Source organism: Xyrauchen texanus, chromosome 7, assembly GCF_025860055.1.
Source record: "Xyrauchen texanus isolate HMW12.3.18 chromosome 7, RBS_HiC_50CHRs, whole genome shotgun sequence".
Taxonomy (NCBI): domain Eukaryota; kingdom Metazoa; phylum Chordata; class Actinopteri; order Cypriniformes; family Catostomidae; genus Xyrauchen; species Xyrauchen texanus.
Window position 1 is genome coordinate 3,414,617 of NC_068282.1, and position 72,089 is coordinate 3,486,705.

The 72,089-nt window shown below is 38.7% G+C and overlaps 3 protein-coding genes across 3 annotated transcripts in view; 2 read left to right on the plus strand and 1 right to left on the minus strand.

Moving 5' to 3' along the window:
* Positions 1–23,222: 23,222 nt before the first annotated feature.
* On the plus strand, positions 23,223–33,432 carry LOC127646480 (1,25-dihydroxyvitamin D(3) 24-hydroxylase, mitochondrial-like). Its single transcript, XM_052130175.1, has 12 exons — positions 23,223–23,709; positions 24,122–24,312; positions 24,391–24,484; positions 25,686–25,779; positions 25,991–26,082; positions 26,499–26,610; positions 27,308–27,453; positions 27,777–27,943; positions 31,048–31,126; positions 32,174–32,371; positions 32,786–32,897; positions 33,047–33,432. Exons 1-11 carry the CDS (start codon positions 23,470–23,472, stop codon positions 32,894–32,896), a joined length of 1,524 nt encoding a protein of 507 aa, XP_051986135.1. The 5' UTR covers positions 23,223–23,469; the 3' UTR covers position 32,897; positions 33,047–33,432.
* Positions 33,433–37,559: 4,127 nt separating this feature from the next.
* Positions 37,560–39,365, minus strand: nat8l2 (N-acetyltransferase 8-like 2). Its single transcript, XM_052130176.1, has 2 exons — positions 39,021–39,365; positions 37,560–38,637 (listed from the first exon to the last, which is right to left on the minus strand). Coding segments are annotated over exons 1-2 (687 nt in total). The 5' UTR covers positions 39,022–39,365; the 3' UTR covers positions 37,560–37,951.
* Positions 39,366–45,995: 6,630 nt separating this feature from the next.
* slc12a5a (solute carrier family 12 member 5a) overlaps positions 45,996–72,089 on the plus strand; it is a 217,604-nt gene continuing 191,510 nt past the window's right edge. Inside the window, 1 exon segment of the mRNA XM_052130177.1 lies at positions 45,996–46,276. Within this exon segment, the coding sequence (XP_051986137.1) occupies positions 46,171–46,276 (106 nt within the window). The 5' untranslated portion in view covers positions 45,996–46,170.

Consider the following 72,089-nt stretch of genomic DNA (forward strand, 5'->3'; position numbering starts at 1 on the left):
TTGGGAATGCCGGTGAGGAGTCCATTGCAGTAGTCCACCCTAATGGGGATGAATGCATGAACAAGTTTCTCTAAGACTTGACTGGATACAAAACATCTAAATCTCGCTATATTTATGAGATAATGGTAGGCTGATTTAGTTATTGCTTTGAAGTGACTACTGAAACTAAGGTCTGACTCCAAAAGGACACAAAGATTCCTAACTTGATTTTATGTCTTTAGACCCATGGAGTCAAGGTATGTGTTCACCTTGGGAATTTTGCCTTTGTTGCCAAATACAATGACCTCTGTCTTGTCGTTGTTTAACTGAAGGATGCTTCGGCACATCGAACTGTTAATTTTATCAATGCACTGCCACAGAGAGTCTATGGGGCTGTAGTCATTTGGTGATACAGCTAGGTAAATCTGGGTGTCATCTGCATAGCTATGGTACGCAATTTGGTTCTTTATCATAATTTAGCCTAGTGTGGGCACATACAGATTCAACAAGAGCGGTGCAAGAACTGAGCCTTGTGGGACACCACATGTTATGGGTGTCCACTCAGATTCATACAATAGTTGCCTATGTTCACATAGTAACCACTCCTATCTAGATATGTCCCTCCCATCTAGATATGTCCTCAGATGGTTAAGATGGTTCAGTCGGAAACAAAACAAGAAATTGTCCAAGTAGCCATTCGAGTTTAAGAATTTGTTCAGCTGATTGTAATCAAACTTTTTCAATGATCTTGCCTATGAAAGGAGGATTTGAGATTGGTCTGTCTTTGTTTAATATATTGTTATCCAGATTGCTCTTTTTTAAGAAGGTTCTTGACAACTGCAGTTTTCATGGACATCAGAAATGTCCTATTAGGCATTGACTATTTTTATCAAATCTTTTCATAAACAGTTGAACACTTTTTCGAAGAATTGTGTGGGGAGTGTGTCAAAACAGCAGGTCAACATTTTAAGATGCTGTACTATTTCTGCCAGGGTTTTGCCATCAATTGCCTCAAAATCAAACATAGTGACTAATTTGTGGTGTGTGCTGCCTACCTCATTGCAACATGAAGACAAGCTGAATGGCATTTTGATGTCATTGATCTTCTTGAAAAATGATGCAAACTCGTTGCATTTGTTGTCAGAGAGCATTTCACAGGGAACCTGTGATGGAGTTAGTTAGACTCTCTACAGTAGCAAAAAGAGTGAGAATGTTTATATTACGTTTTATAGTGTTGAAAAAAATCTGCCTAGCTGTACCTAGTTTCAAATTAAATGCATTACATTCTCATTATTTTGATACAGTATTTTTATTGTATTACATCTTTATATACATATAAATTGTATTACACAATCGTACAATTGTGCAGCTGAAGTCCTTCATAGTGGATGAATGAGGAAAATTCCACTTTATAAACTTAACAAACTTGTGTCTTTTCAATGCCTAAATGTTTAATAAGTGTTATTAGAAGAAATGGTGATGTTTCTCATTGGTAAACACTTGACTGTACCAACTTTTTTGGAGCGTGTTGCAATCATCTTGATTTGAAATTACTGTACATTTTAAAAAAAACAAAAAGAAAACAACAACAATGAAATTCACAAGGTTAAACATCATATAATGTTTAGTTCTACTGCTTTCAATACATCACAGGGTTCATATTATTTACAAATCACTTTTTAATTTTTATTAGCATTTGTCCCATACATACTGTCCCTGTTGGAATTGGGGTTGTAGATAAAAATCTAATCTTTTTGTTTATATTATTATACATTCCAAAATATTACATAAAATATGTAATATTTGATAATATATTACATACTAAACATTTCAATACATTTAAAATTGGGATAATGCTTTCTTGATTTATCAAGAAAGTGTCAAGTTTTAAAAATTCTCCTATTAAAGATTTTCACCGATTTAATTTAGTTAAACTTTTACAGTAACAAAAAAATATCCACATGAATTCTGCTCATTATGAAATTCCATTAAGTTATTAAATAGGTTTAACGCAAATCCTAATGTCACATTCTGTCTCCCTCCTGTTTCTTTGGACTCTTATTTTAAAGTTTTCCCATGGACTCCATTTCCCACAGTGCACTATGAGAAATGGAGTCCAGAAGGAAATGAAGTCCAGGGGAAAACTTCAAAATAAGAGTCTATATAAACAGGAGGGAGACAGAACATGACACCTAAAGTCATAATTTTTTGTACCATTGTATTTTTAGTTGAATTATCGCATCATAATTTTTTTTCTCCAGCACCGACTTACACTCCTATATAAAACCTCAAAACGACATGTTCCAAATATCTACTAATGATGATCAATTTTGCCATGAACCACATCATGCAAAGATCACGGAATCGAAAGGCATGCATACACACACACACACGGGCTGTTGACTCTTGAGTTGTTTGTCATGTCTCATTCAGTTTATGGTTACAAAGTCTAATGTGTTCAAGAGTCCAGCCCGATTGAGACCTTGAGGAAGTGTTTCACAGAGGCATCAGGGTGAAACGTAGAAACACAGCATGCACAAGCCGTGTAAGGCCCTGCGAACTTGATCACCTGCTGATTATTCAGCCACACGCCATCAACATATAATAGCAAGAGTTGTCAGGAAACTGACAAGCATGTATCGTGATATAGCGTTTATCTTGTGCACACTTACAGTACTTTTCACATCTTTGAGGGCACTTAATATAACCTACTTATATACAATAGACACACTAAGGGCCGTAACCTACATAGACAATAACATTTATAAAGTGGTAGATCAATATGTGTTTTTCAATAAACTATTTGTTAATAATAACAATAATAATAGTTGTATTTACATTTTGCAGACTAGGTTCTTTTTTATCAATGAACTAGGTGAATCTCATTATACTTCATATTTCTTCATAGCTACCACCCCTGGAGTCGTGAGTTCGAATCCAGGGTGTGCCGAGTGACTCCAGTCAGGTCTACTATGCAACCAAATTGGCCCGGTTGCTATGGAGGTCACATGGGGTAATCTCCTCGTGGTCGTGATTAGTGGTACTCGCTCTCAGTGGGGTCCGTGGTAAGTTGTGCGTCGATCGCGGAGAGTAGCATGAGCCTCCACATGCTGTGAGTCTCCACAGTGTCATGCACAACGAGTCACGTGATAAGATGCGCGGATTGACGGTCTCAGAAGACTTGTCCTCCGCCCCAGGATTGAGGTTAGTAACTGCGCCACCACGAGGACCTACTAAGTAGTGGGAATTGGGCATTCCAAATTGGGGAGAAAAGTGGATAAAAAAACTAAATCAAATAAACAAACACATCATGATATATTATTTAAACAGTATAATTATACACTTTAAAAATACATTTTTTTTTTTTTGTATTTCTTGTATTGCCTTGAATTTATGCTGATTTATTCAAAATGTGAAGTTAACAGCATTGTTGCGCTCAGTCAAACTTGTATTGCTTCAGATGCATGAAGCCAAAAAAATTGCTGTCCGCACACTTAATAGAGATTCAGACTTGTTTTTGCTTATTTATTTACAAAAGGTAATACAGTAAAAGAAAGTACCTTATTACAGCAATGATAATCTAATGAGAATCCTCTTTGAGGGGGAGGGGCTTATTTGTGCTAAATTGTTGTGAAAATAATATAACAGGGCAATATATATATATATTTAATATCTTCATTTTCTCTTTTTGGGTGAAATTTGACCTGGAGAGTGATTCATTTTTACTGGGAAGGTGACCCATACTCAGGGTTAGAGGGGTTGAGATGAAGGTATGGAGGTCATTTGGTGCATGATCCAGCTGTAGGATGATTGAAGTTTAGGATTCAGGGTTCTCGGGTTCAGGTGCTGGTGATGAGGTATTGATTCTTTAAAAGATGAAATACAAACATAAACATTATTTCAGTCATGACAACTCTCAGAAGAATTTACCATGTTGTAGTCGGTATGACATATTGATGGGATATTGATCTTGGTGGACTAGATCTGCTACGCTGCTGCTGCTGCTAGAACATACACAGACATATTGAGTTTAGCATGTGGTCATTCTGCTGCTGCTCGAAAATTAGAAAAAAACAATACGTGCAGCATCGAGCATGTATGACATGCTGCAGCACAATTACACATAAATACAATCCACTGTAGCATATCTAGACAGGTGGAGCTGGGGAGGTGGAGGGACATGAGCAAAATTTAAATGTTAGGCAAAGAGAGAAAACGCAAGTTGATTGGCTGGCCGATTACTCATCAAAGGACCTATCAGCTTACACTATGTGAGCCGATTGGCTTGACATATCACATGTGAGCAAGCAGGTTGGTTGGTTAACAGATAACAAGTTCAAAACACCACTTGGATCATTTAGAGTGTCATGTCTGACTTTACTCATTTAAACTATATTTATGCATTTCCTGATTTTTGCTAGGTCTTTACTCTGCAGTTGCTGTGGTGTGGGGTTTTGTGTGCATTGCAATGTGATTGCTAAAGTGTTCTGAGTGTTTTTATGTGTGCGCTAAAGTGTTTTTAAGTGTTTTCTGGAGTGTTTTCTAACGGGTTGCTATGTTGTTTGCTAAGGCGTTCCGAGTGATTTTTAGTGCATTGCTATGTGGTTGCTAAGGTGTTCTGAGTGTTTTTATGTTTTTGCTAAAGTGTTTTTGAATGTTTTCTAACATGTTGCTATGTTGTTTGCTAAGGCGTTCCGAGTGATTTTTGGGCGTTGCTATGTTGTTGCTAAGGTGTTCTGAGTGTTTTTATGTTTGTGCTAAAGTGTTTTTGAATGTTTTCTGGAGTGTTTTCTAACGGGTTGCTATGTTGTTTGCTAAGGCGTTCCGAGTGATTTTTAGTGCATTGCTATGTGGTTGCTAAGGTGTTCTGAGTGTTTTTATGTTTTTGCTAAAGTGTTTTTGAATGTTTTCTAACGTGTTGCTATGTTGTTTGCTAAGGCGTTCCGAGTGATTTTTAGTGCATTGCTATGTGGTTGCTAAGGTGTTCTGAGTGTTTTTATGTTTTTGCTAAAGTGTTTTCTGGAGTGTTTTCTAACGTGTTTCTATGGTGTTTGCTAAGGCGTTCCGAGTGATTTTTAGTGTGTTGCTATGTGGTTGCTAAGGTGTTCTGAGTGTTTTTAGGTGCGTGCTAAAGTTTTCCGGAGTGTTTTCTGGAGTGTTTTCTAACGGGTTGCTATGTTGTTTGCTAAGGCGTGCCGAGTGATTTTTAGTGCGTTGCTATGTGGTTGCTAAGGTGTTCTGAGTGTTTTTATGTTTGTGCTAAAGTGTTTTTGAATGTTTTCTGGAGTGTTTTCAAACGGGTTGCTATGTTGTTTGCTAAGGCGTGCCGAGTGATTTTTAGTGCATTGCTATGTGGTTGCTAAGGTGTTCTGAGTGTTTTTATGTTTTTGCTAAAGTGTTTTTGAATGTTTTCTAACGTGTTGCTATGTTGTTTGCTAAGGCGTTCCGAGTGATTTTTAGTGAATTGCTATGTGGTTGCTAAGGTGTTCTGAGTGTTTTTATGTTTTTGCTAAAGTGTTTTCTGGAGTGTTTTCTAACGTGTTTCTATGGTGTTTGCTAAGGCGTTCCGAGTGATTTTTAGTGTGTTGCTATGTGGTTGCTAAGGTGTTCTGAGTGTTTTTATGTGCGTGCTAAAGTTTTCCGGAGTGTTTTCTGGAGTGTTTTCTAACGGGTTGCTATGTTGTTTGCTAAGGCGTGCCGAGTGATTTTTAGTGCGTTGCTATGTGGTTGCTAAGGTGTTCTGAGTGTTTTTATGTTTGTGCTAAAGTGTTTTTGAATGTTTTCTGGAGTGTTTTCAAACGGGTTGCTATGTTGTTTGCTAAGGCGTGCCGAGTGATTTTTAGTGCATTGCTATGTGGTTGCTAAGGTGTTCTGAGTGTTTTTATGTTTTTGCTAAAGTGTTTTTGAATGTTTTCTAACATGTTGCTATGTTGTTTGCTAAGGCGTTCCGAGTGATTTTTAGTGCGTTGCTATGTGGTTGCTAAGGTGTTCTGAGTGTTTTTATGTTTGTGCTAAAGTGTTTTTGAATGTTTTCTGGAGTGTTTTCAAACGGGTTGCTATGTTGTTTGCAAAGGCGTTTAGAGTGATTTTTAGCCTGTTGCTAAGGTGATCTCAGTGGGGGGTTTTTTGTGGCTGCTAAGGTGTTTTTTTAGTGTTTTCTAACATCTGAGTGTTTTTATGTGGCTGCTAAGGTATTTCTAAATGATTAGTTCACCCAAAATGATTATTCAGTCATTGTTTCCTCAACCCTGTGTTGTTATAACCCTATATGACTTTCTTTCTTTTTCTTAACACAATGGGAGCAATTGTGAAAAACAATTTGTGCTCAGTTATGTCATAAGAAGTCAGAAGTCTAAACATGTCTGAAGGTTTTGTAGTCGAAGAATTTATGCATTTCTATGCCAAGACTTTGGTTAGTTTTGGTTAGAATGTACCGTCGCTCATCACTGATACAATCAACACTATAAAAATCATGAGTCTCATGGAATAAATTATTAGACTTCTGAATGATACTTTTGTGTTCTGTTGAAGCTTGAAGAGGTGGTCACCATACACTGCCATTGTATGACATCATTGAGCACAAAATATTTTCACAATTTCTCCCTTTGTGTTAAGAAAAAGAAAGAAAGTCATATAGGGTTATAACAACACAGGGGTGAGTGAACAATGACTTAATTTAAATTTTTGGGTGAACTAATCCTTTAAGTGTTTTCTAACTTGTTGCTATGTGATTGCTAAGCTGTTCCAAGTGTTTTTTTTATGTGACTGCTAAGGTGTTTTTTTTAGTGTTTTCTAACGTGTTGCTATGTGGTTGCTTAAGTGTTCTGAGTGTTTTTAGCCAGTGCTATGTGTCTGCTAATTTGTTTTGTCCTAACCCTAACCCATATGACCAAAATGGCCACAAAGTGACAGCTTATCCTTCCCGCTGCTTCCAGTCACCTGTATTTGAGAAGCACAATGTTTGGCTCACTCTGCCTCTCCTGTTTATTGTCAAAAATCGATGCTGAAAAGCAGTGAACGTCCCCTTACACCACCTCACCTCTTGGCCAGACCAAAGCTTGGCTCGGGACAAATGTTGTAATGCTTGTTTTTCGAGAGCAAAGAGAGCATTTGTGAGCCAATGCAGTTCCAAACACACAAGCAGTCAAGCACCTTTTCCCTGAGTGTAGGCTTTGGTGGAAGCCATCCAGGGAACAAAACGCAGCCAGGGGTTTGTCTTCGGTTTGTTCCTTTCTGGGCTGTGCGCCACTCAAAATTGAATTGAGAATGACTTTTAAATTCCAACTGACTTCCAGAACAAGGAAAAAGGAAGCAAATAAGGAAACAATTTGTTTGTTTTTAAGTATGGAAGGGGTTAAAATCGAATAAAATAGCCCTAACCCTAATTCATATAAGGACAATGGAATTTCTGGATATTCTTCGATCATTAGTACACTTGTGTCAATATAATTCAATATATAATATAATCAATTGATTAAAAAATAAACAAAAAAACTCACAATTTCTTCATTATTTTTAATTTCACTGAGTGATCAAGGCACCATAAAATAATCTGTTGTATGACTGTGTGGAATTTCTTTGAATTGCAGTAATAAAAACACTACACTTACAAATGTAGGTAAGGTAAATGCTTAAAACAAAAAAGAAAAATTATTCTTTTTTCTTCTTCTTCTTTTTTTCTTTTAGCAGTGTAAAGCGCTCTCCGTGACCTGCCCGAGCCTGTTTTGTAGAAGTGCTTGTTTTCCTTCATGCTGTGTGTTTTCTCAAATGACATCAACTTCCTCGAGTTCCCAGAGTGTAACACCGAATTTACGAGCGTGTTGTGCAACCACAAATTCTTCCGCTTGATAAAAGATGATGGGGAAACTGTAGCCCCAGGACTGTTTCTGTGCTACAGTCAAACATCTGCTGCCAGGGACACCTAAGTTCCAGTACCACAAGCCCTGCTCTACATCGTAAACTTAAAAATCCAAACACAATTACGTGTTCGAAGGGATTTGGTTTGGGTCAAAAGTTTGAGTCAAGCAGCTGCCTATTATGAAGTTGTAAACAACTATTAATGCAGTCACATAATGGAACAGGATGGCCTGTTCTTGGATATTACATAAGGCAAGCATCACTATTATTATTGGTTAGGGAATAAACAGAAGCACTAAACTTTTTTTGCATGAATTTCAACATGTAACTTGTCCCACGTAGTCATATGGGTTTTCTATGCAATCAGATTTGACAGATTGACAGACAATAAAATTTGCAAAAAATTCCCTCAGTTACTTTTGAAGGAGGGAGCTGAGCCATAACAACAGAACAAAACATCATAAAGACTTTGGGTGGGCTCTTTTGACTAGCGCCAGTAAATAATCACCTAACAACTAGCCAGAACACCCTAGCAACCAACTAGCAATATTTTGGAAACAACCCAGAACACCCCAGCAACCACATGGTAAATGTGCTAAAAACATTCAGAACACCCTAGCAACCATCTAGAAAAACCTAGCAATCCACTAGCAATGCCCTTACAAACATTCAGAACACCTTTTCATTGCCCTAGCAACCACACAAAATACACATAGCAACCACCTATGAATAATTTCTCAACAACCCAGAACATCATAGCAACTGCATAGCAAATGTGCAAAAAAAAACAAAACAAAAAAACACTAAGAACCTCCTGGCATCTACATAGCAATGCCTAGCATCAACTCAGACAACCCTTGCAACCAACTAGAGCTGCTTTAACAACCACTCCATTACCTTTTCATTGCCCTAGAAACCACCCAGAACACACCTAGCAACCACCTATCAAAGTTTGGCAAATGCCCAGAACACCCAAATGGATAGCAATGCCTGGCAACCCCTCTGAAAACCCTAGCAACCCACTAGAAATGCCCCTAAAAACTATTTAGAACAGCTTATCACTGCCCTAACAATCACACAGAATACACAGAGCAACCACATAAAAAAATGCAATAAAACCAATCAAAACACCCTAGTAAATGTTAAGCAACACCTAAAAACCACTTAGTATAACCTAGCAACAACCCAGAAAACCACCTAGCAGTGCCCTAACAACCACTCAGAACACCTTAGTAACCACATAGGAACACCCTGGCATCCGCTCACAAACCCTTGTGCCAATAGCTATAAGTTGTCTGACTAATCCTATTTGTATCCAATCATATCTAACTTCGAAGTATCGCAACATGTCAAAACTTTTTGACAAGGTTCTAAACAGTTTGGTTAATGGAAAGCATAATATGACGATAGGATGTCACTCTTGATGATCGCCTGCTATTGCTATTGACTGTTGCTAATCATTACAAACGCAGATGAGCTTATTCTAATAGCATAGAGTCATTTTTGAGTGACCTAGCAAATGGGTAGTGGGAGTTCTTCCTAAACATTTTGAAAGACTCTCTGGTTGGCTTTCCCAAAAGGATTGCTGCAGAAGATTTGTGCCTGTAATATATTTCCTGCATCTGCTGGGTGTTGATAGGGCTGTAAATAGTGCTGTGGCTCGTGGCCCCAGGACTGTTTCTGTGCTGGTCCTATGGTGGTCCATGCAATATGAGTAAGACTACTGGTGGTACAAAGCCAAATGACCCTTTAGAGACCCTGAATGGGTCTGTCATCACAAGTATTCGTTCAGTGAAACTTAGTGATGGTAAACAATAGTTCACATTGAGGTCTGATTACATAAAGTCATGTCATACAGTGTTCTAAATTGACAGACAGACAGACAGATAGATAGATAGATCACCTTTTAAAACCGATATAGGCCTTTTATTAAATATTGTCAAAAGGCTTAAAACCCTTTTTTTGTGCAAACATTCAGATATTGAATATAATTTTAAAGTCAAACCAATATATTGTCTCTCTAAGTGTGTGGGGTAATATGTTGCCTGACATTCTCTGTGCTTCTGTTTGCTTACTCATAACATGATAAGATAAGGCCACTGGGTTTTCTGCCTGTTTCCGAAAGGCTCTGCACCCTAGATAGGGTTTGTGCACTGTGTTGGACACAGTATCTAAGGTAAAGAGTGTCAGCAAATTTACCTGAGGTTTTTAGTAGCTTGGCTGGGGTCATAGAGGATAAGAGGTGTCATCACTTATGTGTCAGCCAGTTTACCTGTAGTATACATGTCTTCAGAGTAATGATTTTTCAGTACCAGAGGCATTTTTTGGATGAGGTTATGCATGTACAATGAATCTTGCATTGAGACAACCAATCGGGTGAGTTTGGGGCGGAACTATCTGTTTGTAGATAGATAGACAGACAGACAGACAGACAGACAGGCAGTCAGATAGGTAGCAGGCATGTGCCGTGGGCATGGAGACTGGGCATATTTTTAAACGCTGTGCACAAAACTCGTTATACGGGTGAGTGTAATGTCGTGGAAATGTTATTGGCATAAATTGTTGCCTTAGAGCCCAGCAGTCAATGGAAACAATTGTCACAGTGGCGAAATTCATGACCAAATTGTTTTAAATTAAGGACAGTAACATTGTTCATATCAAACAAATTAAAGATTGTCATATATTGAGCCGAGCATGTTTATGTCCATCAAATCATACAATGAACCATAGTGCCAGACGAGCTTGTTTTGACATACAACAACTACAAAAAAAGAAAATATTGCCAGTTAATACAGGTTTGGATGGATGGGTGGGTGGGTGGATTGATATGGGTGGGTGTGTGGGTGGGTGGATGGATGGGTGTGTGTGTGGGTAGATATGGATGGATGGATATGGGTGGGTGGATGGATGGATGGATGGATGGGTGGGTGGATGGATATGGGTGAGTGGATGGATGGGTGGCTGGATGGATGGATGGATGGATGGATGGATGGGTGGGTGGGTGGATGGATATGAGTGGGTGTGTGAGTGGGTGGATGGATGGATTGATGGATGGGTGGGTGGATGGATGGATATGGGTGGGTGTGTGGATGGATGGATGGATGGATGGGTGGGTTGGTGGGTGGATGGATATGGGTGGGTGGATGGATGGGTGTGTGTGTGGGTGGATATGGATGGATGGGTGGATGGATGGATATGGATGGATGGATGGGTGGGTGGGTGGGTGGATGGATATGGGTGAGTGGATGGATGGGTGGCTGGATGGATGGATGGATGGATGGATGGATGGATGGGTGGGTGGGTGGATGGATATGAGTGGGTGTGTGAGTGGGTGGATGGATGGATTGATGGATGGGTGGGTGGATGGATGGATATGGGTGGGTGTGTGGATGGATGGATGGATGGATGGATGATGGGTGGGTTGGTGGGTGGATGGATATGGGTGAGTGGATGGATGGATGGATGGATGGATGGATGGGTGGGTTGGTGGGTGGATGGATATGAGTGGGTGTGTGGGTGGGTGGATGGATGGATGGATGGATGGATGGATGGATATGAGTGGGTGGGTGTGTGGGTGGGTGGGTGGATGGATGGATGGGTGGGTGGATGGATGGATATGGGTGGATGGATGGATGAATGGATGGATGGATGGATGGATGGATCATCTTGGCTGGATGACACTTCTAGTGAAAGTAGCCACAGTACTAAATCATCTCCATTTATAGACTATTTCTCTAACTGTGGACAGATGAATATCTAGGCTCTTTAAGATAACTTTGTAACCCTTTCCAGCATCATGCATAGCAACTATTCTTAATTGTAGGTCTTCTGAAATCTCATTTTTGCTATATATGGTCCATGTCAGCAGATGCTTCTTGTGAACAGCAAACTCAAAATGTGTGAATGCTTTTTATAAGTCAAAGAAGAAAGAGATGTCAAAAATGTATCACACTGTGCTCACATTTGCCAAGATACTTAAGTCTGCCATCAAAAATCAGATAACTCAATATGAACTCTTACTGCACGTCAATACTCAAATCAATTGTGTCCTCAAGTAATTGTATGAGAAACATCAAATGCAAAGCCTGATCATTAAATGAACAAAACTGGAGACTCTTTTAACTCTCCTAAACGATTAAAAAGCCACCTCTGGGCAATACAATTGTGCATCAAGAGACTTCGGCTAGATCTTAAAAAAGTTAAAGCATTGCAACTGAAGCATGTCTTGTACATGCGGGCACAAGACCCACACAAAAATGTTAATAATCTCTTTCTACTGGCAAGTGGAGACACACGTTTACTCTGTGATATATGCAAATAAGAGAAGCTGATTTGGGAAACTGCTATTGATTGCACCCGTTGATCTGTTGGCTCATTTTAGCTCTCTGCATTCAAGGCTGTGCAAAGGTAGATCATCAACAGGTATTGCCAAGAAAAGGGTCTGAACCTTAGAATAGATTTTGCGACAAATTCTCCAATAATAAAGTCAATCTGTGTTTTATTGGCAGGAGAAGCCCTTGAGATGCTAAAATAATCTGTAGTCCCAGCAAAACAGATAGGGATGCGCTAGCTCATTGGATTTCAATTGGTTTGGCTTCACAACGCAGATTTTACATTGAACATATTTACATTTACATTTATGCATTTGGCAGATGCTTTTATCCAAAGCGACTTACAGTGCACTTATTACAGGGACAATCCCCCCGGAGCAACCTGGAGTTAAGTGCCTTGCTCAAGGACAAAATGGTGGTGGCCGTGGGGATTGAACCAGCGACCTTCTGATTAACAGTTATGCCCTTTAGCCCACTACACCACCACCACTCCACTTATAACCACATATAACCATGTCCATGTTGGCTTTTATTTAATTTGACAATTTTCTAACAAGTGAAAAAACGAATATGCACCAAAATACTGCAGAATTTGCAACATGATCACACGGGAAGACGGCATGTTGTTTCAGAGAGTTTCAGTATCCTAGGATTGGCCTCATTATGCCAACACACCTACAAGCATTTCCTATCAAACCTTTTGGCTTCATCTTCAACATGTTTACCTTCCCCTGTGGCGTGACCAGCAGCGGGTTGTTTAAGCAGCGTGGGAGACCCATGTTGAAACTAGGAAGTAATTGGGTTCTTATAATCAGTGACCAGTGCAATTAGGAGGTTTCATTTATCCCTTTAACATTACATTCGTACTGATGGTTAGGTTTAGGTTTGTGGTTTGGATTGGGGGGTACAGTTTATTAATATGCATTCCTTTTCACTGTATTATACTATAAATAACTCGCTTTTGGTGCCCCTCTGTGGATATTTGAGCTCACACGTGCCCAAACACCCAACAACACTTACCGCTTTTGCCACTGGGGGCAGTGTTTCACATTTCAGTAAACACAGACCGATTTTAGCTAAAGAAATGTCAAGCTACTGTTTCCGATTTCACTGTGTGATCACTCTGAGAACTTGATTTGACTCACAACATTTGATGTCAACAACAAAAGATATGGTAAGTGTTTTCTTCCCATCAAAGGACTTTGATTAGCCTATTTATTTTGCTATCTCAACACTGCACGATTATATGATTAATTGCATTGTATTAACTGCATTCAGCACTGTTTTCCCCTGCAGTCCATAAGAGAAACGTTTTTGGGTTTGAGAACCAATGGGTTTGCTATATCCCCCATTTTTTAGAGCCGTCAGGGGAGGATTTACCTTAGCGGTATGTTGTGTTCATCATGAAAACATCTTGTCATTCCATTCTCACCATCACAGGCTCGGCAATCTTCAGACATTATCGCATGTGTTTAACTGCAGTGTTTTATTATACTTATACATATATTGGTTTAGTTACATTATATTACAATATTGATGTTTTAGATCCCCTAACCCCACCCCATTCCTAAACCTAAGCACTTATCAACAATACAAAACATGTATCAGGAAGGTAAATGCAGTCACAATCATTTTAGTTATATTAAACTATTATATAGACAATTTTGAGCACCTAACTCCACCTCTACAGCTAAACCTAATCAATTCTTAACAATATAAAAGACGTAACAAGCAGATACAAGTACAGTCACAATAACTTAAGGGTGGCGTTTTAGTGATGCTGGCAAAAAGTTGCCCCAGAAACATTTCGTCATTAGAGTGTATTGCCATTTTACTTTCATAAAGTCAGTAAAAATATGGGTAACACTTTACATTAAGGTTTAAGTTCTTTTTGCTTGTTTTTTCGCCCTTTTCTCCTCAATTCCCAAAGCGTGTAAGTCCTCACGGTGGCGTAGTGACTCACCTCAATCCGGGAGGTGGAGGACGAATCTCAGTTGCCTCCACATCTGAGACAGTCAATCCGCACATCTTATCATGTGGCTTGTTGAGCCGTTACCGCGGAGACCTAGCAGATGTGGAGGCTCACGCTATTCTCTGCGACATCCATGCACAACTCACCACCCGCCCCTCCGAAAGCTAGAACCCCATTATAGCGACCACGAGCAGGTTACCCCAACGTGATTCTACCCACCCTAGCAACCAGGCCAATTGGTTGCTTAGGAAGCCTGACTGGAGTCACTCAGCACGCACTGGATTTGAACTTGTGACTGCTGGTGTGGTAGTCAGCGTCTTAACTTGCTGAGCTACCCAGGCTAACTAACAATGAACAATGATGTTTCATTGTTCAATGACAGTATTTATTAATCTTGGTTAGTGTTCATTTATCAGAATATGGACCCACTTTATAGTAGGTGTCTTTAACTACAATGCACTTATGATTTACATAGGTGTTGTTGCATTGTACTTACATTAAAGTACATTAATTTTGATTAGCGCTGTCATTTTTTAATCACGATTAATCGCATCATTTTGCATAGTTGATCATGATTAATCGCAGATTTTGACAGTGCTCTAATTTGACTCTATATTTACTTCTTTTCTTGCCAAAATGCTTTTATTTCATTTTTGAGGAAAGAAAACTATGAAAAATATGTAACAATATAATCCTTTATTAACATTTTCCAAACAAAGCCTTCAACAGTATAAATGCACTAAAATTGCATCAATTCCAGTAACATTAAACTTTCCTTAAAGTCTATGTGGGAGGTTGACTAATTGAAAGAACTAGTCTCTACAGAGGTTGCATTTTCATTGCAATGGGGATTATTCATTTAAATCAGCCAATTCGCTTGAGGGCGTTAATGCCAGCGTCAAGCGCCGCATTGTTCTTCAAATTAAAAATGGTAAATGGTCTGCACTTAAATAGCACTTTTTTTAACCTTAGAGGTTACCAAAGCGCTTTACGCTGTGTCCCATTCACCCATTTACACACACATTCACACTCACACTCATACACCAATGGCGGCAGAGCTGACATGCAAGGCGCTAGCCTGCCATTCGGAGCAACTTGGGGTTCAGTGTCTTGCCGAAGGACACTTCGGCATGTGGAGTCATGTGGGCCGGGAATCAAACCGCCAACCCTGCGATTGGCAGCCGACCCGCTCTACCAACTGAGCCACAACCGCCCCACAATTGCATTAAGAGGTCCTTTAACATCGCTGTTGTGTGTGTTGTGGTGTACGCATCAGTGTAATGACTCCGGGAAGACACATCGCAAAGGTTCCACCCTAGTCCCACCAGCATTTTTGCTGGTTTATGCTTTAAACCTAACCCTAACCCCTGAACCTAAACCCTACCCCCTACTCCTCAACCTGACATCCCTCAACCTCAATAGCAGCAAATGTGAATCTTGTCAGAATTTTGGAGAACAAGAAGTAGTTACACAGTAAATACATAGCGTTGTAAGTGTTTTAATGATAGTACTTCGGTAAAGACACCTGATGGAATGTGGCATTCAAAATACTATGTTTTAGTTCATATTGTGTTAACCAGTGAATGCAACCTTTCATGTAAAAATGTCAAAGTATCTGTAGAACTCAACATTTACCAAGACAAATATTCCCTGTTCATTGTTACATATTGTGTCAAATAATGTTAACGGATGCAACCTTAATTGTAAAGTCTTGCCCAAAGAATTGTTCATCGTCAAGAAGCCTATATCTCATATACTGAGTATACAGTATGCGTGTTTAAAGTAGAGTAAAGGTGGCCCCTGAATGTAGCAGAAACCCTTAACCCCTTCCCAGCCCTCTAAGTTGTTTGTGAGGGTCAGTGAGTTCGCAGTGGGACCCGGGCTGTTCCGTTCTCAAATGTTCTTTATAAATCACTTGTCAAAGCAGCACAAACACCCTGTAAATTAACAGCAAAACGATGTCATTGGACTAGATATGTTACTCAGGCTTGTGCTGATCTGATAACAGGCGTGAATGACATGTTTGAGAGCATTTTACACACACTATTTCAACACCTTGATGTCTTGTGGAATGCACAAACTCATTTCGTAGGGGTGGGGGAGAGAATGGGGTTGTTTTCCGGCAGGAGAAACAGATGATGGGAAACCGACTTGAGACTGTTGGTGTTGATTGATATGAACAGGAAGTTTTCCACATTAAGTCGCAGAGCTCAGATAAGAAATAATCAGACAACTGCCTCTTTAAGTTAATTAACACATCAATGGCTGGAGTTAATCATCTAAGGCCTCTTAGTCATAAGTTTGAGTGTATCTAAGTGTGTAGTGTGGGAGCATGCTACTGAACTCAATGACCTAGCATCAATCGGGGTCGTACAAACTTCATTAGTCATCGGTTTTGGTTCACTTCTTGTGCTCTCTACATGTGTTCACTGCCTTTTAGCTCAAAGGGTTTTTGGTGGATTAATAGAATATTAACTTTTCTATTGATCAAAGAATTATACTATTCGTAATACGAATGATACCTCAAATTGCGGCTTGCCATACATGGCCAAGTTGTGTGAATATGCATGTTGTTTACGATACATGTTAAACTGAGGTTGGCTAACGCGCTAAAGCTGAAAATTCAGACACTACATGGCTGAGTGCATGATATATTTAGTAAGTGCATAGTCTATAGTGTGTCGTTTTGGACTCAGCTTAAGTAAATTCTACTTAATGCTTTCGAAGCTGGTGTTCCCAGCATGCACCGAGCTTGAATATTTAATGAGCCTGCATGGCTTCACTTTTTGCAAGTTGATTTACACAGTTTTTTTTACTCAAAATTACCCGTTCATGATCAAAAATATTATCTGTTGATTGATGCGAATTGAAAGTGTTTAAAAGACTGCACATAAGGATTGATCTGTGTCATTTTAGCTAACTTGAATGCTGACGAATTGCAAGCTACCTTGCTTCGTAACTTTCAAATCATTTCAACGATCATGTTAATGTCAGTGTTAATCTGTATTTATTCAGCAAGGTAAAATACAATAACACATGAAATGAATGCTAGGCAATGTTCAAGATAATGCATAAAGCTCCATTCATTAGCGTAACGTAACTAGGTTATACAGGAAATATATACAATCTATTATTATAAAACAATAGCACATCGATATATCATAATGTCAGTTGTGATGTAATCACATCAATACTGAATTGTGTCAACATATTTATAATATACAGTCTATTTTATAAACTGCTACTGTCATCATCAAACAAATTTAGCTAACAGCTATTGCTAAAGCTGGCTAGCTCGCTAATGCCAACATAGGCTATCGTATAAATGCATTCAATGTATCATGCAAAGATATCAGGTAGTTAGACCGATATCAACACTTTGTTTTAGCCCTGTTCCAGCTCTGGAGAGTCAGATATAATATACAGTCTCAAAGTTTGTAGTAAAACAATCATAACTGTGTCATTTTACTTATGCTACCTCATCTGTCAGCATGATGTCGGTGAATCACGTTAAGCCTCTTTGTACGTTATGTCATTGTTTTGGCCGATGCTCTCTCGCTAGTGTCCCTATGGAGTGTGCGCACAAGCATTAGCAACAGGTAGTTGCTGCAGTTCACTTAACGGCCACAGGTGTCACTAATATCACATGTTTCTGAATCATGCTGCACCTTTAAGGACAGTTTTAAAACAATGGGTTAATACAGTGCTACACTGCTTGCGTGAATTGTACAATGTATGTGTTATGTTCACTTGAAACAGACAAAATATTCTAGCAATTTCTGCATTGAAGTAAACTCCACTCCAAATGTATTTTAGTGTAAGTAACTACCTTGCAGCCACCACGCATTATCCTAGCAACAATCCAAAACACCTCAGCACCCTAGCATCATGGTGGTGAGTTTTGCATAGACAAGTACCACTCACTTTTCTTCTGAAATTTTAAAGATCTAGTTAAAACTTGTAATGGAAAAAATGTGCCCAGTCTGAGAGCCTACACATTTTGGCTAGAGTAAAGCTTCTGTACTAATGAGCAGTTTTATCTTGTTTTTCTGTTTTGAACTTTCTTTAATCTCGTCTTCAGAAGAAAAATCCAAAATCCCATCCTTTCAGGTTTGAAATGGCTTAGCCAAAATTCGGCAAAAGAAAGGTCTTTGTGCCAACCAGAACATTCCACAGTCTAATTCTGCCAAATAACCAAAAACAAGTCATGGGGTTTAAAGTCCTTGCATGGCTGGGATTCTGTCAATACCTCTAATACCTTGTTTTTGCCAAAGTGACCACCCTTACCCTCTGAAATAACCTGAGGACTGGTTTATATCACATTTATTGGATCTATTTCATCCATTAATATGATATTTTTCATTTTTTGGGGTATATTGTTTGAGATAAGATGCTCTAATTCATGTTTGTAGGTGGTTGCATGCTTGTTTTGTTGATATGTTCTACAATCTACCAAAATCTAAATTCTACCATATGGTCGACTTTATTATGAGAAGTTAGTTGAAGTTAGGTGCATCACTATCTGTGCTTTTGACATGGATAGCACTTATGAACACAGCACTTTTTCAGTGTGTGTGTGTGTGTGTGTGTGTGTGTGTGTGTGTGTGAGAGAGTTTGGGTGGTTTACGAGGACATTTTTTTAGGTTATAAACTGGTAATTACAAGGGTATTATGCTATAAATGTTTCTAGTGTCCCCATAATTCAAATCGCTTAAAAACTTATAAAAAAAAAAAATGTGTGTGTGTGTGTGTGTGTGTGTGAGAGAGTGTGAGTGTGTGTGTGTGTGAGAGAGTGTGAGTGTGTGTGTGTGCGAGTGTGTGTGAGTGTGTGAGTGTGCGTGTGAGTATGAGTGTGTGTGTGCGAGTGTGCGTGTGTATGTGTGAGTGTGTGTGTGTGTATGTGTGAGTGTGTGTGTGTGTGAGAGAGTGTGAGTGTGTGTGTGCGAGTGTGCGTGTGCGAGTGTGCGTGTACGCGAGTGTGCGTGTGTTCGTGTGAGCGTGTGTGAGTATGAGTGTGTGTGTGTGTGTGTGTGTGTGTGTGTGAGTGTGAGTGTGTGTATGCGAGAGTGCGTGTGTATGTGTGAGTGTGTGTGTGTATGTGTGAGTGTGTGTGTGTGTGAGAGAGTGTGAGTGTGTGTGTGCGAGTGTGCGTGTACGCGAGTGTGCGTGTGTTCGTGTGAGCGTGTGTGAGTATGAGTGTGTGTGTGTGTGTGTGTGTGTGTGTGTGTGTGTGTGAGTGTGAGTGTGTGTATGCGAGAGTGCGTGTATGCGAGTGTGTGTGTGTGAGCGTGTGTGAGTGTGTGTGTGAGTGTGTGTGTGTGTGTGTGTGTGTGTGTGTGTGTGCGTGTGTGTGTGTGAGCGTGTATTTATCACTTTGTGGGGACCAAATGTCCCCATAAGGATAATAAAACACGAAATTTTTGACCTTGTGGGGACATTTTGTCGGTCCCCATGAGGAAAACAGCTTATAAATCATACTTAATGATGTTTTTTGTAAATGTAAAAATGCAAAAAGTTTTCTGTGAGGGTTAGGTTTAGGGGTAGGGGATAGAATATATAGTTTGTACAGTGGAAAGTCCTCATAAAACATGGAAACCCAACGTGTGTGTGTGTGTGTGTGTGTGTGTGTGTGTGTATGTGTGAGCGTGTATTTATCACTTTGTGGGGACCAAATGTCCCCATAAGGATAGTAAAACCCGAAATTTTTGACCTTGTGGGGACATTTTGTCGGTCCCCATGAGGAAAACAGCTTATAAATCATACTAAATTATGTTTTTTGAAAATGTAAAAATGCAGAAAGTTTTCTGTGAGGGTTAGGTTTAGGGGTAGGGTTAGGTTTAGGGGATAGAATATAAAGTTTGTACAGTATAAAAACCATTATGTCTATGGAAAGTCCCCATAAAACATGGAAACACAACATGTGTGTGTGTGTGTGTGTGTGTGTGTGTGTATGTGTGTGTGTGTGCGTGCGTGCGTGTGTGAGTGTGAGTGTGTGCGTGCGTGCGTGAGTGTGAGTGTGTGTGTGTTTGCGTGTGTGTGTGTGGTCAAATGCTTGTTGAATACTATGACACCAGCGAGCGCTCTGCAGAGGGTTCAAGGTTATTTAAACAAGATCAATGTATGCTATGAGTCAACATGTTTACTGTACCACATATCTCATCTATAGTAAAACTAGTATGTCATGAGTGCAGTGTGGGATTACCAGAGGGGCTTGAGTTCAAATGTAAGGTGATGTTTTTGAATCATACACTGTGTACTGGTCATGTCAAGTCAAGTCATTTTTATTTGTATAGCACTTTTCACAACACACATCGTTTCAAAGCAGCTTTACAGGAAATCATGCTTTAACAAAAAAGTCTTAGAGTCATCATTGTGTAGTTTGATTAAATATGACTGTAAATTGTTTATAAAATTAAGTAATTTTATAATAATTGTATTAATAACCCCAGTGAGCAAGCTGAAGGTGACTGTGGCAAGGAACACAAAACTCCATAAGATGTTGATTAATGGAGAAAAATAACCTTGGGAGAAACCAGACTCACTGTATTACTTATGTGTAGTGCAAGTCTTGGTTGTTATTATGTAAGTAAGTGTTAAGGGTCAGTGTTTAAACATTGATTTTGTATTTGGATATACATTTTTTTATGAATCCCGAGATTGAGACAGGGAAACTAATTTAATAGTATTAGCATAGATGCCATTCAATTTATTGCAGAGTTATAGATCATGATCAGTGTTAGACCCAACTAAAGCAGCCTAATTGTGAGTTGAAGGATAAATGAGGTGTATGCTTGGCTAAATAGATGAGTCTTTAGTCTAGACTTAAACTGAGAGAGAGTGTGTCTGCATCTCGAACAGTGTTAGGGAGACTATTCCATAGTTTAGGAGCCAAATATGAAAAGGATCTTCCTCCTTTTGTGGATTTTGATATTCTAGGAACTATTAACAGGCCAGAATCTTGCGATCGTAATGAACGTGATGGAATATAGTATGGTAGAAGGTCACTTAAGTACTGCGGAGACCATTCAAAGCTTTGTACGTAGTTAACAGAATTTTATAATTAATATGGAATTTAACAGGCAGCCAATGTAACGACGATGAAATGGGGGTCAGCACTCCGGATGTTTATTTATTGATCTTTTTGGACATCCTCCCAGTAATGCATCACAATAATCTAGTCTTGAGGTCATGTATGCATAAATTAGTTTTTCGGCTTCAGCAGCAGAGAGCATGTGTCATAATTTAGCAATATTTCTGAGGTGGAAGAATGCTGTTCTACAAACATTGGTAATTTGATTTTCAAAGGACAGATTGGTCTCAAATATAACACCTAAGTTCTTCGCTGTTGAAGATGATGTAACAGTACATCCATCGAGAGTCAAATTATATTGTAGTGGCTTATTTTTAGAGTTTTTTGGTCCAATAATTAGTACCTCTGTTTTGTTGGAATTGAGTAGAAGGACATTTCTGAATTTTCGCTGGGTTTAGAAGAAATATAAAGTTGGGTATCATATGCCTACCAGTGGAAACTTATTTCATGATTCATGATAATATCTCCCAAGGGAAGCATGTATAAGGAGAAAAGCAGAAGCCCTAAAACTGATTCCTGTGGGACTTCATACTTAACTTTTGTTTGATTTGAAAGTTCCTAGGTGGTAAGTGGCCACGGCAAATTTTATACACAAACCTCCTGGACATGGGTCATACGATATGGACATTTTCAACAGGCTTTGACTGCAAGGCACTTAGAAAAATTTACCAAGGTAACAATAGTTTCCACCAAAATACATGCAGTGTGATAGGCTTCACCTAATTTATTTAAATATTTGAATAAAAAAAATAAATATATATATATACACACACAGTATCCGCAGAACTGCCCCCCAATGGATGTTTTTAGTTTTTGGCTCCATTTGTAGTAAATTCTAGAAACTGTTGTGTGTAAAAATCCCAGAAATACTCAAACCAGCCCATCTGGCACCAACAATCATGCCACGGTCCAAATCACTGAGATCACATTTTTCCCCCATTCTGATGGTTGATGTGAACATTAATTGAAGCTAAATGGATACAAATTTATAAAAAGAATGAATGGGGTTAAGATGAAAGAAAAACATAAATAATATAACTATAATATAAAAAAATGCATATGAACAAAATTATGGATTATATATATATATATTAATTACAAAAATATAAATAAAATAAAACATGCTTTATTACTATTATATTATTACTATTATAAGGCATGATAAGTTTATTTATATATCACAATGCATTCAAAATGCATTCTATAGGCATTAAATATTATTAATAAATAAATCCTTTAGACAGACAGACAGAAAGACAGATAGACAGACAGATAGATAGATAGACAGACAGATAATTAGACAGACAGAAAGACAGATAGACAGACAGATAGATAGATAGACAGACAGATAATTAGACAGACAGACAGACAGATAGATAGATAGACAGACAGACAGACAGACAGATAGACAGACAGAAAGATAGATAGACAGACAGATAATTAGACAGACAGTCAGACAGATAGACAGACAGAAAGATAGATAGACAGACAGATAATTAGACAGACAGTCAGACAGATAGATAGATAGATAGATAGATAGATAGATAGATAGATAGATAGATAGATAGATAGATAGATAGATAGATAGATAGATAGATAGATAGATACTGCAGATAGACAGACAGACATTCAGATAGATAGACAGACAGATAATTAGACAGACAGTCAGACAGATAGATAGATAGATAGATAGATAGATAGATAGATAGATAGATAGATAGATAGATAGATAGATAGATAGATAGATAGATAGATAGATAGATAGATACGCGAGAGATCCTCATTGAATTTCCACTTTTAGATGTTATATGGCACAATCGCACAAATACAAACAACTGTGATTGCCGCGCGCCTTTGGCCACTATTGCGCACAGTAGCTATTAAGCAAATATTTGCGCAAGCTGGAGAAGCGTGGTCGCAGTGTTGACTCAGAGAGTGGAGTTAAGGTTGTTCCAATCGCAGGAGCCAGGACAACTCAAAGCGAACCGCGTCACCTCTTTTATGTTTATTTATAAAGCGCGTTTGAGGGCACTTCCTCGGTATGTGTGGGGTCATGCGATACTCCCCATTGTGGATCCATAAATGAATGGTGGGCTCGACCTCTACACACGATCCCTGATTGGTTCCCGCGTCCGAATGAGATAAACACAGCCGCGGGTATATATATATAAATGTATATATATTGTGGCAAGATGTGAGGTGTTAAGGAACTCCACTGACACTTTTACGCACACGTCAAGATGAGAGCACAGATCCAAAAGGCTCCTCAGATCCTGGAGCTTCTTAAAAAGAAGTCTGTAGGGCTTCAGCACTGCAAGACCACATCCTCGGTGTGCGTGCTCGACTCGAAAGATGCTGCGGTGAGCGCGCCCTGCGCGCACAGCCTCGACTCCATCCCTGGACCAACCAGCTGGCCGCTATTTGGCAGCCTCATCGAGCTCCTGCGCAAAGGAGGTTTAAAAAAGCAACACGAGGCACTGGTATGAACTACTAACCTAAAAAGTCTAATTTATTTGCTTTGTTTATCAATAATATTTATTTAATTTAGTATACCTTTAAAAAGCATTGTTTATGAAATATGCTATATAAATAAACTTAATACGTTTAACAATAATAATCAAATTTGATTTGTTTTAAATGTTGTGATATGTACAAATGTACTTTATTATTTATGTTTATTTATACATTTTTATTATTTGTTTTAAAGTATTTATATTTACATAATTTATATAATTGTATTATATAATTATATAAATAATCTTGCCTTGCCTCAATAATGATGTTTAAAAAAAATATTATTTTATAGCCTACATACATTTAGTATGCAACTGCATATTTCCTCTATTGGACATTATTGACTTTATCCGTGTTTCTACGTTGTAATCCACACAGATCGATTACCACAAGAAGTTTGGAAAGATCTTCCGGATGAAGCTTGGCTCGTTTGATTCGGTGCACATCGGCGCTCCGTGTTTATTAGAGGCGCTTTACCGGAAAGAGAGCAGCTATCCACAGCGACTGGAGATCAAACCATGGAAAGCTTACAGAGATATGCGCGACGAGGCTTACGGACTGCTCATATTGTAAATATCAAAGAACACTGATTTTATTGACTATTTCTAGACATTTCTTTTATTTGACCTGCTTTGGCAAATTCGCAGGGAGGGGAAAGACTGGCAGCGGGTGCGCAGCGCATTCCAGCAGAAACTGATGAAACCGACTGAAGTCATGAAACTGGACGGGAAAATAAACCAAGTGAGTTCTTGCGCATTCAAAATTGGCTTTGATGTAAATAACAATTTAACCCTTGTGCGACCTTTGGGGCATTTTTGTCTTTTCGATCATTTTGTCTGTTATTGCCAAGTGCATATCTTTTGCCAAAGGTGTGTATTTTGGGGGGAATTTTGATATTTCAACCTCAGTTCCTATAATACATCTATAACACACTGTGTACACAAAATAGCCACAAAATAGGCATTTCAGGACACAACTGTCTCCATTGAAACCCATTCAAACTGCAATATTTGATCCCAGTGCCATTAAAGCATAAAATCATGAATTCTATGTTATTATTTTTTTATTCCGGAGCACTGGATTATAAATATAAATATTTAATATCTTCCACCAGATGGCGCCATTTTTCTCATATTTAGCCTGTGGAGCAAATACAAGCTTTTCCCCTATTTTCTGTTTGCTGTATTATAGAGCACTGCAGGCCAGTAGAATAAATGATGCAGCTAAAATGTTGTGGGTGTGTTGGTATGAATGTGAATGTGTTTTGTATGTGTGTGTATTGAGAAATTTGTGTGCGTGTGTTTGTGTAAAAAAACAAACAGTGGAATTATGTAAACAAACTGGCATTTAAAGGGTTAAAATACTGAAAATGAATGAATATTTGGTAGTTATGATCAGGACTGATGTTGGTTAAAAAAAGTCAGTGAAAATGGAAAATAATATTAATATATAATATTTTTATGGCCGTATTTTGATGTGGAAATTTTTGTCCTCTAAGGTCCTGAGTGTGAGATTATTTTTAAATCTGACACTGCACAAAAACTAATAATGCATCAAAATCAATGTTGTTGCTAATGATTAACACATCCCAGACTATGAGCATTTAGTATATGGAAAATAAGAATAATTGTTACTATTATTATTATTTTCATAAAAAAGCAACTGTAGCATTATGTAAACAAACTGGCATTTAAAGGGTTAAAATCCTGAAAAGGAATGAATATTTGGTAGTTATGATCAGGACTGATGTTGGTTAAAAAATGAATTATTGAAAGTGGAAAATAATATTAATGTATTGTATTATTTTAGCAGTTTTTTGACGCAGATATTTTTGTCCTCTAAGAACCTCTGATTAACTTTTTTAAATGGACGCACAAGGGTTAAATACATTCCATATATAGTTATAGTCTGTACAAATGACTGTTTGTTGACTCCTTCAAAGGTTTCTGCTGATTTCATCAAGAGGATTGGGAAAGCGCATGTCAATGGCAAGATCGACGATTTGTATTTCGAACTGAACAAGTGGTCCTTTGAAAGTGAGTTTTTATGGAAACCTCTGTAGTTCATTTCTCAGATCGTAGTCAGAAGAAAGGCCCTTCGATGAGTCTTTACAGCACATTAGAACCCTCTTATCAAAACTTCTATGACCTGAAACTATGTGCCTTTTCATTTCTATTTGAAAACTTTATTTAGAAAGTACAGGTTACATTTCCTGAATTTAATGTTTTGTTCTCTTTGATGTTTTAGCGATTTGCTATGTGCTCTATGACAAACGTTTCGGGCTCCTGCAAGAAAGCGTCAGCAAGGAGGCCATGGATTTTATCACAGCAATCAAGACGGTAAACTGACCATCTCTTTGACATCATTATAGTTTGACCAGTGAACGTTCAGTGTCTCTGATAACCAGGCGAGCTCTAAAGTACATAAGCTTTATCTGCGGCTTGTTCTGATGAGTTTGGGAACGCAAATATGCTACAAACAGTTCACAGTTCATTGGGTTCACCAAAAACAGATTTTCTCCAAGTTCAGTTGTTTCCTCCAAGCTCATTCCAAGTTGTCCAAGAAACATTCCCAAATTGCTCCACATCTTTCTGAAATCCATATCCCCCCTGTCTGCCATTGTTCGACAAACAGATGCCAATGAACTAATGCCAATGTTGTTGTCTGGGCCTGGATGGGATGCGCAAAAAATGTGTTTAAACATAACACTTTTCGCCTTTCAACTGAGTATTTTGGTGTGTTTTCTCGCTTTCAGATGATGAGTACCTTTGGAATAATGATGGTGACACCAGTGGAGCTTCATAAGAGCTGGAATACGAAAACGTGGCAAGACCACACAGAGGCGTGGGACTGTATTTTTAGCACAGGTACTTAATCAGATGACGTGTGACCCATAAAAACGTTCAAAGCGCTTTTCTTATCAAGTGATGACACATGAACTTATGGCTTTCGGGTCCCCCGAACCCCCCCACACACACACCCCACTGTGCACGGACAGCGAGAGAGAGAGTGAGAGCGAGAGAGAGAGAGAGAGAGAGAGAGAGTTAGAGAGAGAGAGAGAGTGAGAGCGAGAGACTAAACCATCGTAGTAAACAAGGTGACCTAAGCGCATGAGAATTCAACCACATATTTGTAGTAGCAGGAGCGGAGGAAGGGGTAGGAATGTTGATCCGGGGCCGAATTACTCATAGTTTATTGTCTGCTGTTGGATGCATTAGTGGCAGCTCACTGACAAGCACGTGTCACATATACAGCAACACGGCGACTTCCTTGCAGCAAAACAAGAACAGCGCGTGCTATACCATACTTTGAGTTCAAGTGGGGCGTTCATATTACTGTCCTCTTCCATCATGCACACAGCACAAACTCACACATACACAATACCATGTTTTTAAACATGCACCATTGTGGGACCGTGCTATATTTTGAAGTACCTAAGCAAATACCATAAAAATCTTTACAAATGTTCATATTTATATACAGTAGGTTCATTATGTTCATATGTTGTTATATGGTCATTGTCACCAATTCATCAAACAATCTATCTATCTGTCTATCTATCAGCAAAACTGTACATTGACAAGAAACTGAAGAGGCACTCAAACGGCGAAGCGGACGACTTCCTGTGTGATATCTACCACCATAGTCACCTCACCAAGAAGGAGCTGTACGCCGCAACAACAGAACTCCAGATCGGAGGAGTGGAAACAGTACGTACTAACGGCCGCGCTCTCACACTCCAGAACACTAGACACCCCTGCTTGTTTTTCAGGGAGCTTGTTTTTGAGTCACACACGAGTGAGCTAAAAAAATAGCTTACTTAACTCGTCTTTGTTCTCCTCTTATCCAACACTTGATAGAGCTTAGTTCAATCATGCAGCTAAGTCAGAAGAATGAAGCCGGGCATGCATAGGGCACTGTTAATTGTCATAATGCAGGAACAATGTCTGGACGCTAATGAAACTTGATAGTTTGGAACAGTAGACTTCTTGTGGCTCATTTGACCAAGAAAATCCCTGTTTTTCTCTTGCAGACTGCCAATAGCATGTTGTGGGCTATTTTCAACCTCTCACGTAACCCCAGCGCACAAGGCAATCTTCTGAAGGAGATCCAAGCTGTGGTTCCAGCTGGGCAGACTCCATGTGCTGAACACATCAAGAAAATGCCCTACCTCAAAGCCTGTCTGAAGGAGTCCATGAGGTGGGACTTGTTATACTGTATATGGTAGTATATAAAAAAAATTAAAAAATTATCATCATTTACTGACCCTCATGTGGAGCATTGCAAAACCATGCTTAATTTAGTTGTTACTATGGTTTTACTACAAATAGCATAGTTGAACTATAGTTACTGTAGAAATATCACTGGGTATTTTTCACAAGGAATTGATAAAGCTAATAATGTGAGGGAACCCAAAATATTGGCAAGGGAACATAAAACGTATTTTGAGTGAACACAAAACTATTACGAGGAAATGCAGAACTTATATAATGCAAATAGGTAATGCAAACCATTTCGTGAGAAAATGCTAAACTTATTGTGAGGAAACGTTAAACCTTTTTTGAGCAAACGCATAGTATTAAGAGGGAACACAAAACATATTGTGAGGGAACAGAAAATGAATTATGGGGAAACGCAAAATTATTGTGAAGGAACACAAAACAATTCCAAGAGAACGTAAAACTAGGAACACAAAACTTATTGTAAGATGAAGCAAAACTATTGTGAGGAAACGTAAAATGTATTGTTTGGGAATGCAAAACTATTGCAAGGGAACATGAACATTTTTGTGAGGGAACACAAAAAACTATTTGTCAGTAAATGCAAAACTATTGCGAGGAACACGAAACTTACTATGAGGAATGCAAACTATTATGAGGAACACAAAACTATTATGAGGAATGCAAAACTATTAGAGGAACTAAAACTATGAGAGGAACACAAAACTTACTATGAGGGAATGCAAAACTATTGAGAGGGAACGCAAAACTATTGCAAGGGAACGCAAAACTATTGCGAGGAACGCAAAACTATTGCGAGGGAATGCAAAACTATTGCGAGGGAATGCAAAACTATTGCGAGGGAACACAAAACTTACTATGAGGGAATGCAAAACTATTGCGAGGGAACACAAAACTATTGTGAAGGAATGCAAAACTATTGCGAGGGAACGCAAAACTATTGTGAAGGAATGCAAAACTATTGCGAGGGAACGCAAAACTATTGCGAGGGAACACAAAACTTACTATGAGGGAATGCAAAACTATTGCGAAGGAATGCAAAACTATTGCGAGGGAATGCAAAACTTACTATGAGGGAACGCAAAACTTACTATGAGGGAATGCAAAACTATTGCGAAGGAATGCAAAACTATTGCGAGGGAATGCAAAACTTACTATGAGGGAACGCAAAACTTACTATGAGGGAATGCAAAACTATTACGAGGGAATGCAAAACTTACTATGAGGGAACGCAAAACTTACTATGAGGGAATGCAAAACTATTATGAGGGAATGCAAAACTTACTATGAGGGAGAAACTATGCGAAAACTTACTATGAGGGAATGCAAAACTATTAGAGGAATGCAAAACTTACTATGAGGGAACGCAAAACTATTACGAGGGAATGCAAAACTATTGCGAGGGAACTGCAAAACTATTATGAGGGAATGCAAAACTATTGCGAGGGAACACAAAACTTACTATGAGGGAATGCAAAACTATTGCGAGGGAACGCAAAACTATTGTGAAGGAATGCAAAACTATTGCGAGGGAACACAAAACTTACTATGAGGGAATGCAAAACTTTTGCGAAGGAATGCAAAACTATTGCGAGGGAACGCAAAACTATTGCGAGGGAACACAAAACTTACTATGAGGGAATGCAAAACTATTGCGAGGGAATGCAAAACTTACTATGAGGGAACGCAAAACTTACTATGAGGGAATGCAAAACTATTGCGAAGGAACGCAAAACTATTGTGAGGGAATGCAAAACTTACTATGAGGGAACGCAAAACTTACTATGAGGGAATGCAAAACTATTGCGAGGGAATGCAAAACTTACTATGAGGGAACGCAAAACTTACTATGAGGGAATGCAAAACTATTGCGAGGGAATGCAAAACTTACTATGAGGGAACGCAAAACTATTGTGAGGGAACGCAAAACTTACTATGAGGGAACGCAAAACTATTGCGAGGGAATGCAAAACTTACTATGAGGGAACGCAAAACTATTGCGAGGGAATGCAAAACTTACTATGAGGGAATGCAAAACTATTGCGAGGGAATGCAAAACTTACTATGAGGGAACGCAAAACTATTGCGAGGGAATGCAAAACTTACTATGAGGGAACGCAAAACTTACTATGAGGGAATGCAAAACTTACTATGAGGGAATGCAAAACTATTGCGAGGGAATGCAAAACTTACTATGAGGGAACGCAAAACTTACTATGAGGGAATGCAAAACTATTGCGAGGGAATGCAAAACTTACTATGAGGGAACGCAAAACTTACTATGAGGGAATGCAAAACTATTGCGAGGGAATGCAAAACTTACTATGAGGGAACGCAAAACTTACTATGAGGGAATGCAAAACTATTGCGAGGGAATGCAAAACTTACTATGAGGGAACGCAAAACTTACTATGAGGGAATGCAAAACTATTGTGAGGGAACACAAAACTATGTCATGAATTTGAGTAAATGACAAAGTAAATGACAACAGGATTTTCATTTTATTTTCTTTCTTTTTTTTTTTACATAATACTGGCATAGATAATCCACTTTAGTCATGTTTAAATTCTTGGCAACAAGGCCGCTGTAAATGGTTCACACGAGGTGATCTGTGGTCCGATTAATTACTTATAGCATTACTTAAAGAATAAATCTGCCACCACAATCGTTCTATAGAATAAACTCATGGGAATTTATAGGGCGTCGCCCAGTAGATTAGACTGGTCATGACGACGTTTAGTCAGCTGACAAGTGAGAAAGCCACAGAAGAACATAATGGTCCCAGACTGGAATTCACAGCTCAGTGAAGTCATGTTTTTACCATCACACTTCTCGATCCAAGTGCGAGTCATGCCTTGCGGTGGTGAGATATGTCCTTGGACATTAAAGACGGCTTATGCGGAGGCATGTGCTGGGAATGTTTACAGTGTATAAGTGGGATTATCTAAGCCTTGAGTTGCCTCACACCTTTCAGTTTACGCACTCTCGCATGTACAAAAGGAAATTCTGTGAAAATTCACAACAGCAAGAGGTATAATGTTTTTGCTTTTTTCTCTCCCCTAGACTTTCACCTTCAGTGCCGTTCACTAGCCGTACTCTACACAAAGACACTGTGTTGGGCGATTACACTCTACCTAAAGGCGTGAGTATCTTATTATTTGTGCTAATCTCATACTGCCCCCTATGTAGTCATTACACCTGTTAATGAACCTAGCAGGTCATATAGAATAATGATAATATACCTACATTTTTGCAAAATGATTATTTTGTGGCTCGTTGTACATATTGCGCCAGTTTACTGGTAAAATGAACACTAGAGGCGCTACAACAACAATGACTTCCATTCACTTTTATACAAATCATGATTAAAATGACAGATTTTTTATTCAGTAATACTTACTTTTGACCTGTTCGCGTTTTACCGTTAGCATTACATAACCAATAGCATTTACAAGGTTGTTGGAGCATGATTCAATTGATAGAAAAACCGATAAAGCGCTGAACTTGCGGTGTAAAGGACAGCGGTGCGAGTCCTGATTAGCACACGAGTCAAAAGTGTCATAAAAATGATGTGATTGCATTTTTCATCATACATTTGCTTTTTATGACACTACTGGTTAGGTTTAGGTTTAAGGCTTAGGGTAGGACAGTTGATGGAGCATTAACCTCAAAAACCACATCTGTTTGGGAGTACATTGAACTCGCTTTTAGCACCACACAGTGGACATATTTCACCTTGGAAGTGCCGCGATACGTGATAGTAATTGCGTAATATTAAAGCATTTAGCCACAGACACATAATTGTCATGAGATCAGGCTGGTGGAGACAACTATACTAAACACTGTGGCTCTTTGGCACTTTCAAAACATTGTTTATTTGAGCGCTTCAACATTTCAGCTTCAACTCAACCAATGACGTGGGTTTGGGTGGGATTACCTGTTTGGCCAAACAATGGAAGACAGGGGTGGAAAACAAACAGATAGCTAGTTTTTGTTTTATTTCCAGAAGCAATACAAGTAATAAGGCTTTCGCCTGGCAGATGATAAAACATGCTGACTTTAGGAAGGGAGCCACTAGTGGCATAGAAAGAAAACGCAAGGCCTATGTCAGCTTTGAAGTATTATTCATTGAATGTTTTCATTATAATGTCAGTGCATTCTACTTAACCCTACTTCTTTATATTATTAGACTGTACTGATGATCAACAGTCAGGCTATTGGTTCAAACGAGGAGTATTTCAACAATGGAAAGCAGTTCAGACCAGAACGCTGGCTTCAAGACAAAAACACCATCAACCCCTTTGCACACGTGCCCTTTGGGATAGGAAAGAGGATGTGCATTGGCCGCCGCCTCGCCGAACTGCAGATCCAACTGGGTTTATGCTGGGTAAGTTTACTTGGCAAGGCAGCCAGGCATCGTTTTTCTTTGCTTAAACTTTTAAAATCAACATGACCAAATCGACCGTACTTCATTACTTAATACTTGTTCCTGGTCTTATTATCAAAGATTCATCAGTGGACATTATTCTTAAGAAGTAGAAAAAACAATGTTTGTCTTTGAAATCTTTATTCAATCGAAAATTGAATAACTTGCTCCGCCTCCGAAATGACTTTCTTTTCTGCTGACATCAGCAAGCCCTCTTATTTTTCAAACCCTCAATGATTTCCCGAAGTTGATTTTAAGAAGTTGACTTTTTGCCAAAAAAGTTCATCATAACACGGTTTATTATCTTGTGTATATCTATATTTTTTCTCTACGTCCTAACGTGTTGTGCATTGGATCTTTTATGCTACATTACAGATTCTACGCGATTATGAGATTGTGGCCACAGACAACGAGCCCGTAGACGCGTTGCATTTAGGAAATCTGGTTCCGAGTCGAGAACTTCCTGTTGCTTTTATCCCCCGATGAGGTACTGAAAAATACATACTAAAATGTTGAATTTAAGACTATAAATATATTAGTAATGGTTTAATTCTATTGTGTACACTGTTTTGTTCCTCTACTGTTTATATCAGAATGAGACACACAGTATTTTGACACTCATTTTTGTCTTTGCAGGTACCAACATTAACCATTAATGACTTCAAATCAGTGGATCGGAAACACCAAGAGGCATTCATGCTGCTATAAATAACAGAATGTACCTGTTTCACACTTATACCTCCAACTTTAAATGTACAAATATTTTTTTACAAGTAGTAAATATGATTGTTCTATTTATATAGTTTATGAAAATGACAGTATAAAAGACATATTTATGGTGTTCTCGTAATTGTTGCTATAACTATAACTTTAAAATTATTATAAATATCTACGCAATTTAGTACTTAAATTGTTCCATGTACAGTATTATGTAAAATTACTATTTTTAATACAAAAAAGTGTGTAGAAATGTTTTATTTTTCTTTATAAAACACAAATGCAACATTGTATTTATATATAGTTACACAACATAGCAAATATAGTATATGTGTAATGTATTGTCTGTATATTGTAAACTTCAAACCACTTTTTTTCTCAATAAGATGTTCTGATTTTAAGCAAATAAACTTCAGACAAAACAATCTATTCGTTTCTTTTAAGAGGTCAAGTACAAAATGATGTAGAGATCTACAGTATACAGTGTATATGATATCTGCATGTCATTTAAAAATGACAGGTTACATGAATACAATCATTCAAGGCCATGATAATACCATCTAATGCCACCACTGTGCCATAAAACCACCATACTTTTGATATGAAAAATAATTCATCCCACTTAACCTGCTCTCATTTGGTCCATTTCATAATACATTTTGAGCTCATAATTCTGTCTCAAAATCTAGATATCATAAAAAAGTCGAAAATGAAATGTTTGGTAACTATTCGTGCGGTTATTTATGAATGTTGCTATAAGCGAGTTTATAAGCGATTTTTCTATTTATGTACCCCGAAATGCCGTTTTGACTCAAAACCTCACCCCTAAAGACATGTCAGACAATCTGATGTCAGCAAACCAGAACGAGCATTTCTGATGGGGGATTTAAGTAAACATCTTGTTCATTTTTGTTAAGATAGAACTTAACAAAAATGTCAACAATTCTGTGTTTTTCTGTCAATATGGGGTGCTGTGTGTACAATAATGAGGAAAAAAAATGAACTTAAATGATTTTAGCAAATGGCTGCAATATAACAAAGAGTGAAAAATTTAAGGGGGTCTGAATACTTTCCGTACCCACTGTATATACTAATGTCCTAATAATGGTGGAACTGAACATCTCCAACATTATTGCCCATCAAAAATAAAATAAAAAAGAAAGCCATATGTATATATTCAATATATTACATTTATACTTAATATATAATTATCATAATTAATTTATAATTAAATATAATTACATTTACATTTAGTATTTATTATAGGCTAATTAATGTTGACCCAAGGACTATCATATACAGATCTAGACCCAGTCTCCCCATAGTATAAGAACAGATTCTAATATTGGGAAGAAAATGCACAGAATAGTAGCAAGTAACACATATGAAATATGCAAACGTATTAGAATATTCAAATGGATTGTTGTCCTCTTATATATTTATTATATTTATATATCTCTTGAGAAAAATCATGTTTCACTGCATGGGTGGTAGCCTTTATTTACCTGTTGTCAGGGGTCGTATGGAGTGGGTGGGTTGGGGTAATTGGCCACTCTGACTCTGTTAACTGACATTGGACTGACACAGATTAAATAATGTCATCACGTTCTGGTATTTCACAAGCTACGAACCCGATGTTTTGACAGAAAGGCACACAACAACATTGCCAAGTGATATAACACCAACTACTGTAACTTTAACCCCGGTTGCCCAACGTCCCTTTGCTTTGGCCCAATATTCAGTGTCATTTACCTGAGAGTTGTGTGGACTCAAAGTCAAAACAAATGGCAGGATGCCAACAGAGTAATGCAATAAAGTGAAATATTCGATTGCCACCTGTGTTTATACTAGTATTAGAAAACCTCAAATGATGTCAAAAGCCTTTTGAAAGTCAGTTATCTGCTATTAAGTCTTGATTTGTGATTCTCGTTTTCGTGCAACTTATTCCGTGCTTGCAATATAGTGGCATTCCTGGAATTGAAAAGCTACAAAAATCACATAAAGGCAGCATAAAAGTTGTCCATTAGACTCCAGTGGTTTAATCCATGTCTTCAGAAGCTATGTAATAGGTGTGGGTGAGAAACAGATCAATATTTAAATAATTTTCTTTACTCTATATCTAGACCTTCACATCTTAATGTCACATGTGATGCCTGTATAGTTTCACATTAAGACCTGAAAGTGTAAGTGGAGATTTAGAGTAAAAAGGATTATCGATCTCACCCACACCTATCATATGACTTCTAAAGACATAGATTAAATCACTGAAGTCTTATTAATTACTTTTATGCTGCCTTTATGTGCTTTTTGGAGCTTTAAGGTTCTGGCCAACGTTCACTTGCATTGTATGGGCATACAGAACTGAGATATTCTTCTAAAACTGTTTTAATTTGTGTTCTGGAGAAGAAAGAAAGCCATGGTTCTGGAATGGCATGAGGGTGAATTTTCATTTTTGGGTATAACTAGACAATGAATATATATATATATATATATACTTGACTGGACTCAGGGTTAAGCCCTTTTCGAGTAAGAGTCAAGACTCGGACTCAAGACTACAAACTTGTTTCCAACCTGGACCCTGAGTTGTGCCCACACCGCTTTAGTATTGCTAGTATTGTTATAGTGTAACACAAAAAAGGCCACACACACACACACACACACACACACACACACACACACACGTTGGGTTTCCATGCGTTATGGGGACTTTCCATAGACATAATGGTTTTTATACTGAACAAACTTTATATTCTATCCCCTAAACCTAACCCTACCCCTAAACCTAACCCTCACAGAAAACTTTCTGCATTTTTACATTTTCAAAAAACATAATTTAGTATGATTTATAAGCTGTTTTCCTCATGGGGACCGACAAAATGTCCCCACAAGGTCAAAAATTTTGGGTTTTACTATCCTTATGGGGACATTTGGTACCCACAAAGTGATAAATACACGCTCACACACACACACACACACACAAATAATAATAGTAATAATAATAATGTACTGAAATTGTATAGCATCATTAGATGACCAAGGTACATAAGAGTGCCAGTTTTTTTTTTTTTGCACTTCCATAATTTATATATTTATGATTATGTCATATTTATATAAGTTTATATAAAAAGAAATGTATTTATTAAAAATTAGCACTACTTTTCCTTCAAATAAATACTTTATCACGGTGACTTTCTGAGCAACAATGAATTAACAGCAGTGGTGATTTATCAGTATTTCATATGTGTGTACACTCACAGGTGAAGCAAATAACATTGATCATCTCCTAACAAGGCCACATGTCAAGGTCTGGGGAGATTAGATGGTAAGTGAACAATCAGCTCTTGTAGTCGTTGTGTTGAATGCAGGAGAAATGGGCAGGAGTAAAGACCTGAGCGACTTTGACAAGGGTCAAATTGTTAAGGCCAAGACGACTGGGTCTGTTTCAGAGCATCTCCAGGTCAGCAGTGGTGAGTAACTACCGACAATGGTCCGCGGAGGGACAAACCGGCAACAGGGAGTTGGGCGCCCAGGACTAATTGGTGTCTGAAAGCAACGAAGGCTATCCTGTCTGGACCTTGCAGCAGTGGAAGAAGGTCGCCTAGTCCGATGAGTTAGTTTACATCACTTGGACAGTCGTGTACGAGTGTGCCATTTTCCTGGGGAAGTGATTGCACCAGGATGCACTGTGGGAAGATCTTGGAGGCAGTGTGATGCTCTGGGCAATGTTCTGCTGGGATACAGTGGGTCTGTCCATTCATGTGGACGTCAATTTGACACGTGCGATCTACCTAAACATCGTTGCAGACCAGGTACACCCCTTCATGTCAATGGTATACCCTGATGGCAGTGGCCTCTTTCAGCAGGATAATGCACCTGCCACACTGCAGGCATTGTTGGTGAATGGCTTGAGGAACACGATGAAGTGTTCAAGGTGTTGCTCTGGCCCACAATTCCCAAGATCTCAATCCGATTGAGCATCTGTGAGATGTGCTGGACTAATAAGTCCGAGCCATGACAGCTCCACCTTGCAACTTACAGGAATTGAAGGATCTGCTGCTAATATCTTGGTGCCAGATACAACAGGACACCTTCAGGGGTCTTGAATAGTCCATGCCTTGGCAGGTCGGCGCTGTTTTGGCAGAAAGCAGGAGGACCAACAGCATATTAGGCAGCTGGTCATAAAGTTTTGGCTCAACAGTGAAACAGGTTATTTTTACTCAAGGTGGCGCTGTTGATTCAGCGATTGACTTGATTGTTTGAAAATCTGACACTATCTGGGCATTTTGTAGATCCATTTGTGATTGATATAAGTGCCGGGTCTCTAAAGACAAGAAAATGTAAGTGGTTGGTGAAATTCCCATGCATTTAAGGGTTAAAGAGAAAGAATTGCACACGAAAGCAATAAATAAGGAATCAAATCTTGTTTCAAAAGTGAAAAATCTTTAATCAAATTTCAATTGCATGTGTGTGATATAATAGCATTATAAAAGCTGTAACCAATTAGATGAAAAGACTGTAAAAAAGTTCCATATGCAACTATGATAATGAAAGAAAACAAAAACAGTAATAAAAAAGATGTTTGTCAGTAGATCTAAAACAATGTACACCATCTAATTTCGCTGGCTTGCAATAAACCATTATATCCATTATATAGCCACGCTGATAAACTATCAATTCAAAAACGTACTATGTCTAATGGGAAACCAATTTTTTTTTAAATGTTTTGGTCACTACATAAATGTATACTTCTATTTGTGTTAATTCATAGTTTCAATGAAGTTACTATTTAAACAGTTGAAAATAGTAATAACCACCAGTTAATGTTCAAATGTCTTTCTCCATGGTCAGAATTGTGACTCGGGTCATCCAGACTAGCCACGAAAGGGACTCAGATTGAGTATGAACTAGGACAAGTTTAAAACCCAACTTAAAGTACAACGCCACGGCTGCTCTCTGAGTAGAAGTGGTCGAAAGCACAATCTTTGTGCAGCCACGTTCCTTGCAGAAGTCTTCGACAGTTTCAGCCAACCGTAAACCGAGACCAGTTCGGCGACAGGTGGACGAAACAATCATTCGGAAAAGCTCTCCATACTTTTTCCCATCACTTCCAGGGTCATTTTTGGCTTCCACAGCCACCATACCCAAAATCCGAGGCCTGCCGTCCATCTCAGCTTCTGCAACCCAAAAGCAGTTGTCTAGATTATGGAGATAATAACTCAGAATGTCTTGCATGTCTGTGCGCAGCCTCGCCCGGACGTAGCCAGAGTAGAACTCATGGCAGCAGAAATAAACCAGGCCAACCCAGAATCCTCCAACCAGTAAGGCCAGTACAACAGATTCTCCACTCATTACATAAGTACCAATGTAAACGATGAGACTTAAAGTGATGTGTAGAGGTTGGGTCATGGCGTAGATGAATGCAGGATTGATGTGCTCCTCTAATGCATCACGGAAAAGCGTTTCAACATCCTTCCGGTCCGAGGACTGGTATCGGCGGATCACAATGTGCACTGTTGGGGGACAAAATAATAATAATGAGATTAATTTTTAAAAATCAGCAATTACTTTGGGGACAAATTACTGAAAAATGGTACTTAAAATAAATAAATATAAGAGTAAGATTAGGCAAAGTCTTGAATGGAAATCTATGGTTTATGGTCTGTCCTCATGTTGCTAGCTAAGAATACCTTACTTCAAATGTATTGATTCAATACGGGACGATAAGGGACTATCCCTAATTTCACGGGACTACACGCCACTTCACAGGTTAAACGACAGGATGGTGAGTAGATGACAAATATATATATATATATAGAGAGAGAGAGAGAGAGAGAGAGAGAGAGAGAGAGAGAGAGAGAGAGAGATTTTTAATAGATAGATGTTTGCTACTTACTTTTTAATTTTTTTTTAATCGTGTTCCTCTATTAACCTTTTTGTTTTTTCTCCAATAAACGATCCTCTCACGTCGGGCAGAACCTGTAACTGTCGATCACGTTTAACGTACTTTACAAACACGTGACACATCCTTATAAAATATCAGTGTCCAATGTACAGATCTCCAGGAACAGGCATGCAAGAACATTTTACTGCAGTAGTTTCATTTTAACTGAAAGTTATAGTCTACAAAACAGACACATAAATAAACTTAATGGACGTAAAGATGTGTGCGCGTGCGTGTGTGTGTGTGTGTCACTGTGTGTAACCAATTTCTTCTTGAAACAATCTCTTCTTCTTTTAAGGAAAAACAAACAAACAATATCTTCTTCTAGGTGACAGTCAGTTAATATTGTTTGCAGTTATCGCCATCTACCGTCTCTGACCGGTATTCGTGAATACATTTCCAGTGTCTTTTTTCTTTGAAGTCCTACATAAAGCCTGAGGCTTTATATAATGTATATAACAGTGCTTATATATAGAGAAAGAGCTATTGTATAGAGACTAGTATGCACATACTGTACATACACTGTTCCAGTTTATTAAAGTAAATTTGAATTTTAAAGTTTGGTTGCTTCCGTATAAAAATCCAAATACCGTGGTTATACGTGGTGTTTTGATATGGTACATAATGATTTTTATATTCATGCAGATGGTATTTACACAGTAAAATAGGGTTAAAGGCACCCCTTTAGGAACGTATGCTTTTTGTCTTGAATTTTGTTGGACTATTACATTCAAAGTATAGTTCATGTTATAATATATTCATATAATATTTCCAGACTATATTACGTTATGGGGGGGCGTGGTCGTGTTTCGGTCTGCGGGGGAGAGAGATAGTTTACAGACTGTCAACTATCTCTCTCTCCCGCAGACCGACACATGACCACACCCCTCCATGCCACAAACATATACATACAAACATTTGAAATATACATATAAACATATATACTGTACGTAAACAGTCAAATAATGTTGATAATATATGTTATTGTAACAATTAAGGAACGGAGGTAGCTGGGGTCGGCTTGACAAAACACTTTTCAGCCACATACAATAAGTCACCGCTTTTCAGCAGTACACAAAAGGTTTGCAATTTAGCATACACCCCACTGACATGCAGACACACACAGACAGCTTCGTATGTCTCTTTCTCTCCGGTTTGCCGCTGTCGCCACTCCTTAAATACTCCCGCTGCCCCTCACTGGAACGCGAGACCGGTGTGGCACACGGGTAGACCTCATTGACCACATTTCTTCCCGGCCTCACTCTGCCCAGATGGCGCTCGGTCCCAGTCATATACAGATATACAGTTCACATGATTGTTTTGCCACAATGAAGAGTATTGGGGCCATTTTAACTGTTCATAAGGTGAATGGCCTGAGGGAAGAAACTGTTCTTGTGCCTGACGGTTCTTGTGCTCAGAGCTCTGTAACACCGGCCAGAAGGCAACAGTTCAAAAATATAGTGTGCTGGGTGAATGGGGTCCAAGTGATTTTTCCAGCCCTTTTCTGCCCTCTCTGGAAGTGTACAGTCCTTGGAGGGTGGAAAGTTGAAAACCAATAATCCGCTCAGCTGTCCAAACTGTCCTTTGATGTCTTCTGATGTCTGCCTTTGTAGCTGAACCAAAGCAGACAGTTATTGAAGTGCAGAGGACAGACTCAATGACTGCTGAGTAGAACTGTATCAGCTGCACATGTGGCAGGTTGAACTTCCTATGATGGCGAAGGAAGTACAACCTCTGCTGGGCCTTTTTCACAATGAGTCAATGTGGGTCTCAGGTCCTGTGAGATGTAGTGCCAGGAACCTGAATGACTCCACTGCTGCCACAGTGCTGTTTAGAATGGTAAGGGGATCAATGTTGGGGTGTTCCTCCTAATGTATACTATCACCTCCACTGTTATGAGCATGTTCAGCTCCAGGTTGTATTGACTGCACCAGCCAACCATCTGTAAGCAGACTCGTCATCATCTTGGATGAGGCTGATGACTTTAGTGTCGTCTGCAATCTTCAGGTGCTTGACAGAGGGGTCCTGGGAGAAGAGTAGTGGGGAGAACACACATCACTGGGGGGGCACCAGTGCTGATCGTACAGGTGCTGGAAGTGAATTTACCCAGTCTTATTAACTGCTGCCTATCTATCAGAAAGCTGGTGATCCACTGACAGATAGAGGTGGGAACCGAGAGCTGGGTTAATTTATTCCATAGGAGAGCAGGGATGATGGTGTTGAATGCCGAACTGATGTCCACAAAAAGAATCCTTGCATAAGTCCCTGGTCTGTCTTGATGTTGCAGAATATAATGCAGTACCATATTGACTGTTAGCATGATAGGCAAACTGCAGGGGATCCTGAAAGGGTCCAGTGTCATTATTCAGGGGGGCCATCAGCAGTCTCTCAAATTACTTCATGACTACAGACATCAGGGTGACGGGTCTGTAGTCATTTAGTCCGTCAGTCTTGGGTTTCTTTGGGACAGGGATGATGGTGGAGCATTTGAAAAAGCTGGGAACTTCACAGTGCTCCAGTGATGTGTTGAAGACATGTGTGAAGATGGGGGCCAGCTGGTTAGCACAGGCATTTAGACAAGTGGGTAATAGACCGTCTGGGCCCTGTGCTTTACTTGTCTTCTGTTTCCAGAAGACCCGGCAAACATCCTCTTCACAGATCTTAAGTGCAAGTTGATTTATACAATATTTAAAATAGTCTATATTGATTACAAAACATTTAGCCTAGACTTTTGTTTGCAATATGTAAACAGATTTTGCCTCGTTATACCTATAAGTTTTTTACATCTCCAATACAGTGTGGCAGAATTCACATTAAATGCACTAAAACATTCGGTTTGTCTTCACAGCATTCTTAAAGGAATATTCCAGCTTCAATAAAAGTTAAGCTCAATCGACAGCATTTGTGGCATAATGTTGATTTCCAAAATGTTTTATTTTGACTGGTCCCTAATCTGGGTTACAGTGAGGCACTTACAATGGAAGTGAATGGGGCCAATCCGTAAACGTTAAAATACTCAGTGTTTCAAAAGTATAGACACAAGATGTAAACAATATGCACGTTAACATGATTTTTGTGTGATACAATCACTTAATAACCTTTTCTGTGTAAAGTTATGTCCTTTTTTGCATCTTTGTGGCCATTATGACGCTGTTACCCCTTTAGAAAAATGTGCTTTTTTACTTGTCGCAAAGTTTATCAAGATTGAAAATATGCATGACTATTAATGGAGCAACATCATTTGTGTAAAAAGAAATAATTACCGGAAGGTTTTTTTTTTGTTGTTGTTGTTAAAATTCATTTAAAAAAGGCAGCAATGGGACCCCACACTTAAAAAATAAAAAATCAAGTCGATACTTATTCAAAATAGCCTTATTCAGCTTTTCAAAGTTGGTGTTCTTAGCATGCTATAGGCTTGAATAATTAATGAGCTTGCATGGTTTCACAAGATTAAGATTGTTGATTCTGTTGTTACTTTTGGTAACTTCTCTTTTTCTGAAGTATGAAGTTCATTTTCTTCTCAAAATGATCTATTCATGATATATATATATATATATATATATATATATAGACTGGCAGTCAAAAGTTTGAAATAATGTACAGATTTTGCTGTTTCAGAAGGATATTGGTTCTTTAATTCACCAAAGTGTCATTCAACTGATCACAAAGTATAGTCAGGACATTACTGATGTAAAAAACAGCACCATCACTTTTTGAAAAAAGTCATTTTTGATCAAATCTAGACAGCAGCTATCGGTCCAACACCTTATCCTTGAGTAATCATGCTAAATTGATCATTTGGTACTAAAAAAATCACTTGCCATTATATCAAACACAGTTGAAAGATATTTGGTTCATTAAATGAAGCTTAACATTGTCTTTGTGTTTGTGTTTGAGTTGCCACAGTATGCAATAGACTGGCATGTCTTAAGGTCAATATTAGGTCAAAAATGACAAAAAAGAAACTTTCTCTAGAAACTCATCAGTCAATCATTCTTTTGAGGAATGAAGGCGATAGAATGCTTGAAATTTCCATAAAACTGAAGATTTCATCCAAAGGTGTAACTACAGTCTTCAAAGATAAAGCACAACTGTCTCTAACAAGGACAGAATGAGATGTGGAAGACCAGATGTGCAACTAAACAAGAGGATAAGTACATCAGAGTCTCTAGTTTGAGAAATAGACGCCTCACATGTCCTCCGCTGACGGCTTCATTGAATTCTACCCGCTCAACACCAGTTTCATGTACAACAGTAAAGAGAAGACTCAGGAGGACTTATGGGAAGAGTTGCAATGAAAAAGCCACTTTTGAAACAGAAAAACTAAAAGAAAATGTTCGAGTGGGCAAAGAAACACAGACATTGGACAACAGATAATTGGAAAAGAGTGTTACGGATCTTAACCCCATTGAGCTTTTGTGGGATCAGATAGACTGTAAGGTGCGTGAGAAGTGCCCGACAAGACAGACACATCTATGGCAAGTGCTACAGGAAGTGTGGGGTGAAAGGTCACCTGAGTATCTGGACAAACTGATCTGCAAAGCTGTCATTGCTGCACGTGGACGGTTTTTTGAAGAGAACTCTTTGAAGTAGTCATTTTTCATGTTATTAATGTCCTGACTACACATTGTGATCAGTTGAAAGAAACTTTGGTGAATAAAAGTGCCAGTTTCTTTCTTGTTACCAGCAATTCAAGGTGATATTGTCCAATAAAATTAATTGCATGCATTTAAGCTTCCAAGTGGAAGGCTTCCGTATGTCATGTGGTATATAGCTAAATGCATTTATAAGGAAACGCTCAATTAAGAAAATGCTCAATTAAATGTTACTACATTTATTTAAGTACCAGGTTATTCAGATATGTGAGTTGATTTTACTTAATTTTATACCATAAAAATGTACTTTAAAAAAGGCAAAAACGTGCAAAATAAAAATCAAGCAAATCTAACTAGTCTTTTTTGCCTTTTTCAGTTTTTGTTACAATTACATTTTTAGGAGAAAAATAAAAAAAAACATAAAAAAATACCATAATACTATCTTACCCTTACGCTTATTAATAATGCCATGGTATGCCATAATAAAACTCCAAAACACATTTTTGTTACTTACATTGTTTTTTTGTAATGCAAGTTAAACAATTTTTAAGTGTAGTATGGCCTATATCAAAACTAAATGTTAACAGGGTTGGGGAGTAACGAAATACATGTAACGGGATTACGTATTTAAAATACAAAATATAAGTAACTGTATTCCACTACAGTTACAATTTAAATCATTGCTAATTAGAATACAGTTACATTCAAAAAGTATTTTGATTACTGAAGAGATTACTTTGCATATTATTGTCATTTGTTTCATTTAATATTTAGTCCTTTCAGATGGAAAACATTTATACACATAAACATAGACTATAAAAAAAGATGGACGACGCCCCTTCGCTCTTTTCCATTGGGGAGAACTGAAGCCGCCAGTGTCCCGATATGGCACTGCCATCTTGGGGCTTGAGTCTGCGCAGTTGCGATTTCGGGACCAGACCTGCGCAGTAGTGAGCAGGAAGTAAAGCCGCAAAATCAAGGCCCCGCCCTCACTCTCGCTGAATCAATCCCAAGCACACGCCTCTGCACTTTTGAATTTTGACTTATGACGGTGTGAAATTATTAATTATAGAAATTTATATATTACATTTAAAGCTCCAATCTCTTCAGTCCTCCGAAGATCCCGAAAAAAAGTCAGTTGGTGCTTCAGTGACTACTTCGCTCAGAGAACCTGTCAATCACAGCTGTCAATCATGATGTCACAGCACCGTTTTTATAGCATCAAATAACTAAAAACAAACTTATTTTGAAAACAAACACTTGAAATGACATCAACGTGATAGAAACGACAGTACATGACAAACTATCTTTGGAAAAAAGATATGTGAAGTGTAATTTAATTGTTTAGTTGGTCTCACGTCCCGTTGAATAACATGGGGAGGCGGGGTTTATGACCTATACTAGGACCAGTCACCGGGGGGCGATAGAGACGTTTTGGCTTCACTTTTGTACTTGTGCGGCACACTTGCAAATAAATGATGCGATCTAAAGTGCATTTGAACAGCGCTGAAACACTTTCTTAGGATGTGTTACATTCACACGAGCAAACAGAGAAGTACGTTTGAAGTAAGTTTGGAGCAGAAGAAATCGAGATGAACCTCGTGTAAATTGTTAGCTTTACGCTAAGCTAAAATGCTAATTCTAGCCATTTTACATGCACATGTTACCAGACACGATCATATTATTTTAACAAGACAATTCACATTAGATCATAATTTATTTTTTTGCTAGTAAGACCTTTAATATTAGGGCAAAAATCATATTTTGTACTGTTTTCCTGTAAAAAAAAAAAGATCTAAAAATCCTTAAAACAAGATCAGTTTGATTAATCTTGTTTTAGAAACAACACAGCATGAGATATTTTGGTTTTTCAGAGAATGTATTTTTAACGTGTGTATTTTGTCTTACAGTACTGACAGAGTTTTTATAGTCAAAACAAGTGAAAATAATCTACCAGTGCTGAAAATGTAATCCAAAGTATTTAGAATACGTTACTGACCTCGAGTAATCTAATGGAATACGTTACAAATTACATTTTGCCGCAATCTGTAGTGGAATACATTTCAAAAGTAACCCTCTCAAGTTTCCCCCTGTACATTAATACCATGGTATTTACTCCGTTAGTGTAGAAAGGCCAGTTCCACCTAATATATATATGTTTATTGTCATCATTCATTGTCTTTGTCAATGGTTCCGATTGACAGAGTTGCTGCAGGCTTTAGGACCCGGTTGCGAGTAAGTCGCAGAAGACACCGGTTGATGATCCGCTCGCGACTCATTTAATGTCTCGTATCAAAGAACAATAAACGCGCGTCTCGACTGGAGACGTTCAACACGTTTTCTGTTCATACATTCATATTAATTTCGATACTACTCTAACAGAGTTTGGGGTGATTTAAGCGGACCGGTGCGACGCGCACATCGGCATAACCGGTGAATTCCTCCACCGAGACCGAAGCTCCGTCTATACATTCCCCGTCAATCCGCTTCAGGCCAGCGGCGACAGCATGAGCCAGCGGTTTACGGTGACCACCGGGGACATCAAGGGCGAAGTGAACCAGCTGTTCGAGGGCGATGAACCGACACCGAGCGCATCCGAAGGCTCCGTGAAAGGTAAGATGAGGACCGTTATGATCTGATGACACCTGAGACGGAGAAAAACTCTCCAAACTGATGGGGAGGTGTGACTGGAATATTAATATCATATTAATTAACACGCAACAATCATTTGTTTTAGCATTTGAATATTGGTCATCAAAAATATGCACTTAAACTTTTATTTATTTTATTTAATATATATAGACTGTTTTAATTGTACACTCGAATTATAGTTAATATTAGTCTATAATATAGTCATATAATATTGTATTCAGTTAATATTATATTCATATATCTCATAAACTGTATACATTGTACTCATATTGTATTTAATCTAATATAGATTTTTTTTAAATTGCACAATATTGATTACAAAACATAAACACCTGTGTTTAAGATCACATATCTTATTAGATTTAGCCTCAGATTAACTATTATTTTTTAATATCTGAAGTGTTTTCTGTGTGCAGAATTCACATTAAATAGGTTTTAGCACACAGCATACTTAAAGGAATATTCCGGGTTCAAAACAAGTTAAGCTCAGTCCACAGCATTTGACGTAATGTTGATTATCACTAAAAAAACATGTTGGACTCGTCCCTCCTTTTCTTTAAATAAAGTAAACACATGGGTTACACTGAGGCACTTACAATGGAAGTCAATGGGGCCAATCTGTAAACGTTAAAATACGGTTTCAATAGTATAGCCGTAAACAACAAGTGTGTAAACATGTTTTTAGTGTGATAATATCACTTTCTAACCTTTTCTGCATGAAGTTATATCCCTGTTTTACATCTTTGTAGCCATGACGACACAACGCTGTCACCCTAAAACCCTAAAACGTACGATTTAAAGAACTTTACAGCTCACATAATGCACACGTTTATCAGGAGTGTTTATACGTTTATAAGTGCTTTTATAAATATGATAAGCTTCACATTTCTGCCTTTAAACCCTCCGCAAATTGGCCCCATTGACTTCCATTGTAAGTGCTTTTTTTTAAAAGATAAGAAATACTTTTTTACCAAATTGTGAAATATGTATATATCACATTTTAAATAAACTATATTTATATTATACTATAATAAATGACTTTTAATGCACCGCAGAACCATTGGGTTTTATTTCTTTACGGACTACCTAAAGCTTTTTATGTTCAAATGTCTTGTGCAAGTGTATATTTTACTCCAGTATGGTGTGAATGGCATATATTGGCCACATAGTCGTCGGTGCTCTTATGACTTACAGGCTGTTTAGCATGTGCAAACTTTGTCAGAAAAATCAAATATACCTATTTCTGTATTGTAAAATCCCTTTCATTGGTGCAAATGCATTCAGTATAGCAGCGGGGGCATTTTTGTGCAAGGTTCTTTACAATGATGGATTAAACCGTGGATTCAGTATGACAATGCATATATGTACATTTCTTTGCACTTCAATAGCTTGTTGAAATGGTTCCACTGTCTCGCCATGTCTGTTAGCTTTAAGTGGGCACGGTGGTCTCCACATAATTGCACTTCTGACAATCTATTATAGTTAATGAAGCCTTTGAATATTTAATGAGACAAAATGCATTTTAGGCACAATACAGTGTATGACATACAGGAAGTCTATTAATACAAGTCAGGCAGCATTATTCATCTGCTGTTTAATATTATCAATGTGTGCCATTTTTTGTTTGTTTTTTAACAGCTCATACTGTAATTGCTCTAAATGCCCAGGTCTCGCTTTTAATCTAGTTCTGCTAAGCTTTAGTCAATTGTGTGTTTGGATGGACATCTCTCAAGGCCTTGAGAAATAACAAGTGATTTTCCGTGAAAATGCACGCCACAATCAGCACATATTTGATGCGGGATTTGTTTTCTCTCAAGCTGCGCATCACAGAAGCGCTGTTCTAAAACCTAGTGAGCTCCCTACCTAGACGGCATATTATGGCGTCATTGGCGTGCTCCCGATTCGATGCTCCTTTCAAAATGTAGGCAGCATAATTATGCTGTCTTCTAAGATGGCTTCTTTTTGCCAAGTTCTAAGGCATCCTCAATTACAGTACAATATTTCCTTTGTTTCCTTTGTGTATATATATATATATATATATATATATATATATATATATATATATATATTGGCCCTCGCGATGGACTGGCGACCTGTCCAGGGTGTCCCCCGCCTTTCGCCCAATGTTAGCTGGGATAGGCTCCAGCCCCCCGCGACCCTGTACACAGGATAAGTGGTTGACGATGGATGGATGGATGGATATATATATATATTTGTCCGATACCGATATTTTGCCACTCATCAGATCACCATCTACTAATGAATTCATAAAAAAATTATAAAATGGTACAAAAGAATAGTACTTTTTTACTATTCTAACAATAAATTATTTCTAATCTTTATAATTTCCAATATATATAATTTGTGATGTCTCAGAAGTCAAAGTCTGCTGGTTTCAAAGTGTTTTGGATGATTTCCCTCATCATGTAGCTTATAGGTATGTGCCTCTTTCACCACTGTCTCGTCTGTTTATGTCATTTTAACAAAAGAATAAAAAATAAATGTTACATGTTCTTAAGAGTGCCAACCCTTCTAGATATTGTGACTATAATTATTTCTGGATTGTGTATTTGAATTCACAGTTTTTGGTAACACATTACAATAAGGTTATATTTTATTACATTAGTTAATGCATTCGGGATCATGAAAAAAACTATATATATTTTTCAGCATTTATTAATCTTTGTTAATGTTAGTTAATAAAAATACAATTGTTCATTGTTTTTTCATGTTAGTTCATAGTGCATTAAATAATGTTAACACACAACTTTTGGTTTTAAAAATGTATTAGGACATGTTGAAATTAACATTAGATATGATTAATAAATGCAGTAAAAGCATTGTTCATTGTTAGTTCATATTTACTAATGTTGGAAACTTATTGTAAAGTGTTACCAAGTTCTACAAAGTGTATTACAAACTAATTATAAATAAATCATCGGTTGTTCATGTCACCGTTTTCATGCTTATTACCGATATTTTGATTGTTTTAATTTGGTCAATAATTGGCGATAAATATCGGCAGCTGATACATCGATTGTTAACAAATGGAACATTATTGTAAAGTGTTACAAAGTGTAACTAACTAATTATGAACACACCATCGATTGTTCATGTCGCCGTTTTCATGCTTATTACAGATATGCCGATGTTTTAATTTGGTCAATAACTGGCCAATAAATATCGGCAGCTGATACATCGATTGTTAACAAATTGAACTTTATTGTAAAGTGTTACCAAGTTTTACAAAGTGTATTACAAACTAATTATTAATAAACCATCAGTTGTTCATGTCTCCGTTTTCATGCTTAAAACCGATATTTTGATTGTTTAAACTTTTCAATAATTGGCGATAAATATCGGCAGCTGATACATCGATTGTTAACAAATGTAACGTTATTGTAAAGTCTTACAAAGTGTAACTAACTAGTTATGAACACACCATCGATTGTTCATGTCACCATTTTCATGCTTATTACAGATATGCCGATGTTTTAATTTGGTCAATAACTGGCCAATAAATATCGGCAGCTGATACATCGATTGTTAACAAATGAAACCTTATTATGAAGTGTTACAAAGTGTAACTAACTAATTATAAATAAACCATCAGCTGTTCATGTCGCCGTTTTCACACTTAAAACCGATATTTTGAATGTTTAAATTTGGTCAATAATTGGCCGATAAATATCGGCAGCTGATACTTCGGTTGTTAACAAATGGAACCTTATTATAAAGTGTTACAAAGTGTAACTAACTGATTATAAATAAACCATCAGTTGTTCATGTCACCGTATTCATGCTTATTACAGATATGCAGATGGTTTAATTTGGTCAATAATTGGCCGATAAATATCGGCAGTCGATATGTCAGTTGTTTACTAATGTTAACAAATGGAACCATATTGTAAAGTGTTACCAAGTTTTTAAAAAGTGTTACTAACTAATTATGAACGCACCATCGATTGTTCATGTCGCCGTTTTCATGCTTATTACCGATATGCAGATTGTTTTTAATTTTGTCAATAATTGGCTGATAAATATCGGCAGCCGATATACCAGTTCAACCCTATTAATATTATATTTAGTTTTTCTATCAATACAGAAAAGATTGGATAAAAAGAGTTAAATCAAACAAAAGAATTATTATTTTACCTAATATTTGTGCTTGTTTAGTGTTTTATGTCATTAGCTCGTTAATGTCAAACTCTGAACCTGGTCTCATAGAATCACGTTACTTGGCACAAGTTTTGCAAAATGATTTTTTTTGTGGCTCGTTGTACGTATCGCATCAGTTATCTGCTGAAATGAACAATTGAAGCAACGACAATTACTTTTATTCACTTTCACACTAATCACGAGTAAAACGGCAGATTAACAGTTCATAAACACTTACGTTTCACGCTGTTCCTCACAAAATGCTATTTTATAACATCTAAACATTTTTACTGTAGTGCATGACTCATATTAACATTTGCATTACATAACCAACTATATTTACAGGCTCGTTTGTGTGTTACCAAATTGCGCATTAGCTCAACTTATAGAGTGTACGAGTCCTGAAGAGCACGCGAATCAACACGTGAACCAAAAGTGTCACGGAAGCACCACAAAATGACGAGACATTGTGACGTAGTTCATCAATACGAAACACCTGTGCTCTTCATTGCCAAATCCTGTGACTCATTTATTGAGTTTTAGTACTTCAATTTATGGAGCTCCCTCTTTATGGATGTGGACTTGAGCAAGATGCACGCCTGTAGTCAGCCTAGAGATGCTACAGCCTTGGAAATCTTGTCTCTGGTGCATGTTGCCACTATGTTTCCATGACAACTGCAGCCTCTTTGTGCTGTGATTGGTGTGTGCAGAAGGAGTACTGTGTGAGAGGTTGAAATGATGGTATGAATAAAGGTATAATGCTGCCTTATTACGTCCCATGCCTCTCAAAGACGCTTGAACTGGGTTACTCTCAAGTGGTACACAAAGGGCTGTCCATATTTCAGTTCTAAGAGGTCTATTTTTGGAGTGCTTGGGAGTATATTAGTGCTAGGTGACTTTTCTGGCAATATAAGCAACACTGTAAACATGTTAATGATTTTTATTCATTTTAATTTGGCCATTAAGCAGATGGTTCTGATTTTTTTTAACCCTTCATCATTGCAATCACCCTCATGTGGTTCCAAACTTGTATGAACGATGGTGGAACACAAAAGAAGATGTTATGCAGAAAATTTGGGACTGACAGACTCTCACTTGTGAGATCCCTTTATGTTTCCTAAAGAATGTGTCTTTAAATCTCTCACTGTCTCGCAACTCGTAAGTTTGTGACTTTGATTAATTTACATGATTCAGTTCAAACTGTCCCTTCGAATGAATCGATTCATAACTCAAAGTGTCATTTGCATCATCGCTCAGAAATATCCCCATATAGCTTTTTCCATTTCTTAAAGAGCAATGAGTAGTTTTTAACTTTGTATATGTATGTTGGTGAATCTAACATTTGAATGATTCTGTCTCATTCTTTCTTGTCTTCATGTGGAAATATGCCTTTATATTTATTTGACTGTATTTGCCCAACACATTTGAATTCTACTTGAAAGCTCTCTACTTTGCTATTGCCCAGCCCTTGTGTACATATATGTACATTTCTGTTTGAATGTATAAAACAGTCAAATATCATATTGATTTTATCATCCATATATGTGCATGATTGAACAGTGCAGACCGGCTTTCCCAGAGAGAACGCTTTGATGAGGATGAAGCATCGCTGCCATTTTTCACATTGCTAATGTTGTTTTTATCGATCTGACGGATAAGACGGTGGTGAGATTCCACCCAGATAGACATGGCTCTGGTGGCTGTCTTCTCCTGACATTGAAGGTTTGCAGACGGTCTGATAGATCCAATCCGAAGCTACATGCTGTATGAATCTAACAGGCCTGAATTCACTGTTTAATTATGAACCAATTATGAGAAGTCTCAATTATTATAGCATTCCATTTAGGTTTGCTCTCGTCGCATCAATGTTTTGTTTTTGCAACGTATTTTCTTTTTCTAAGCTTGAGCATTGTGCATTAGAGACAGGTTCATTTTGTGCATAAATGCAATGGTGAATCAGAGATACAGTGGCAAGAAAAAGTATGTGAACCCTTTGGAATTAGATGGTTTTCTGCATTAATTGGTCATAAAACGTGATCTCATCTTCATCAAAATCACAAGTATAGACATACACAATGTGCTAAAGCTAACAACACACAAACAGTTATAATCTTTCATGTCTTTATTGAACACATCCCATTAAACATTCACGTTGCTGTGGGAAAAGTAAGTGAACCCTTGGATTTAATAACTGGTTGATCCTCCTTTGGCAGCAAAATCCTCAAACAAGCATTTACGGTACCTGCAGATTTCATCAGTCCACAAAACATTTTCCCAGTGGCATTGTGGCGTGTCAAGGTGGTCTTTGGCAAACTTCAGGCTCACAGCAAGGTTTTTGCTTGAAAGCAGCTGCTTTCTTCGTGGTGTCCAACCATGGACACCATACATGTTTAATGTTTTCCATATAATAGACTCATGAACAGAGATGATTACCAGTTCCAATGATTCCTTCAAGTCTTTATCTGTCACTCAAGGGTTCTTGTTTACCTCACTGAGCATTCTGTGGTGTGCCCTTTGACTCATCTTGGCTGGACGGCCACTTCTAGTGAGAGTACCTATAGTACTAAATCATCTCCATTTACAGACAGTTTATCTAACAGTGGACAGATGAATATCTAACGGCCACTTCTAGTGAGAGTACATATAGTACTAAATCATCTGCATTTACAGACAGTTTATCTAACAGTGGACAGATGAATATCTAACGGCCACTTCTAGTGAGAGTACCTATAGTACTAAATCATCTGCATTTACAGACAGTTTATCTAACAGTGGACAGATGAATATCTAACGGCCACTTCTAGTGAGAGTACCTATAGTACTAAATCATCTGCATTTACAGACAGTTTATCTAACAGTGGACAGATGAATATCTAACGGCCACTTCTAGTGAGAGTACTTTTGTACTAAATCATCTGCATTTACAGACAGTTTATCTAACAGTGGACAGATGAATATCTAACGGCCACTTCTAGTGAGAGTACCTATAGTACTAAATCATCTCCATTTACAGACAGTTTATCTAACAGTGGACAGATGAATATCTAACGGCCACTTCTAGTGAGAGTACCTATAGTACTAAATTATCTGCATTTACAGACAGTTTATCTAACAGTGGACAGATGAATATCTAACGGCCACTTCTAGTGAGAGTACCTATAGTACTAAATCATCTCCATTTACATACAGTTTATCTAACAGTGGACAGATGAATATCTAACGGCCACTTCTAGTGAGAGTACTTATAGTACTAAATCATTTCCATTTACATACAGTTTATCTAACAGTGGACAGATGAATATCTAACGGCCACTTCTAGTGAGAGTACCTATAGTACTAAATCATCTGCATTTACAGACAGTTTATCTAACAGTGGACAGATGAATATCTAACAGCCACTTCTAGTGAGAGTACCTATAGTACTAAATCATCTCCATTTACATACAGTTTATCTAACAGTGGACAGATGAATATCTAACGGCCACTTCTAGTGAGAGTACCTATAGTACTAAATCATTTGCATTTACATACAGTTTATCTAACAGTGGACAGATGAATATCTAACGGCCACTTCTAGTGAGAGTACCTATAGTACTAAATCATCTGCATTTACAGACAGTTTATCTAACAGTGGACAGATGAATATCTAAGATCATCGAGATAACTTTGTAACCTTTTCCAGCTTTATGCAAAGCAACGATTCTTGATTGTAGGTCTTCTGAAAACTCATATTTGCAAGGCATGTTCTACATCAGCAGATGCTTCTTGTGAAAAGCAAACTCAAAATGTTTTAGTGTTTTTTATAATTCATAGTAGCTCTAACCCACACCTCCAATCTTGTTCATTAATTAGACGCCAGGTTTGCCAACTCCTGACTCTCATTAGCTTTTTGTCATCTTTAGCCTAGGGATTCACTTTTTACACAGCACTGTGAATGTTTAATGGGATGTGTTCAATAAAGACATTAAATAATATAATTTTTTGTGTGCTGTTAGCTTTAGCACACTGTGTTTGTCTGTACTTGTGACTTTGATGAAGATGAGATCACATTTTATAATAAATTAATGCAGAAAACCAGCTAATTCCAAAGGGTTCACATACTTTTTCTTGCCACCGGTCCTAAAAATTTATAATTTTTAATGACTTTTCTATATGGCCGATGCTGATTCTGATGTTAGCAAAAGAGATATGCATAAAAATTACTTAAATAAAATATAGTTTACACAATATTAATTAAATTCACATTCAAAATTTCAGTACAGAAATTATATATGATCAAATAATAAAGCTGTCGGTTGATTCTGAAACGGACACTATGGACACTTACTATTATATATACTGTATATATATTATATAACTTATTACTAATAACTATTATGGTATATTATATTATCAGGTTGGCTGGGATCCAAAAACTAAGAATAAAGTTATCCAAAAAGAGAGACATATAATATTTGTAATTTTACTCCTGTGCAATGTTTTCCAAGCTTTTAGAGCCTGAGATGATGTTATTATATGATTCCAAGTTAAATATGAATAAATTACTTGTGTAACATACACCTATAGAGGTGTGAAAATTAATCTTCACAGCTGCGAAAGCCTTCAAACAGCCAATTAATTGTGAAATTCACAATTATTTGCTTGACAATTCATCCAAATTTTATAGTCATGACATTGTAGAAAAACCAATGAGAGAAATCGATGCGTTTTCCACCACGTGGCCTCAAAAAGAAGCTTTAGAACCAAAGTGAACTGCAACATAATTCAACACAATCAACAAGCCGCACAATTTGAGGTAACATTCATGTCTGTAGCGTAAACAGTGTGGGACAAGTTCAATTTCAACCCAAAGTTTAATACTTAGGGTTTATTCTAACAATGGTAATAGTCAGGCTTGCTTACCTTAGCAAACACTAATCCCATTTACTGTTTTCTAATTATGTTGACTGTCAAGTGCCAGAAATACAGTAGTAGGCAGAGTGACAAATACAGAATTTCATCTAGTTGTTATTGCTATAATTGGTTATACACTGCCAACTCACCCGACAGATATAGCACCATAAGCTGTTTTTAACCATGTTGTTAATAGCTCAGAACATTTTAGGCTGGTGCATCACAGTAATTGTTTCCATCATCATCATAGGCATACAGTGTGGGAGTTTTGGCTCGTCAGTATTGAGCACACACCATGATGAACATACTTGTCAAGACTCAGTTGTCAAGAACACCCCACACAAAGGTTTATAAGTGGGTTTGTGCCTGACAAGGTGGTCCCAGGGAAAAATGTGTCACTTTGTACCAAACGGTATTGTGCTTATAGTTTTGGCAAAAATAAAGACGGACATTGTTTTTCATGGCAATGCAACCCTTGTTTTTGTAGTAAAAACCACATGATATTGCCACCTCCACTCTCAAAAAAAATAAAATAATTGTGTAAAAAAAAAAAAAACTTAATTTAAAACATAAATAAATATAATTATAATATAAAGTCGAAATGTGCAAATCTTTTTTTTTTTCTCCCCATTTTGGAAAACCCAATTCCCAATGCGCTCTAAGTCCTCGTGGTGGCGTCGGGACTCTCCACAATCCGGGTGGCGGAGGAGGAATCTCAGTTGCCTCTGCGCCTGAGACCGTCAACCCGCGCATCCACCGCAGCATCCACGCACAACTCACCACACGCCCCGTCGAGAGCGAGAACCACATTATAGTAACCACGAGGAGGTTACCCCATGTGACTCTACCCTCCCTAGCAACCGGGACAATTTGGTTGCTTAGGAGACCTGGCTGGACCACTCAGGATTCAAACTCACGACTCTAGGGGTGGTTGTCAGCGTCTTTACAAAAATCGAAATATTAACGCAAATGAGGTTTTTCAGACCCTTAATGGAGGGGAAGATTATTAGTGAATAACAATCAAAATGTTCAGTTTTCTTTTTCACGCAAAGCTATAGTATCGCAAAGGCGATCGCGCACAGGATTTGTCAGGGGGACGGCATACCGCATCCTAAAATTCCTAAAATGCTAAATAGAGTAGCACCCCCTACGACTTTGGGGTCAGTGTGAATTGGTGTTTTTCATCCTGTGTGCCACCAGATACATTTTTATCCGCACAAATTGTAAAGGTTTGGAACAACATGATGTGGGTGAGTGACAGATACAATGTTTAGACCAAACCGATCAACATAGTAAAATATCCACCTGTCACAATCTTCCATTGTTTTAGCTGCTGTTGTGTTTGTCTCCATTGTTGTCATTGGCCGCTCCGCCAGCTTTAATTTCCATAAAGCTCGATTGCTGTCCAAATATGGTGGAGGCCATTAGCCTATTGGGATATGTAGATTAATTTGCTCTCAATAACCAGTTCATCTGTTCTTGACAATGGCACGTCAAGCTGCTTGTTTCTATTCAAGTCGTCGCTGGCGAGATAGATGTGAAACACATAATGGTCTTGTGGCACAGGTTTCATGTCTATTAGTCTATTGTGTAAACAATCACGCTAACGGTTCCACCAGCTCTCCATCAGGTAATAATGTGCTAAAAATGGGATTTACAAAAGGCTGAGAATTATTTCCTGATAGATCTAGAATGTCTGTTTGCGTTTATTATATTTGCGATTCCGTTTAACGAAGCTAGTAGTGCAGAAATGACACATTTCACCTTTAATTATACAAGTAATGTACGTACATATATGTGCATGCACATTACTGTAACACACTACATCCAGTAGATATTGATATAGCTGACAGATCATTCATCCGTGCTGTAATGTCATTAAATCAGTGCATTTCTTCAGAGCTAATGCATTGATTTTAATCTAGCGAGTCTTGAGATGAATGTTGTTTATCGATATCATCCACAGGTCTTTCCTCATGGTCATGATTACCAAATTATATTCCTCATACACAATATCATTTTAATGCCAAATTGACCTGCTGTTCCAGACATGACAAGATATGCAATTACAATACTGCACCACTAGAATGCACACAAGTAATGAAGATAACAGAATTTATTGTCATCCTGTCTGATACACAACTTTATTTAAAGGAATGAGTGTAAAAATGTATAAATCTTATTTAGTTTTAAAGACTACAGAAACTTTATATGTAACAGCACTTGGTTATAAAGTACATATAAAACAAGCCCTGGGTTGCATCACAGTTGGCATACTATCAAATCATAGTGTGCTGAAAATAATATTTCAGAGGTGCCCAAATGTTGGTCTAGTTCAGGCTTATTTATTAAGTGTGCCTCCGTGAATGCTTTTAGGGCTAATATTATCCACAAGCCCTTGAGCTTTGGATCATCAGTTTTTGATAGTTCACTATTCACATTTTCAGTTGAACAGTGTTCATCCTCTAAATCAAAAGACAAACGAAAATATATTTTTCTTAATACTTGTGTTGTGTTCGTTTGTGCTACCAGCTTTTGTGCTACCGGTCAAAAATGACCGGCCCACTAATATAGTTAATATATCTCTCATATTGCATATATTATCACAAGATATTGCATTAGATCTTATGGTTTAGTAATTATGACTGATTTCGTACTTGTTTTTTATAGCCATGTATTCTATATTGTTAGGCTGTTATTCACTGAAAATCTTCCCTCACTGCCAAAGCTCTCAAATGGTATTCTCCATTTTGTATATTTGAACTTAGATAGACATGCCTTATATATCGTTGGAAAGGTCTCAAATTGTAGAATTTTTCATTTTACTCAGATGTCAAACTGCAGTGAGTTTTAGTGCATGAAATTCCCACTGAAACACATAAATATAATAAATAGGAGGGACTTTTTGTCACATTTTTCCTTATTATTTCCTGAAACATGCATATATAACAGAGACAATGACATATTGTTACAGCAGAATATCCCGATTCAAACAAGCCCAAACACGACATAATATGGATCTTGAAATATTCCTCAAGTAGTGTACATGGAAAGACGATGCACAAAATGCTAAACACTCGTTTTGTGTGTGTGTGTGTGTGTGTGTGTGTGTGTGTGTGTGATGTGTGTGTGTGTATGTGTGTGTGTATGTGTGTATGTGTGTGTGTGTATGTGTGTGTATCTGTGTGTGTGTGTATGTGTGTGTATGTGTGTGTGTATGTGTGCGCGTGTGTATGTGTGTGTGTACGTGTGTGTGTATGTGTGTGTGTATGTGTGTGTATGTGTGTGTAATAAAAATGATCTAAAAAAGAATTGGTGTTCTCCGATGCCCTGTGTGAACAAAGTCATGGAATTTTATTCCAAATGGATGAAATAAAATACAGCTAAAAAAAATTAATCGGTCAGTTTTGACCCGAACACAATAACAAAGCCTGTTTTTAGAGATTTTTTGAATTTTTAAGAATTTGGAAGGGAAAAAAGGAATGTTCCGGTTTTAATATAAGTTAAGCTCAATCAACAGCAATTGTGGCATAATGTTGATCGCCACAAAAAAATTATTCAGACGTGTCCCTCATTTATTTAAAAAAAAAAAAACGGTTTCACTGGAAGTGAATAGGGCCCCATTAAAATACTCACTGTTTCAAAAGTTTATCATCAAGACATAAACAGTATGCATGTTAGCATTACTTTAGTGTGATAAAATCACTCACTAACCTTTTCTGTGTAAAGTTATGTACGATTTTGCTACTTCTTTGCCATGCAGATGAAATTCTGTTAACTGTACAATGACTGTAAAATGTACGATTAAAATTTTTTTAATGCTCAAATAAGACACAACTAACAGAAGAATTCATGTAAGTGCTTTTATAAAATTATAAGCTTCACATTTCTGTCTTTAAACCCTCCAAAAATTTGCCCCATTCACTTCCATTGTAAGTGTCTTACTGTAACATTGATTTATAGTGACGAGTCAAATTTTGCATTCTTTATTTATTTTTGGTGGTAATCTACATTATGGTAAATGGTCTGCACTTATATAGCGCCTTTTTAACCTTTCACACGCCAATGACGGTAGAGCTGCCATGCAAGGCGCTAGCCTGCCATCGGGAGCAACCTGGGGTTCAGTGTCTTGCCCAAGGACACTTCGGCACGTGGGCCGGGAATCGAACTACCAACCCTGCGATTAGTGGACAACCCACTCTACCACCTTAGCCACAGCCGCCACAATTATGCCACTAATACTTTCGATCGAGCTTCACTTGTATTGACCCCGGAATATTCCTTTAAGTATGTGAATTGCATCCTATATTAATAAACAAAGTGTTCGTCTTCATCACTGTAATCTATTAGAACTGTAGAGGGCAGCTGTGTGCTGCAGGAATATTAGTACACTGTTTATGGTGAATGAACCAGCGTCTCTCTCAAGCTTGGGTGTCAGGGGTAGAAGCAGACATGGGGTGGGGCTCATAGCGGTGTAGCTGTGTGCCAACATCATCATGCAAAGCCTTCATAGGCCTGTTATATAACACAGTGTCTACACAAAGAGAGGATGAGGAGAAAAAAGCAGTTACGCTACATCAGAGGCTAATTCTTTTTGTCCACACACTATAATGATGTCATGATTTAGATCTGGGGGTCTTACCGAATTGGTGCGGCATCCAAATGGCAGCAGAAAGGATTTTTGCAATGATCTCGCAGTTGCAGAAACCGTGATGTGCAGTTTCAGTTATCGATTATGACCGCCCCTAAATGTTAACGTCAATTTAATCTTAATAACTTGGTTATGCTGGCTATAAAATCAGTCACAAGTACAGACAAACACAATGTGCTTAAGCTAACAACAAACAAATCGTTTCATATATTTATTGAACACATCACATTAAATATTCACAGTGCTGTGGAAAAAGTAAGTGAACCCCTAGGCTAAAGACGTCAACAAAAGCTAAGTAGAGTCTGGAGTTGGCAAACCTGGCATCCAATTAATGAAACAAGTTTGGAGGTGTGGGTTAGAGCTACTTTGACTTATAAAAAGCACTCAAACAGTTTGAGCATGCTATTCACAAGAAGCATCTGCTGTCCTGGACCATGCCTCGCAAAAAAGATATCTCAGAAGGATGATGGCATAAAGCTGGAAAGGGTTACAAAGTTATCTCGAAGAGTTTAGATATTCATCTGTCCACAGTTAGACAAATAGTCTATAAATGGAGACAATTTAGTACTATAGGTACTCTCACTAGAAGTGGCCGTCCTGCCAAGATGACTAAAAGGGAACACCGCAGAATGCTCAGTGAGGTAAAAAGAAGCCTAGAGTGACAGATAAAGACTTGAAGGAATCATTGGAGCTGGTTAACATCTCTGTTCATGAGACTACTATATGAAAGACATTAAACAGGCACGGTGTCCATGGCGGGACATCCTGAAGGAAGCCGCTGCTTTCCAAACCTCATAAAACACTTATTTGATTGGACACACAATCTTTGACTTGGAGAGATGGTAAGTGTTTTCTCCTCCCTTTTTTAAGTTGATAAGCCTAAATATTTTGCTGCTAACTATGCACGCTTATTTAGTTAGTTGTATTTTATTATGTAAACACTAGCAACACTATCAGAACATACCTAAAATTTTTTGACTGTGACAAACCAGTTAAATGATTCCTCCATTGCATCGAGTTTGCAATGCATTTTAAGCATTCATGATAATTGCCAATGCTCAAACGGATCCCTCAAATCTTCAGACTCTTCATCTCATAATGACGCTGTCAAATACCAAATATTGGAACTTGATTTGCCTTGTTAAATGTCTTTATGACAGCTGCAAGGAGAGGCACGTTTTTAGCATTCCTCTGAGTGCACATTATATTCTAGAGCAAACTTGTTTCTCTACGCCGGTAATATGAGGCGAGAGAGCTGTTCTTTGTCGGACGAGGTGTTGCCTCTGATTTCATCATTGTCTCTTGGGCAGAAGATGATGGACTGTGGTTCCAGAGATTTGCAGTGTTCCTGTAGACTTTTTGGTACACTGAGGCACCACCATTTATCTGCCATTAATCTCCAGGGTTGAAACTGTGTAATTTAATATCTTTCAAAGTTGACCAGACTGTTCGCATGTCTGATGCACATTACAAATAAATGGCAAGAGCGTTCTAAAAATAGCGTGCTCCAATCTGATTGGCTGGTGTTATGCATTTCTTTTTTATTATTATTCTGGTAGCTAGCTATAAACATGTTCATAGTACGATTTTTTCCTATTTGTTGTGCCGCCATGATAGTAGTTAGTGAAAGAGAACTGTTGAGATTTATGCTATTAGTTTACTCCAATGCTATCTATATTGCCCCTAACGTCAAAGTTGAAAATTCAATTGTTTTCTCACATTTAAACACTAAGCTAATAGTGTTTGTGTACTTGCGTAGAGGATTTTTCAGTCAAAAGTTTCAGCAAGATTATTTTCAAACTGAGTGTCCAGGAAGACAGTTTACGCTAATGCATGCTATAGTGCCCCTTGTGGCAATGTTGAGTATTTAATTGTGTTTTTACACATTTCAGAATGAAGCAATGTGTGAAACTGAGTATGCATAGCTAGACGCATTTACATTTGTGTACTTGCATAGAGGAACTTTTCCAAAATTAAAAAGTTCTGCTATGTGAAACTGGCGTTCGAGCACATGAACGCCGATGAATAAGAGTTTTAAGAGTGTGAAAAGAGCTGGAATAGAATTCAAATATTGGATTTGATGTCTCGTTGAAAGTTTCTCACATTTTTGTCACTTCACGAAGCACCACTTTGTCCTTGTGACGCACCTTCCCCATTGAAATCACAACGTAACATATTTATGTTTTATAGGAAATTAATCCTACTGTAAAGGGATATAGACGGGTAAGGAGGATGCGAGAACTGGCTTGACGATATAAATAATAGTTTAATGAAAAACTTAAACAAAAGACACAAACACACATGACCGGACATGTCCGTAAATGATCTCTCTCTCCCACACCATCTTCCGCAGTCGGCCTTTATCACTCTCGGAGGCTTGATTAGCCTGATAAGGGACCGGGTGTGTCGAATCACCACCCGGCCCTGTCCTCCGCCATGCCGCATTCCTCCCTCGTTCTCTCAGGCTAGGGAGCCCCCGACATGACTTTCCCTGGGGAGTGGCGTGCCTTCCGCCCCATCTGCCGGCAGGTCATCCCCGTCTACCTGGATGAGGGAGGGGACAAGGGGAGGGAAACAGAAATTATTCAAATGTGGGTGGGGGTACCCCCCCAAAAAATAGTGTAAAATTTAAAAGAGAGGGAAAAGGCCAACGCGGAGCGGCAGTGATAGAGAGACGAGAGAGAGATGAAAAAAAAAACATACACGCCAGTTCTCTGATACACCGTCGCATGGTCCTCGATCACTCCTCCACCCCTCAGGTGGACGACAGCCACTCCTCCCCAGGCGGACCCGGAGTCAGACTCACAACCCCCTCCGTGTTCTTGGCGACTCCTGGGGACACTCCTCAGCCCCTGGCAGCGGCCCTACCACTCTAGGCGGTCGGGAGTCACTTTCCTCCTCCCCAGATCGAGATCAGTGGGAAGCAGAATGTATGACATGTAAAGCTGCACTTCTGTGTCAGCTGCTAATAAAGGTGCAGGTGATTTATAAGCACACATTAGCTCTGCGAAGCATAAAAGGTCAGCAAAAGGTGAAAGTTCAGCGGGTAAATTAACAGACTACTTTTTGCGACCAGGTAAAATTGTTTTCACATTGCTTCATTTTTCTCAAATATTTTATTTGAGTACATGGATATTCAAAATAATGTTGGAAAATGTTATTTATTTATATCTATTTATGTTATGCCAATAGAGTGTCTTTCTCACTGTATTAAAGTTTGCATTCATAGTAACACTGATTTGAACCCTATTATCCCCCCCCCCCTCCCCCTCCCCCTCCCCCCACCTCTTTTTGGAAAACCATAATTTGGTCACCCTATATTAGCCCATATAATGAACTGCTTTTACGGAGTTTAGTGAAGTTTTTAAGTGAAGCAGTCAAAAACATCCGGTTTTATGCTAAAACGTCAAAATAAAAGCTCCATTTAACTAGATGCATGAAATTGGAGAAAAAAAAATGGGACAGAAATATATTACTTCTGTATAGTAAAATATAATATTCAATGTAGTAATATTAGTAGTAGTAATGATGATAATAATAATTATTACCTGATATTTCAGCAATATCTCAAGAAAAGATTTTATCACTGCTTTCGTTAATACAGTGATACTCTACTGTGCAGCACTGTATTTAACCACAATAGTAATAATAATAATAATAATAATAAAGTAAAATGATTTTTTTTTTCTTTTTACAATTTGGGGTTTTGGATTGTGCTGTAAAGATCATTATAGACACTATTTATTTATAAAAAATAATGCAATGGTATGTTGAAAAGTAATTGTTCTGTTTCATTTGATTAAAATGTGATTAATTAATTTGATTAGACAGTTTTTTAATGATAAAATGCAGTTAAACTTTAAAACCCAGAATTCAGAGAAAATAAAATGGAAAACATGAAGTTTCGGAAAAAATTAAACAGAATAAAAAAAAAAAAAATGAAATGGGTTTCATAGGGCTTTACTGTGTTACAATCACAAATATGCCGTTGTTGAAGGAATTTCTTATTCAAATTCAAGGAGAACTACTATGATGTATAAATACTTTAAATATATTGTTTATGTAAAAAACTGTCCATTTTCATAAGTATCATAATGACGCATCGTGCGTATCTTTCACATTGCAAAAATTGGCTAAAATGTGCATAACTGTCAGTAAAATAATTTCAAAATGTAATAGTTTTTAATATATTGTTAAATAATTAAATAGTTTCTTTTCATTTGGATTAATATAGCACAAAAATATTTTCTTGGTAGTTTTCGTGAGAATCGGCCCTTAGAAATTTTGATGGAAGCAGTTTACGTCTAATAAACTGGAAACCATAGTATATTCTCACAACTCAGTGGTTTAGACTGGTTTTAGATCAGTATTTATGGGTAGTCATAGAGACACACAGGTCATGACCTTGCTGTTTAAATAAGGCAGCTGTCTCCAAGGACTTACTGGATGCAGCTGAGATATGATGGATAAGATGATGTTATGAATGCAATTAGCACTAAAGCTGCTGTTATCCTCTCCTCTATGTGAGGGGGAAGGTGACGGAGAATGGCCTTCTTGTTGGGTGTAGTTTTTTTCTGAAGGAGATATAAAAGATGCCCGTGGCAAAACATTGCGGGCCATTAAACTGTGACTTTGAGAGGAGTTGATGGTGAAAAGTAGGTGATTGTTATTGGTGAGTCATACCACCCAAACACACCCCCACATGCACGTACTGAACACCAAAGAAAAACAGCTGATGTCACAGTTAAATGCCCTCTTTCCAGACTCCAACATTAACTTTTTGCCTCCTGCCAATAGCAGGTTATTGGAGAACATTTACGGCTATAATAAACAGTATTTTGGATTGAGTTTTTTCCTCATTTATTTGCATCAAACAGCACAGACAATTGAGTCACTCAGAGTATCATATATTAGCTCTCAGTACCATTTTGCCTGTTTTATCATCCACCAGGATTTCACCAATCACTTAGAAATGAAGTAGCATATCTGTCCTCAACAAGCTTGTTCGTAGCACAACCAAGTTACTGCATAAGCCGCGGCCACATTTTGAGCATGCAAAATTATTTCGGACACCGCGATGGACAGTTTCGATCTACTATTGGTCACACATCTTCCCGTCATCTCTTCTCGTCTTCTTGCAATGCGCAATTTCTTCGCACGAACTTGTGTTTTCAGTCTCCGCGTTCAGATGTGTATGACTTAGAGCTGTAAGAATGAATGTTTTAATTACCACAGAAGCACAGCATATCTTAACTATCACCAAAACGCTGAATGAGATGTCTTAGTTTATAAACGCAGCTTCACGATTGCTGTGGGAAAGCGGATAGCCACAGTCTACCGGCAGATTCATATTGTGGAGGATGAGAGTTTAACCTGTTGATACGCATTTGTTCGCACTCGGTGGTGACGTCACTCTGCTTACATTTACAATATAATTTACCGTCTATAAATGTAGATAATGTTAACATTATACATCTTTGCAAATGTCTAAGGGTTCAACATTGATATCCGATCTCTGTTTCACGATAGCAATCCTCCAGAAACAGCAATTGACTTATTTGTGCAGGAGTACAAATGAAAACATGTGATATCAGAACGGGACTTTTATTATGAAAACATGATCGCCAGATGAATCCAGTTCAACACACTTGGGTCAATCGTCCATGACAAGCGTTCATTATAAACATCCAATAGCACTTTTTGTCCATAAAAGTGATAAATCTGAGAAATATTGATATATTCTCCAGTGTTTACATGTCACGAACCCCGCTCCTCTGCCCCATCTCCGCGTCCGCGAGCACGCACACATGCACTCCGCGAGCGTGCTCGCTTCCCCGCTTCCTCGCTCCGCCCCCTTGAGCTCGTACGCTCTGTTTCCTCCCTCGGGCTTCCACGCCCGGTTTTGCTATTACGAGCTCACGCTCGTAAACTATCTCCCGCTCGTAAACTATCTCGTCCCTCTAGCGCACTCGCCTCAAATCAGCCTGAACATTATGACCACTTGCACTCACGCGCTTCTCATCCCCACACATTAGATACACCTGCACTCATCCCTATCACCTGTCATTGTTTACACCTGTTCTCGCCCCTATAAATACACTATCCTTCCGTTTGTTTCCCGTTGGTTATTGTATTTAGATTCCTGTATGTTTGGTTCCCGTACCTTTGCCCCGCTAGTCCCGTCTAGTTTTGCCCCTACTCGTCACTTGTTAGCTTGCCAACTCCCCATTCCTCTCGTCCCCCCTGTCTTCGTTCCCGCTAGTCTCGTCGTGTTCCTCGCCCTAGTTGTTAACTGTTTTCCCCGCTCTCGTTCACCTCCCTCTTTAGAGTTGCCCCTTGTTTGTACTTTTGCCCGGACTGCTTTCATTTACAATAAAGCAGTTTTTCATCATTGTGACTGTCTCTACTTGTGTGTGTGTGTGTCGGGTTACATTACATGAGATCTCGCCTGGAAGATTTACACTTCATCATCGTTCTTCAACAAACTGCAATCTGAGCCGGATTCATGTTGTAAAACTGTATATGACCTTATATATTAGAGTCTCATAAACAAAACCAGCCTGTCTGCAATGGCTATTTTTTAAAATGTGGTGTAGTTTCATTCATAATAGTCGAGCAGTGCCGTCAGATTTTGTGTCGTCTTGAGAGGCGGAGCCTTAATTTTACTCTGAACACTTCCAGAGATTTTACAGAGAAAAAAAGCTGCAGGAACCTCATTTATTAGTCAATCATCTTCAAATTTGAAACGTAACTTCTTTAGACTCGTGGCTTTGAGAACATTGTATTTCTGGGTTGTCTTGGCACTTTTATTATTGTTTGTTTAGATTATAAAAACATGTTCAGCACAAAATATTTCCATTACTATAAACTTCAGCTTCTCTAACTTTAAAAAATAACAACATATATTAATTCAGAAACTTGAGAAATAAAGCCCAAAGTGTCTTCTTTCAATAGATACTACAACTGTGTCCATACTCCAAAGGGTCCAGAAAATACAACCATTTAAGTTCAGGTATGTCATTTTCATGGTTTGTGCTCAAAAAGCGGGTGCGTATCAACAGGTCAAGGGATTTAATGCCCATTGCAATGAATATGCAACCTATGTGGGGACTAGTTCTTTCAATTAGTCAAACTCCGACTAAGACTTCGGGGAAACGTTTAACGTTACTTGAATTGGTGACATTTTAGTACATTTCTACCCATAATGTGGAAGGCTTTGTTTGGAAAATGTTAATAAAGCATTATATTGCTATATATTGTTTTGTTTTCTTTCCTAAAATAAACAAATATATACATTTTGACAGGAAAAGTACATATAGTGTCTTTATGTATAGTACATAAATTTCAGCACTTTTAAAATCTGCAATTAATCACAATTAACCTCAAAAAAGTATGTGATTAATCGCAATTAAAAATGGTAATCAACTGAAAGCACCAGTATGAATGGAAGTAAATAGAGCGTGAAGTCTAGTGTCACCAAGGCTTAAGCAACACCACTAATGGGCCTTTCACACCAAATACATTTGTGTGAACTCTGTTTTTCATACTTACTATGTAAACATGCTCTAGATGAAGAAGTTACCCTATCTTGTTTTCCTGTCTCGTGCAGGAGCGTCAAGTTTCTTTGGCGTTGTGTCAAGTTTAAAAGAACTTCAACTTTAAAAAACGTGTCTCGAGGCACCTGCATTCTTGTTGTGTAGCACCTAGGTTTTTTGACACCAAAGTCACCTAACTTGACAAGTAAATAAAACAATGTTTTAAAAGCCAAACACTTCAACTGTCTATTGAAGAAAACATCACTGACTCTCAAAGTCTTTCACATCATAAAATCCACCTTAAAGGGGTCATGACATGGGTTTTTTTATTGTATTATTATGTTCCCATAGGTGCAATTATAGTGTTAATATATTTTTTTTTAAGAAAAACTTTTAAAATCTAGTGATTTATGACCTTTTCCCACCCTGTTTCTCATCCTCTGATTCAAACAGTCTGTTTTGGGGGCGTTTTCCATTTGAGACTTCAGTGTTAACGCCCACTGTTATGATTGGCTAACGTCAGTGCCTCTGTATCAATTATTGACGCCCCAGCCAGAACAATATGCAAGTAAACTAAGTAAAAACACTGTGATTATTCATAATGAATGAAATTGTGCTTTAAAAAGTAGTTTAAAGTTTAAAATAGATTACTTACAGTTTGCGTCGTCGTTGTTCCCAGAATAGTCGGCACGGACTTATCTTTGAGCAACAGTTTTCTGGCAAAGCCAGCATCATATTGAGATTTGTTCTCAAAACAGTCATCCTTAAAATGTACAGAACAAACGCTTAAGTTAACACTGCCGTGACTGGGACGTCCGCAAAAAATAAACTGCATCCATTTTTCCCTGACGTCTGGATCTTTCGGCAGCTTATTCAGAGGTTTTGTTTGACCACAGCCAGGAACAGCACATCTGTGTGGCATCGTAATTTTCCTGTGCACAAGTAGTCTCTGTCAGAGCTCGCTGTCCATCGACTGAACACTTGTGAGGCGACGGCGATACTGAAATGAGCGTAGTTGTCTTGCGCTTAAAGCGTAGTTATCTTGTGCTGGAGGCGGTCATATGCAAACGCTGGTACGTCACTTCTAACCGTCACGTCACTTCTAACCATGAATCCAGAACGAGCTGTATTTTGAGCTTGATTAAATAAATGATTCGTTTAGAATGGGGAGGACGTCTTAAAATATTAAACTTGCAGGACGTTTTAATGATACAAAGACCTCTTATATGCCAAAAGATCAAGGCAAATTTGGTTTCTCATGTCATGACCCCTTTAAAGAACTTTCTAGTGGCATTTGCTAAGGTAAACTATTGCTCATCGTTAGTTTATGTCATTAGTGCTAGTGATTTGAACCAACCAGGAGGTCAGAAATTGGCTGGTTAGCAGTTCCCTTCAGGTAGATGGCAAAAGGCATGTTTCTCCATTGATAGTCATTCAGACGGTTTTTTCTGAAGAAAAAGAATTCTGAAGAATTGTTTAATTACTTTATAGTGTATTCTTTTCCAGTGACAGACTTCACTAAGCAAATAGACTTTTTGTTTGCCATGTCTAGGGTTCAGAATATCCTACTTGGGGTGGGCTCTTTTTACTTGAACCAGTAAGTAACTACCCAGAACATCCTAGCAGCCTCTTAGCAATCCATAGTGACGTGCCAACACTCAGAACAACATAGCAACTGCATAGCAGTGCCCTCGCAACCACTCGTAACACTTTAGCATTTGGGTAGCTTGATTATGAAATGGTAAAAACCATTTTATGTTGGTTCTACGAAACACTTTTAGGATTTCTTCAGAAACCCTAAACCAAGACCAACTTTTCTGACCGTAGCTCCTAGAGCTTTCAAGCTACATCCACCAGATTTGGCACAGACCTTCAGACGACTTTTTGCTGGAGCAGCTGCCCCCGCGACCCGACTTCGGATAAGTGGTTGAAGATGGATGAATGGGTGGACCTTCAGACGACTGACCCCAGCTCATATCAAGCAGTTATCCAGACGTATCTCAGCCCCTAAAGACCCTCGACTGACTCCAGATCAGCCCCACACTGCACAGATACACTCTGCATCATTATGACCATGGGAACCATTACTAGCTCTGCAATATAGAACAGCTGTGCAAAGTCACAAAGGTGAATGGCGCTTTTTCCTTACACAAAAGCAACCTAAAGGCGCGGTCATTTATATTTGCATGGAAAAATTCCTACATGTAAAGAAGGCTTGGGAGCATGTTAAGCGCCTGTGAAACCAGCAAAAAACGAATTGCCAAGCAGCCTCTTTTTAATGCTGCACTTTATACTCTGATGCACCACCCTCATTATTCCATAGAATATCTCGGCCTCTGAGTGGACTAGAAGCTCAATTTAACCTCCCCTTTGTAATGATCAGGGTTGGGACGATTGACATTTTCGTTTCAAAATCCGTTACAGATACAGATTACTTAGTAAAAATGTAATCAGTAATATAATCAAGTTACCTTGATAAGAAATTAATGTAATCAAATTACTTTTTAATTATCTCAAGTTTGCATTTGTGAATAAAGTCAAGAGAAATGCAATATGTTCTCGATGACTTTTAATCATACCTTCTGAATGCAAACAAACCGTGTTTGAATGATGCTGAGTGATGTAGCCATTATTATATATAAGTAAAAAAACATGAAAATTAGGGACACATGCCTGCCATGGCCAACGAGTCAGCGGACATGCCTGCCACGGCCAACGACTCAGCGGCCATGCCTGCCATGGCCAACGAGCCAGCGCCCATGCCTGCCACGGCCAACGACTCAGCGGCCATGCCTGCCATGGCCAACTAGCCAGCACCCATGCCTGCCACGGCCAACGAGCCCGCACCCATGCCTGCCACGGCCAACTAGCCAGCACCCATGCCTGCCACGGCCAACGAGCCAGCACCCATGCCTGCCACGGCCAACTAGCCAGCACCCATGCCTGCCACGGCCAACGAGTCAGCGCCCATACCTGCCACGGCCAACGAGACAGCGCCCATACCTGCCACGGCCAACTAGCCAGCACCCATGCCTGCCACGGCCAACGAGCCAGCACCCATGCCTGCCACGGCCAACTAGCCAGCACCCACACCTGCCACGGCCAACAAGCCAGCGCCCATGCCTGCCACGGCCAACGAGCCAGCACCCACGCCTGCCACGGCCAACGAGCCAGCACCTATGCCTGCCACGGCCAACGAGTCAGCGCCCATGCCTGCCACGGCCAACGAGCCAGCACCCATGCCTTCCACGGCCAACGAGTCAGCGCCCATGCCTGCCACGGCCAACGAGTCAGCGCCCATGCCTGCCACGGCCAACAAGTCAGCGCCCATACCTGCCACGGCCAACGAGTCAGCGCCCATGCCTGCCACGGCCAACGAGTCAGCGCCCATACCTGCCACGGCCAACGAGCCAGCGCCCATGCCTGCCACGGCCAACGAGTCAGCGCCCATAACTGCCACGGCCAATGAGCCAGCACCCATGCCTGCCACGGCCAACAAGCCAGCACCCATGCCTGCCACGGCCAACTAGCCAGCACCCATGCCTGCCACGGCCAACGAGTCAGCGCCCATGCCTGCCACGGCCAACGAGTCAGCGCCCATGCCTGCCACGGCCAACGAGCCAGCGCCCATGCCTGCCACGGCCAACGAGTCAGCGCCCATAACTGCCACGGCCAACGAGCCAGCACTCATGCCTGCCACGGCCAACAAGCCAGCACCCATGCCTGCCACGGCCAACTAGCCAGCACCCATGCCTGCCACGGCCAACGAGTCAGCGCCCATGCCTGCCACGGCCAACGAGTCAGCGCCCATACCTGCCACGGCCAACGAGCCAGCACCCATGCCTGCCACGGCCAACTAGCCAGCACCCATGCCTGCCACGGCCAACAAGCCAGCACCCATGCCTGCCACAGCCAACTAGCCAGCACCCATGCCTGCCACGGCCAACGAGTCAGCGCCCATGCCTGCCACGGCCAACGAGTCAGCGCCCATACCTGCCACGGCCAACGAGCCAGCACCCATGCCTTCCACGGCCAACGAGTCAGCGCCCATGCCTGCCACGGCCAACGAGTCAGCGCCCATGCCTGCCACGGCCAACGAGTCAGCGCCCATGCCTGCCACGGCCAACGAGTCAGCGCCCATACCTGCCACGGCCAACGAGTCAGCGCCCATGCCTGCCACGGCCAACGAGTCAGCGCCCATACCTGCCACGGCCAACGAGCCAGTACTCATGCCTGTAGCCTCAACTGTCCCAGAGCCAATTTTTTTATTTTTTAAATAAAGGAGGGGAAAGTCCAAATTATTTTAGTGATAATCAACATTATGCCACAAAGGCTGTCGACTGAGCTACATTTTTACATTGGCTGTAACCATTCCTTTAAATCATAGATGCTTTAAGCACATCTCTGTTGAAAGTATTTATGATCTACTAATTGAGTTGACACTAGTCTATTAATGCAAAACGTAATTACCCATAAGAAAGCACATCAAAATCATCGCATTGATTTATTTAAATCTTTGTAAATATATTGTGAATAG

Bases quoted from the DNA above. Each gene is read 5' to 3' on its own strand.
- LOC127646480 (XM_052130175.1), top strand. From the start codon at position 23,470: ATGAGAGCACAGATCCAAAAGGCTCCTCAGATCCTGGAGCTTCTTAAA. The intron at 31,127-32,173 runs GTGAGTATCTTA...TTATATTATTAG, and splicing joins ATTACACTCTACCTAAAGGC to ACTGTACTGATGATCAACAG. The intron at 32,372-32,785 runs GTAAGTTTACTT...GCTACATTACAG, and splicing joins TCCAACTGGGTTTATGCTGG to ATTCTACGCGATTATGAGAT.